The 60948-nt window shown below is 42.7% G+C and overlaps 2 protein-coding genes across 3 annotated transcripts; one reads left to right on the top strand and one right to left on the bottom strand.

Moving 5' to 3' along the window:
• The first annotated feature begins 5560 nt into the window (after positions 1-5560).
• On the top strand, positions 5561-8229 carry LOC121534877 (zinc finger protein 500). The gene is made up of 4 exons (XM_041841485.2): positions 5561-5976; positions 6131-6234; positions 6553-6655; positions 7055-8229. Exons 1-4 carry the CDS (start codon positions 5625-5627, stop codon positions 7948-7950), a joined length of 1455 nt encoding a protein of 484 aa, XP_041697419.1. The 5' UTR covers positions 5561-5624; the 3' UTR covers positions 7951-8229.
• A 2168-nt stretch (positions 8230-10397) lies between these two features.
• tmem71 (transmembrane protein 71) lies at positions 10398-33214 on the bottom strand. 2 transcript variants are annotated; one of them, XM_041841489.1, is made up of 10 exons: positions 33045-33214; positions 23406-23512; positions 19400-19454; positions 18672-18887; positions 17151-17335; positions 13458-13643; positions 13207-13273; positions 12926-12987; positions 12775-12824; positions 10398-12670 (listed from the first exon to the last, which is right to left on the bottom strand). In XM_041841489.1, exons 2-10 carry the CDS (start codon positions 23434-23436, stop codon positions 12647-12649), a joined length of 876 nt encoding a protein of 291 aa, XP_041697423.1. In that variant the 5' UTR covers positions 23437-23512; positions 33045-33214; the 3' UTR covers positions 10398-12646. The 2 variants fall into 2 exon arrangements, with proteins under 2 accessions (XP_041697423.1, XP_041697424.1); XM_041841490.2 differs by lacking the exon at positions 33045-33214 and adding an exon at positions 27213-27389.
• Between the last annotated feature and the right edge of the window lie 27734 nt (positions 33215-60948).

The following is a 60948-nucleotide window of genomic DNA, read 5'->3' as shown; positions in this document are numbered from 1 at the left end:
CTGGAATTTTCCAAGCTGTTTAAAGGCACAATCAACTTAGTGTATGTCAACTTCTGACCCACTGGAATTGTGATACAGTGAATTATAAGTGAAATAATCTGTCTGTAAACAATTGTTGGAATAATTACTTGTGTCATGCACAAAGTAGATGTCCTAACTGACTTGCCAAAACTTTGTTAACAAGAAATGTGTGGAGTGGTTGAAAAACAAGTTTTAATAACTCCAACCTAAGTGTATGTAAACTTCCGAATTCAACTGTATATACACCTGTTCAGAAAGGCCCCAGAGTCTGCAACACCACTAAGCAAGGGGCACCACCAAGCAAGCGGCACCATGAAGACCAAGGAGCTCTCCAAACAGGTCAGGGACAAAGTTGTGGAGAAGTACAGATCAGGGTTGGGTTATAAAGAAATATCATTTAAATCCATTTTTAAAAATGGAAAGAATCTGGCACCACAACAAACCTGCCAAGAGAGGGCCGCCCAACAAAATTCATGGACCAAAAGCATGTGGGAGACTCCCCTAACATATGGATGAAGGTACTCTGGTCAGATGAGACTAAAATTGAGCTTTTTGGCCATCAAGGAAAACGCTATGTCTGGCGCAAACCCAACACCTCTCATCCCCCCGAGAACACCATCCCCACAGTGAAGCATGGTGGTGGCAGCATCATGCTGTGGGGATGTTTTACATCAGCAGGGACTGGGAAAATGGTCAGAATTGAAGGAATAATGGATGGCGCTATATACAGGGAAATTCTTGAGGGAAACCTGTTTCAGTCTTCCAGAGATTTGAGACTGGGACGGAGGTTCACCTTCCAGCAGGACAATGACCCTAAGCATACTGCTAAAGCAACACTCGAGTGGTTTAAGGGGAAACATTGAAATGTCTTGGAATGGCCTAGTCAAAGCCCAGACCTCAATCCAATTGAGAATCTGTGGTATGACTTAAAGATTGCTGTACACCAGCGGAACCCATCCAACTTGAAGGAGCTGGAGCAGTTTTGCCTTGAAGAGTGGGCAAAAATCCCAGTGGCTAGATGTGTCAAGCTTATAGAGACATACCCCAAGAGACTTGCAGCTGTAATTGCTGCAAAATGTGGCTCTACAAAGTATTGACTTTGAGGGGGGTGACCAAGAACCTGATGGTCACTCTGACAGAGCTCCAGAGTTCCTCTGTAGAGATGGGAGAACCTTCCAGAAGGGCAACCATCTCTGAAGCACTCCACCAATCAAGCCATTATGGTAGAGTGGCCAGACAGAAGCCACTCCTCAGTAAAAGGCACATGACAGCCCGCTTGGAGTTTGCCAAAAGGCACCTAAAGGACTCTCAGACCATGAGAAACAAGATTATTTGGTCTGATGAAACCAAGATTGAACTATTTGGCCTGAATGCCAAGCTTCACGTCTGGAGGAAACCTGGCACCATCCCTACGGTGAAGCATGGCGGGGGCAGCATCATGCTGTTGGGATGTGTTTCAGTGGCAGGGACTGGGAGACTAGTCAGGATTGAGGGAAAGATGAACGGAGTAAAGTACAGAGAGATCCTTGCTGAAAACCTGCTCCAGAGCGATCAGGACTTCAGACTGGGGATAAGGTTCACCTTCCAACAGAACAACGACCCTAAGCACACAGCCAAGACAACGCAGGAGTTGCTTCGGGACAAGTCTCTGAATGTCCTTGAGTGGCCCAGTCAGAGTCCGGACTTGAACCTGATCGAACATCTCTGAAGAGACCTGAAAATAGCTGTGCAGCGACGCTCCCCATCCAACCTGACAGAGCTTGAGAGGATCTGCAGAGAAGAATGGGAGAAACTCCCCAAATACACATGTGCCAAGCTTGTAGCGTCATACCCAAGAAGACTCAAGGCTGTAATCGCTGCCAAAGGTGCTTCAACAAAGTACTCAGTAAAGGGTCTGAATACTTAAGTAAATGTTATATTTCAGTTGTTTTTTTATACATTAGCAACAATTTCTAAAAACCTGTTTTTGCTTTGTAACTATGGGGTATTGTGTGTAGATTGATGAGGGGGAAAAAACAATTAAATCAATTTTAGAATAAGGCTGTAACCTAACAAAATGTGGAAAAAGACAAGAGGTCTGAATACTTTCCGAAAGCTTTGTATGTTTCATGAACGGAAGATTTTCAAACAAACATCTGCTCCTCACCTGATTGGTTAATGGCAGCGGTGGCCGCATGCGTTTTTCATAAAGTAGAACACAGCTGTACTTTTTCTACCACTCTGCTAGTAGAGTTGTTGCAGCTCACCTTCCCATAATCCCCTGCCCCTTGCTCCGCGTGCCCCCGTTGAAACTGAATGGGAGCGGAACTTCATCTGACAAATTTTGAATTGTATTTGTATTTGTATTTATTATGGATCCCCTTTAGCTGCTGCTGAAAACTCTATGTTAGGATTTTGTAAGTTGTGTAGTGCTAAATGATGTAAATGCACACAGCCATTGGTTGTTGTGTCGCCAAGGCAAGGCGACACAACAACCAATGGCTGTGTGCATTTACGTCATTTAGCAGACGCTCTTATCCAGGGCGACTTACAGGAGCAATTAGGGTTAAATCCCTTGCTCAAAGACACATCAACAGATATTTTACCTAGTCGGCTTGGGGTTTTAAACCAGCTAACTTTCAGTTATTGGCTCAGCACTCTTAACCTCTAGGCTACATGCGACGTCATTGACTGTGTCATCAACTGACAAATTGCTAAAACAATGTATGATGTGGTTAGCTGATACTTAAAATACCTATCCAGGCGTTGTAAGGTCTGTCTGGAGTCAACGACGTGTAATGGTGCTTTCAAGAGAACTCGGAACCTCTGAGTTATAATAAGGAAAATATTTGTATATTATCATTTGTTTTAATGCTCAGCTCACATAGTATAATGTAAAAGTATGCATTAAGGTGTCTGTTAGAGCCGATTTGGGCATATTTTGTATAAAAGACTGAACATACTGAGCTCCATGTACATTTGTGTAAATATATTAAATATTAATGTATATGATGAAATATTAGGTACGTACCTTTATGATTTATTTACCGGATTGAGATATATTCATTTGTTATTAGTGTAACTCAGTTTTTGGCCCCCCCTCTTGCCCATTCATTGTACTGTGTTAATTGTGTTAGTATAAAGGCAGGAAGTTGGGCCTTCGGGGAGGAGTCCTTGCTAGATGCGGGAGCGGTATAGTTTTTTGACCATATAGACATACAGAAATACAGACAGACAGGTCATATTATATTATGTATTTGCATTTCAAGTAATCTCTGCTTTAAGTTGATTGGAGAATACCTTTTTGTTAGATAAGAAGAATAAACATTTTTTGTTGCACTATATCCCTGGATCTCATTGAATGTTTGGCCGTTTGGAAACGTTGAGTGTGGACTGTATGCGTCCGAAACAACCCCGCTTCAGGCTAGGGCAGTGGCTATGGTAAAGAGGAAAGGAAGCCACTACAGTGTCTGTAATAGAATAAATGTGGCAAAAACCAATGTAGTCATCTAGTGCAGTGGTTCCCAACCAGGGTCACAAGGACCCCTGGGGTACTTGGCCTATCCACAGGGGGTACTTGATAAGACTCATGAGACCATAGGCTTACTGGTAAAATGCACATGAGCGGGTACTTCAGGGGTACTCCGGGCAGAGCAAAATTCAGTTGGTGGTATAGTGACAGAAAAAGGTTGGGAACCACTGATCTAGTGTATATAAATAATTGATCTCGACTCTCATCCGTTCTTATTATACCTCAGCGCTCTCATCCAGTAATATGCAGGTAACGAGTGTGATCGATGAGGTGGAATGAGTTTGACACCCGATGAATGCCACTCGCGGTTGGGAAAGGAGGCACGAGGTGACTGCTGAAGCCGAGGAGTTGGAAATGGCGGCGAGTAGTGCGGATGAAATGGAGGAAAGGGAGAAAAGGTTGGTGAAGCAACAGCTGTGCTGGAATGCGAACAATATGGGTGTCAGTTCTGATGGTATGGAGCGGGAGGATGAGGGTCAAGGACCGGAATGGTCGGTAGTGGAAAGTCATAGGAAGAAGAGAGATCATGATACAGAAAGCAGTGGAGTGTCTAGTAAAGAAAGCATAAAGAGGGCCAAGATAGGAGGAATAAAGAGTAATGATGTGTTGGAGTGGAAAGTGGTGATAGTGTTTGATGAGAGCACAGGGCCTCACTTACACCCTATCCGACTAACTAATGCCATAGAGAAAGAGGTAGGTGAAGTGAAATTAGCTTGGTTAATTGGAAATGGTAGATTGTTCATATTTTGTGGTAGCCAGGCTCTGCAAGAGAAGATTCTGAAAATGGAAAAGCTTAATGGTAAGAAGATGTCCCTGGTGCTTATGCTAGATTGAGGGGAGTCATCACTGGGGTCCCAATATCTATGTCCATAGATGATATTAAAGAAAATGTGAAGGGAGGAAGAGTGATTGAGGCCAAAATGTTGATCAGTAGGAAATAAGCTAAAATAAGTGAAAGCCTATCAGTGCTGCTGAGGTTTGACAAGGTTATGCCTGGGAAAGTACAGATAGGATTCCTTAGTTTCAATGTCAGAGAATTTGTCCCATCCCCATTGCAGTGTTTTAAATGCCAAAGAATGGAACATGTAGCTGTTCAATGTAAAGGAAGGAAAAGATCTGCCAAGTGTGGAGAGGAACATGATTATGGTGAATGTGGGAGCAATGTGAAAGTTAAGTGTTGTAGTTTTGGGGGTGGGGGGAACATAGTGCAACAATTGGTGGATGCCAGGTGCAGCGAGAGGCTCTGAGATATAGAATTAGTCATGATGTATCCTATGCAGAGGCTGTAAGATTGGTGGAATGATGGAGCTTCCATGGCTGCTCCTGTAGTAAGTGGACCGAATGTCGGGGCTGGAGTTTCTGCTGGTCCTGACATAGTTAGGAGGCCTGTTCAGAAATATTGTGCTCATGAATGTGCGGTGTCAAAGGACACTTTGATAATGAATAAAGTTGACTTCATAGCTTTTATTGGTAAGGTTATCAATACGACTCGGGTTGTGGAAAGCAGAAATGCCAGGTTGAAGGTTATTGTGGAGATGGCAAAAGAGATATTGGGGGTAAGAGATGTTACTATTGAAATGGTTGTTGACATGCCGAACAATCCTAAGGGTGGAGTGTTTCAAATCAAATCAAATCCAATCAAATGTTATTTGTCACATACAGGTGTTTAGCAGATGTTATTGCGAGTGTAGAGAAATGCTTGTGCTTCTAGCTCCGACAGTGCAGTGTTTCAGCATGATATATATAAAGTTTAATGGGGTTAGGGAGGGGTTTTGGGGGGAGGGGGAGGTAGAAGTTAGTAGGAATTTATTTCGTTTTTATTTTATTTTCATGGTAGTGCAGAATATGGCAGATCATGATTGATCGTACATTCCAGCACAGTAGAAGGCAGCATGCACTTCAACGATTGTTTGCGGACCGCAATGATAGCATAGAACAAAAATAAGACGAAGAAGAAGTAGTAGGACGCAGAGGTGAAATTGCCACGCACGCGCAGTGTGAACGGTAACCAAAATACTTCCTGGTCAACATAGGCGCTCTGTTTACATTTTATTGGTGCCGCACTACATTTGATTTCGAGGCGTCGGCATCTATGCTTTTCTACAGCCTATTTCTTCTACACTTCGTATTAACAATCCTGAAAGCATTTTCGGTAGTAATGGCAAATTCTGTTGCCTTTCACACTCAGCTAGCCTCCATCATGGAGGTTTTGGCTAATGCGGCCGTGGCTGAAATCTGCGAGCTTGTTGACAATGGCTATGCCGTCCTGCATGTGGAGATATCTCGAGGCCAGAAGGAGAATGAAGCATTGAGGAGAAAACTACGGCTGATGGAGCTGAAAGTGTCTCGTGCGAGTGCTCTGAGAGCGGGAATGGGAAACTCCACCCTTGCGCACAGTCGGTCTCGAGCTCACCTTTGCATGGAATCGAAAAGGACATCAAACAGTACTTTACATTTACGTAGTTACATTAATTGGTTACAACAATTTTTATTTACATTTATTGGTTACAACATCATTTTAGAAACAAATTGGTTGAAGACACCATTAATACAGTGTATTGTGTGTGTATGCATACAATTCCCCTCTACTCATTTTAGGCGAGGTACAATGTCGGAGAGCAATTGATTCCCAGTTGGTCACCAGCATGTTTAGGGACATTGAGTCCTCAGATGACACTGGACAAACAACAACACAGAGAAAGGTAAGCTTTACGTTTGGGTCTGTGTTCCTCATTTTCCCACTGTTTCAAAAAGGCAGCCTACTATTTCACAATGGTTATCAACACCACCTAGGTCTGAAAGCAAAAATGACCTAGCCTACTTAGTGGTAATCTTTCAGTAAAGCGATGCTGTTTTACCTGTTTACTGTACTGTTAGTGTTCTTGTTGTGTTTTTTCAGTTTTCTTTGACTGTGACGTGGGTACAGTGTACCATTTTCTCACAGTTTGTGCACAGTAAGTGGATTATTCCCAGTTATTTATGGCATCCCAACTGATTTTACTCAACCTTGTGTCCAACAGCCTGCAGTGTTGGAAGAGATAAACCACAAATCACCTACCATCAAAGAGGAGAGGTGGAAGGAAGCCTGGGAGAATCATGACCAACGGGAGAGACTGAGTACCGGTAAGTAAAATGGTAGACAAGCTTAATTAAGTGTTTTCATTATACCTTTTGGAAAAGTGTTTTCATTTGCACATTTCATTACACTTTGATGCTGGGCCATTCCATTAGGCCTTTTCCCATAAATAATGAATGAATCAACCTTTTCTATTGACCAACAAACTTGACAAATGAATACTGTCATGTAAAGTGATTGCAACAATGTTAAACTACATACGTTTTACAATGAATACATTTAAGTACAACTGAATTCATGTCAATATTTTGGCTTTCATATAGTCTATACTGTATAGATTTATACCAATACATTTCTCTGAAATTGCTCATGCTTCAACTGATTTGTGACGATTACCTTCATGATCAGCATCCAGTTCAGCATCCACAGTGTTGTTGATTTTGTAGGAGCTTTAAATCACAGTGCTGATGGAGGAGAAAGGCAATGCAACATTGACACAAAGGGTGCTCAACCAATCAGCAAACAGGAGAATGCCAGCTCTTGTTTATGGGACAGCAGCCTCCTGCCAGGACCAAATAACCTGAGTGTGAACAAAAGATCTCTAAACCCAGGATTGGAAAATGGTGATGGAATACTTAACTATGTGGGCTTTGATTGTATGATGTTTGAGCCCCACAGACAACTTGGGACCCTTAGCTCACAGGGTCCTGGTGCTGATCTTCCAGAGTGCTCTTACTCTCATGTGGATGTTGTACCAATTCAATCTGATTCAGAGAATGGATTACCGTATGAAGTTAACAAAGTGAGTCACTCCATAACTGAGCACAAAAAACCTGTAGTTTACCAAGATGGTAGACAGAGGGCGCCGTTGCCCTCAGAGCCTCACATGACTGTACGAAAAGGCATGGAAACGAGATCCAATGCTTTGGTAATGACGGATGGTTGGGTCTCCCATGACAGTCATAATAACAATGATGGAAGTAACAACGGCGACATCTCAGCAGGTAAGCTGTTAATTTGTAGTTTCTGTGGTAAGACTTTGACTTGTCTGAAGAACCTCAAGACACACCTGAGGGTTCACACCGGGGAGAAGCCATTCAGCTGCGCACAGTGCGGGAAGCGCTTCTCTGACTCCAGCAACCTCAAGCGACACCAGAGCGTTCACACGGGGGAGAGACGCTACGGCTGCAGCCACTGCGGCAAGCGCTTCGCCCAGTCGGGCTCACTCAAAGTCCACCTGAGCGTACACACGGGATGTAAGCAGTTCAGATGCCTGCACTGTGGGAAGACTTTCATATCGGCCAATCACCTCAACAGACACATCAGTGTCCACGATGGATAAATACTTTTACCAACCACTTTTCAATGAGTTAAAGCATACTTAAACGTGCTTCAGCCCAGCTTGAACAGAAAAGGGACTCGCAGGTCGGCATTTATTGGGATGACTGGAGGCAGCTCTGCAGGGTAGTCACAGCCACAGTCATAAAATCTGATTTTTAAACCAAATCCTGAACTGAAATTAATACCAAAAAGCTAAAACAAAAACATGAATTTGTACAATATACAGTGTATTCGGGAAAGTATTCAGACCCCTTGACTTTTTCCACTTTGTTACATTAGCCTTCTTCTAAATTCGATTAAATTGTTTCCCCCCCTCAATCTACACACAATACCCCATAATGACAAAGCAAAAACTGGTTTTTAGACATTTTTGCAAAATGAAACTGAAAGATCACATTTACGTAAGTATTCAGACCCTTTACTCAGTACTTTGTTGCAGCATCTTTGGCAGCAACTACAGCCTCAAGTCTTCTTGGGTATGACACTACAAGCTTGGCACACCTGTATTTGGGGAGTTTCTCCCATTCTTCTCTGCAGATCCTCTCAGGCTCTGTCAGGTTGGATGGGGAGCGTCGCTGCACAGCTATTTTCAGGTCTCTACAGAGATGTTAGATCGGGTTCAAGTCTAGGCTCTGGCTGGGCCACTCAAGGACATTCAGATACTTGTCCCGAAGCAACTCCTGTGTTGTCTTGGCTGTGTGCTTAGGGTCGTTGTTCTGTTGGAAGGTGAACCTTCGCCCCAGTCTGAGGTCCTGAGTACTCTGGAGCAGGTTTTCATCAAGGATCTCTCTCTGTACTTTGCTCCGTTCATCTTTCCCTCGATCCTGACTAGTCTCTAAATTCCTGCCGCTGAAAAACATCCCGACAGCATGATGCTGCCACCACCATGCTTCACCGTAGGGATGGTGCCAGGTTTCCTCCACATGTGACGCTTGGCATTCAGGCGAAAGAGTTCAATCTTGGTTTCATCAGACCAGAGAATCTTGTTCTCATGGTCTGAGAGTCCTTTAGGTGCCTTTTGGCAAACTCCAAGCGGGCTGTCATGTGCCTTTTACTGAGGAGTGGCTTCCATCTGGCCACTCTACCATAAAGGCCTGATTGGTGGAGTGCTGCAGAGATGGTTGTCCTTCTGGAAGGTTCTCCGATCTTCACCGAGGAACTCTGGAGCTCTGTCAGAGTGACCATCGGGTTCTTGGTCACCTCCCTGACCAAGGCCCTTCTCCCCCGATTGCTCAGTTTGGCCAGGCAGCCAGCTCTTGGAAGCGTCTTGGTGGTTCCAAACTTCTTCCATTTAAGAATGATGGAGGCCACTGTTCTTGGGGACCATCAATGATGCAGACATTTTTTGGTACCCTTCCCCAGATCTGTGCTTCGACACAATCCTGTCTCGGAGCTCTACAGACAATTCCGTCGACCTCATGGCTTGGTTTTTGCTCTGACATGCACTGTCAACTGTGGGACCTTATATAGACAGGTGTGTGCCTTTCCAAATCATGTCCAATCAATTGAATTTACCACAGGTGGACTCCAAGTTGTAGAAACATCAAGGATGATCAATGGAAACAGGGTGCACCAGCAGGTAGTCCCCTGTAGCTCAGTTGGTAGAGCATGGCGCTTGCAACGCCAGGGTTGTGGGTTTGTTTCCCACGGGGGGCCAGTATAAAAATGTATGCACTCACTAACTGTAAGTCGCTCTGGATAAGAGCGTCTGCTAAATGACTTAAATGTTAAAGGATCTGAATACTTATGTAAATAAGTTTTTTTTTTTTTTTTTTTTGCAGAAATTTCTAAAAAAACTGTTTGCCTTGTCATTATGGGGTATTGTGTGTAGATTGAGGAAAATTAAGTTAATCCATTTTAGAATAAGGCTGTAACTTAACAAAATGTGGAAAAGGGGAAGGGGTCTGAATACATTCCGAATGCACTGTATATAGCCAATTTTGACTTTGCAGCTGGCCCGTCTAGTGGAAATCGCTCAGCTCTGCCTCCAGGACAAGATTCATCCCAATAAACGTCAACCTGCAAAGGAATCAGATGCTTGACTGAGGGACTTGATAATCCAAAAATTATTCCTTACACTTTTCAATTAGTGTTTTTGTAACTATCATTTGAAGTTGTTAGTCACTCATCTTCTGACATGATAGAGACTAATTTTTTAAGGAAAATAGTGATGGTTTGTAAACGTAAGTGTTATTGTCAAACAAATAACTTTCATAAGTGTATTGACCAGACAGTGTTTTTTGTATTTTGACAATAATACGAGCGTGGTGTAGTCATGATTAATAGGGTTCCTAAAGAGCAGTCAAATTTAATGGATGGATGTTGCACAGGCTCACTGCTACATGAAGGCCTCACAGTCAATGAAAGATTACTGAGCTATCAATGTCAGTCTCTACTCCTCAGCTGGTGCAGAAAGTGTTCAGTGGTTTGAACAGTGATGACGAGTCATTCATGATGCTACATTTTTATTTAATAGAAGATACGTTATAGACTGCAAATATTGAATCTTGAACATAAGGTCACATAAGTATACAAAATATTACATTTAATAAAGTTGCATAAACCAGTTGGGTTTAACTATTTTACAAATCTGTTAAAATATTTAAGATAACATTTTACAATGCTTGCAATATAGCTCTAACTATTTAAAGAATATAAAAACAGTGCAACAGACATTACATTTTCATTTACATCTATTTGTTAGAATGCATTCAAAGTGAGTGCAAAAGACACATGCATACAAGAACCACACATTTTGCAAATTTGGAAACTAGTTGAGTATCAAAGCAATTAAAATTATGATTGTAAAAAAGTAACATGTCAAACTGGTTTATGTAAAGGTACTGTAAGCGTGACCGAACATGTTTTATGCACACAATAGGAAATTACTTAAATCTCAAGGTCTTGTAAAGTACATTCAGTATATGCCAATAAATCATGAATATTACAAAGAAATAACATCCATGTTGTCTACATATACAGTAGTATGTACATTAGCTTTTGTTTACAAACTAGCAATAAATGGTGTCTACCGGCAAAACAACTTTTTATATTAATTTTGGCTCATTGATGAAGTATTGGTGATTTAACACTTTCTGGTCAGAATTGTCTCATATTTGGCACTTGGAGTGAATAAATACAGCAATACTTCTCAAGTCACTTTCGTCTTGGGCAAACAGTACATATACGGAGACAATCAAATACAGCTTTTCTAAAGCACCAACAACATCCAATTTATACAAAGAATGACAAGAGTTGAGTTGTACAGTACAAAATTAACAACTAATTAAAGCACAAATCACCTATTTTCTTTAGATTCTCTAAAAAGCTTGCCATAGTGGAGGCCCAAACATGACTCATATTTAAACGTTATAAAGCTATACAGTATTCACTTTATTCAGCTACTTGCTGTGCCCTGTTCCTTTTCCTGACGTAAAACATGCTTTCCTTCTGGGATGATAAACAACCATAACTATTCTTAACTTTCAATGCCATTACGTACTCAACATTGTGCCATTAATGAGTCAAATAAAGGGAGGGGGCGATTTGCCGCCATCATTTAGTATAATCTCAACATTCACATTCCATTATTTCGATCCACTGATAAGTGGTTGTGGTTAACCACAAGAGGCAGCTAAAAGTATGAGCATTATGAAAATGACCACCACCTCCCCATATTCCTTCCAAGAAAAATGCACCCTGAATACAAAAATGTATATACATTTCAGCACTACCATGAGCGTATAGGCATCCTCACACAGTGCTAACTTTTCTATTCAAGCAACATTTTCTGTCACTTCCCTGTATTTTAACTATATCTGATTGCGCTTAAGGATTCTGCAGTCTACTGCCTACGGATATGTAGCCCTGTTTTGTTTAGCAGGCACAGCATGCTATTAGCTAAGCTAAAGAAGGCACTTAGCATGTTGCATTTCCATTTGGTTCTATTCAGATTAAAAGTTGCAGCTGTCATTTGTGAGAAAAAACAGCTCAGATTGCAAGCCACTGCTACTTTAATGGCCCTGCAATTGTATTCAAAATACTGGAAGCTAGAAAATAAGTAACATTGGACAGCCCCAAAAAACACAAGATCAGCTATCAACAATATAAATTCAGGTATTTGAAGAATACATAAAAAATGTGTTCATAATGTACGATATGAATATTACTGATTTATTTTTATATTCAGGATTATGGGCAACATCTTGCACAAGCAAATGGCAGTGATCAGTGAGCAAAATAACTAACATTTCAAATAGTCTGGAAGGCATATTATCCAATACAAGTTCCAAATACACAATGCATCGTCGCGTGCATCGTATTTTACAAAAATACAGTTAAATTATCTTCTCCTTCTCATTAAAGTGTTTCAAATTAAATTGCTTTTGATTGAGTTTTACTGTATTTATTTCACTGATCTTTGCTCTTTTTTGCATGACCAATGTCACCCTAGACCTGCTCAATTGAGCCCAATAACCTGTTTTATGACCAGATTAATGTAACTCATGTTACATTATGTGCAAGTGCAATCTACACGCATTTATCTAATGAAATGTACGGTAATCTCCATTACTCTTTTTCTTGTGGTCCACATCCACCCTTCTTTTCATTATCATAGCTTAATTTCCATCTCCTTGCAAAAAGTATTGATTTCATGAGTAAACAGAAGTGTGTGTGTGTGTACACACAGCTTTCATCTACTCATTTTTTGATGTAATATCCTGTAACAAAAATTAAGAACAAAGTTATTGACCACGTTAATATAGAACATGTCGTTGCCTGAGGTCAAAAGTAATGTAATTTAATATTTGAGAATATGACTCACCTCGGTCTTTGCTTTTCTCCACTTGCCCATGGGCCCAGACTGAGAGAGGACTGGAGAAAAGGCAATGTATTAAATTAATGGTCAGAATTTTTAAAACACCATTTGAAATTTGCTTCAAAAGCCACACTGAATACACAAAAGGTATACTTACATAGATATATCATTATCAATATAAATGTTGTGAATGCCATTGTCAGTCCCCACAACAGGCACCTGAAAAATAATGAAATAGTTTACGTTAGCAGGTATTATATACAAGATAATAATATTTTAAGGGGTTGGCAAGCTTTTACCAAAGAATTCACAATGAATGAGGTTTGCAAATGTTTATACTGTTTACTTTCCTAAAATGTGCAAATATTTTATGCTGGTTATTTTAATATTCAGTTAAAAGTAAATGCCACTCCATACACCTTTATACTGATGGCTTACCTTGAGAATACGGCAGAGAAGATAAAGACCATGAGAATGATGAAGAGAGCTTTCACCATGGGAAAATCTGAAACGCATAAATATTTTAACAAAACTGACAGAAACCCAATGGAACCTCCTCTCCTGTCATCATCTAGTACTGTTGAGGTGAGAGGGGGAGCTTGATTTATAATGATATACCCAACAGTTAAACATTTGAGAATACACAGAAGAGAGTGTAGATAATGAGATGACAATGGACTACAGCTCACCTGCTGGCTGGGGTTTAGGGAGACAGCAGCTAGTGGAGAGGAAGGCTGAGGGGGGCGGGACTTCCAGAAGGCCACGAAGGGATTGGCCGAAATGCTCCTGAGGGATGCAGGTCTCCGTGACGATCTCCTCCTGTAGCATGAGCTCGTGAGTCAACTTCGTGGGTGGGGAAATTACCTCACTGTCGTCTGGAATGGCAAAGGAGACACGACTACAGCTGAGGAAGGCTGTTAATTTCATGCATCTATTCAAGGTGGGTGTGGTTTACCCTCGAAGCAGGCTAGGGATGATATGAGATACCATGTGAGCTTTGGCAGCTCTCACATTCAATACATACAGTGCCTTCGGAAAGTATTCAGACCCCTTGACTTTTTCCATATTTTGTTACGTTAGCCTTATTCTAAAATTGATTAAATTGTTTTGTTCTCATCAATCTACACACAATACCCCATGACGACAAAGCAAAAACAGGTTTTTAGAAATGTTTGCTAATTTATTAAAAATAAAAAACTGATGACATTTACATAAGTATTCAGACCTTTACTCAGTACTTTGTTGAAGCACCTTTGGCAGCGATTACAGCATCGAGTCTTCTTGGGTATGACACTACAAGCTTGGCACACCTGTATTTGGGAAGTTTCTCCCATTCTTCTATGCAGATCCTCTCAAGCTCTGTCAGGTTGGATGGGAAGTGTTGCTGCACAGCTATTTTCAGGACTCTCCAGAGATGTTTGATCGGGTACAAGTCTGGGCTCTGGCTGGGCCACTCAAGGACCTTCAGAGACTTGTCCCGAAGCCACTCCTGCGTTGTCTTGGCTGTGTGCATAGGGTCGTTGTCCTGTTGGAAGGTGAACCTTCGCCCCAGTCTGAGATCCTGAGCGCTCTGGAGCAGGTTTTCATCAAGGATCTCTCTGTACTTTTCTCCATTCATCTTTCCCTCGATCCTGACTAGTCTCCCAGTCCCTGGCGATGAAAAACATCCCCACAGCATAATGCTGCCACCACGCTTCAGGTGGTGTCAAGTTTCCTCCAGACGTCACGCTTGGCATTCAGGCCAAATAATTCAATCTTGGTTTCATCAGACCAGAGAATCTTGTTTCTCATGGTCTGAGAGTCTTTAGGTGCCTTTTGGCAAACTCCAAGTGGGCTGTCATGTTCCTTTTACTGAGGAGTGGCTTCCGTCTGGCCACTCCACCATAAAGGCCTGATTGGTTGAGTGCTGCAGAGATGGTTGTCCTTCTGGAAGGTTCTCCCATCTCCACAGAGGAACACTAGAGCTCTGTCAGAGTGACCATCGGGTTCTTGGTCACCTCCCTGACCAAGGCCCTTCTCCCCCGATTGCTCAGTTTGTCCTGGCGGCCAGCTCTAGGAAGAGTCTTGGTGGTTCCAAACTTCTTCCATTTAAGAATGATGGAGGCTACTGTGTTCTTGGGGACCTTCAATGCTGCAGAAGTGTTTTGGTACCCTTCCCCAGATCCCTGCCGACACAATCCTGTCTACGGACAATTCCTTCGACCTCATGGCTTGGTTTTTGCTCTGACACGCACTGTCAACTGTGGGACCTTATTTAGACAGGTGTGTGCCTTTCCAAATAATGTCCAATCAATTGAATTTACCACAGGTGGACTCCAATCAAGTTGTAGAAACATCTCAAGGATGATCAATGGAAACCGGATGCACCTAAGCTCAATTTCGAGTCTCAAAGCAAAGGTTCTGAATACTTATCTAAATAAGGTATGTTTTTATTTTTTCATACATTTGCAAAATATTCTAAACCTATTTTCGCTTGTCATTATGGGGTATTGTGTGTAGATTGCTGAGGATTTTTATTTATTTAATCGATTTAGAATAAGACTGTAATGTAACAATGTGGAAAAAGTCAAGGGGTCTGAATACTTTCCGAAGGCACTGTATAGGACAGCAGCCACTTGAAACGAACCTTTATACAACAATACCCTTTATACAGTGAGGGAAAAAAGTATTTGATCCCCTGCTGATTTTGTACGTTTGCCCACTGACAAAGAAATGATCAGCCTATAATTGTAATGGTAGGTTTATTTGAACAGTGAGAGACAGAATAACAACAAGAAAATCCAGAAAAACACATGTCAAAAATGTTATAAATTGATTTGCATTTTAATGAGGGAAATAAGTATTTGACCCCTCTGCAAAACATGACTTAGTACTTGGTGGCAAAACCCTTGTTGGCAATCAGAGGTCAGACGTTTCTTGTAGTTGGCCACCAGGTTTGCACACATCTCAGGAGGGATTTTGTCCCACTCCTCTTTGCAGATCTTCTCCAAGTCATTAAGTTTTCGAAGGCTGACGTTTGGCAACTCAAACCTTCAGCTCCCTCCACAGATTTTCTATGGGATTATTGTCTGGAGACTGGCTAGGCCACTCCAGGACCTTAATGTGCTTCTTTTTGAGCCACTCCTTTGTTGCCTTGGCCGTGTGTTTTGGGTCGTTGTCATGCTGGAATACCCATCCACGACCCATTTTCAATGCCCTGGCTGAGGGAAGGAGGTTCTCACCCAACATTTGACGGTACATGGCCCCGTCCATCGTCCCATTGATGCGGTGAAGTTGTCCTGTCCCCTTAGCAGAAAAACACCCCCAAAGCATAATGTTTCCACCTCCATGTTTGACGGTGGGGATGGTGTTCTTGGGGTCATAGGCAGCATTCCTCCTCCTCCAAACACGGCGAGTTGAGTTGATGCCAAAGAGCTCCATTTTGGTCTCATCTGACCACAACACTTTCACCCAGTTCTCCTTTGAATCATTCAGATGTTCATTGGAAAACTTCAGATGGGCATGTATATGTGCTTTCTTGAGCAGGGGGACCTTGCGGGCACTGCAGGATTTCAGTCCTTCACGGCGTAGTGTGTTACCAATTGTTTTCTTGGTGACTATGGTCCCAGCTGCCTTGAGATCATTGACAAGATCCTCCCGTTTAATTCTGGGCTGATTCCTCACCGTTCTCATGATCATTGCAACTCCACGAGGTGAGATCTTGCATGGAGCCCCAGGCCGAGGGAGATTGACAGTTCTTTTGTGCTTCTTCCATTTGCGAATAATCGCACCAACTGTTGTCACCTTCTCACCAAGCTGCTTGGCGATGGTCTTGTAGCCCATTCCAGCCTTGTGTAGGTCTACAATCTTGTCCCTGACATCCTTGGAGAGCTCTTTGGTCTTAGCCATGGTGGAGAGTTTGGAATCTGATTGATTGATTGCTTCTGTGGACAGGTGTCTTTTATACAGGTAACAAGCTGAGATTAGGAGCACTCCCTTTAAGAGTGTGCTCCTAATCTCAGCTCGTTACCTGTATAAAAGACACCTGGGAGCCAGAAATCTTTCTGATTGAGAGGGGGTCAAATACTTATTTACTAAATACTAAATACTTACTCAAATGCAAATCAATTTATAACATTTCTGACATGCGTTTCTCTGGATTTTTTTGTTGTTATTCTGTCTCTCACTGTCCAAATAAACCTACCATTAAAATTATAGACTGATCATTTCTTTGTCGGTGGGCAAACGTACGAAATCAGCAGGGGATCAAATACTTTTTTCGCTCACTGTAAGCCCATACATAAACATGACCAAAATTACATGAAATAAGTGCAACATTGCTTAAGCGTCACAACAGTTGGCCCGTCCAAGTGCCTCCCACAGACATAGCATAGCAGGCTTACCATAAGTGAAGCTGCAGCTGGTGTCGAAATCGGTGGTGCTATGCTCCATCCATGAGGAATCTGCGAGTGGTGGGTGACGCACCCCTCCGAACACTTTCTCGTCCAGCCATGACTGACACGTCTCAGTCATGTCACTTAACAGACTAGCTAGAGACCGGCGGGCCTTCCGCCTGCGTCTGAAGATTCTATAAGAGGAGGAAAACACAACGCAAACAATACAAGTTGTACATATTTTTGTCATACTTTTTAGCAGGACAATGTCAACTGAAATGCGTAGAAGACTAATGTTCTTAATAAATAAACACATTAGGAATATTATTAATACTGTGATCAGATGCAATATAATGTTGTCACGATACTTAGTATGACGGACTTAATTAATATACATTAGTCTGTAGACAAGTCCTAACTTAAACGTAAAGGGTATTGTTATTGTCCCTTTGAGCAAGGTTCTTATCAAGTGGCTGGTGTCCTGTATGTGTTGAATATGAGAGCTGCCAAAGCTCACATGGTACCTCATATTATTATCCCTACACCAAAGTGGTTTGGATAAAATTCTGCTAAATGGCATATATTACAATATTTTACCAAAAGCAGGTTCCTAAAGGACCATCGGGTTTCGTAATAATGAATAAGACAGTGGAGTATGTTCAAAAGCCCGCAAAACCAGTGACTTAAACATGCCATGTGAAAATTCATCTCTGAACGAATCTCTGTTACGTTATTCCACGAGAACACCAATAAATGATTTAGTGTATCATAGGCTTTCAAATAAAATGACAGAATGATTATGCAATCAAATGTATATTCACCAAAGTTCTAAATGTTAAGTCTTTTAACCAAATGCCTGCAAGGCATTGATGTTTTGCATTTACTCTGTTGACTAGAATCTCTTAGCAACGCAAACGGTTGGCTTGACTTACGAGCTCCAATTTACAGGACTCTCTAACCAGCCTCACATGTTCCGTGCAGCTCTCTCAAATAGGCTAATCTATGACCTCATCCCTATAAACAGGGCTTGTGTTTGAACACAGACCGGCATATCTATCCACCCCAGGCAGAAATTTGAACCCAATCTCAAGAGCTGCATAACGACGGTGAGAACATTTCCGACCATGACACCAGTGGTTTGGTACAGTTAAGAGCAAGGGCACATGTTAACAAAACTTGCAACAGCATAAGTTGGAGTTAGGACTTATCTTAGCCTTTTCAATTATATTCAGTTGTTTAATACCCATAGTCGTTCTACATTTTAAACTATAAACCTCAGTTGAGCTTTCATAGTTATTCATGAATGCTAGCTAAATGGTGTCTATTAGTGACTGACATTCAACTAGACCTAGGTCAAATACTGAGGTACACTTGATTTAGCTCGAAGTTCGCACTTCCGGGACTATTCTATTGGTTCCATTGCATCTGGCAAACCAAGTATTTGCACAGAAAGTGTTTTACATAATAGAATAATACCATCGTTTTCTCAGTTCTGGATTCAACGTGGCGCGGCTCTTTGGAACAACTGACCTGACTAGATTCTCTTTGTAGGACAGTTTGATTTTGGAGGGGGTGAGAGAGACATTGCCCTCGTCATCCCAGGTGTAGCTGTCCTCAGTCAGGACGTAGTAGCCGTTGTTGAGGAGGCGGGGGCTCCGGCGGCAGCAGCTGGGGGAGCCCGTCACAGGGTTCACGGAGTAACACTCATATGATGAGTCTGGAGATGATAGGAGGGACAGGCCCAGGCTACAGAGTACACAAAGAGAACAAAGACAGAATGTCAAGAGTTATTCAACACTTCAACATCACTTCAAATATGTCTTTCAAAGCTTACAACAGCGCTGCCAAACTTTCCTCCTGGACAGGTACTGTTCAGCAGGCTTCCGCTCCAACTCCAAGCTAGCACACCTGATTTGACTAGTTAGATGTTCCCCAAGACCTTGATTAGTTGAAACAGGTGTGTAACAATGGGGTTGGAGCAAAAGCCTGCATACTCAATAGCTCTCCAGGGGGAGGGCTGGTCACCCCTTGCATACATAGTTGCATCCAAACATGGCAGACCTATGATAAACTATTTTATTTAGGTAACTGTAATTATCTAAATGACTCTAGAATGTACAGAAACATGAAGTGAAGTTGTGTATGCAATCTGATCCAATACAGGAAAGTAATTATACTCGAAGCAACGCTACAGTGCACCTCAAAGCCTACATTTTGCCATCAAACATATGACCATTCATAACTTTTTTTAGTTTTACCTTTGACATGACTCGTCAGCCAATGTTTGTTCTCTCTTTCTCTTTATAGGTGAACCTGTTGATATACAAAAATATTGACCGATTATGACTTCCAAGACTTCACAAGTTTGTTGGCTAGCCTAATTCATTAAAATCCTTAAGAGTTTATTGATGCACCCGTGCATCAGTCTAAGTAACATAATAAAAAATCCCCATCAAAATCCGTCAGTTTAAGCTTGAGATACGCATGGGATGTGTCTCAATCCAAAGCATCCGCCCATGTTGGCCTTGCGCATCTGCGGTGGGAGGTGGCCGAGCTAAAGCGGTGTTTGTCAGACCATGAGACATCCCGAAAATCCGTGTTCTCACAAAAACGCTTGGCCTACAAACTAATAAAAAAATAAGGGGTTAAATGTGTCCCCAAAAATATATACAGTGCATTTGGAAAATATTCAACCCCTTGACTTTTTCCCCAAAAAAACACGTTACAGCATTATTCTAAAATGTTTTTTTTTTTTTTTATGTCCTTAATATACACACAATACCCCATAATGACAAAGCAAAAACAGGTTTGAAATTTTTACAAATGTATAGAAATAAAAACAAAGTAAATATCACATTTACACAAGTATCCCTTTACTCAGTACTTTGTTGAAGCACCTTTTGGCAGCGATTACAGCCTCGAGTCTTCTTGGGTAGGGCTCAAGGACCTTCAGAGACTTGTCCCGAAGCCACTCCTGCGTTGTATTGGCTGTGTGCTTAGGGTCGTTGTCCTGTTGGAAGGTGAATCTTCGCCCCAGTCTGAGGTCCCGAGCGCTCTGGAGCAGGTTTTCATCAAGGATCTCTCTGTACTTTGCTCCATTCATCTTTCCCTCGATCCTGACTAGTCTCCCAGTCCCTGCCACTGCAAAACATCCCCACAGCAGCCACCACCATGCTTCAACGTAGGGATGGTGCCAAGGTTTCCTCCAGACATGACACTTGCGATTCAGGCCAAAGAGTTCAATCTTGGTTTCATCAGCCCAGAGAATCTTGTTTCTCATGGTCTGGACCTGTGAGGCGCCTGTTTCTCAAACTAGACACTAATGTCCTCTTGCTCAGTTGTGCACTGGGGCCTCCCACTCCTCTTTCTATTCTGGTTAGAGCCAGTTTGCGCTGTTCTGTGAAGGGAGTAGTACACAGCATTGTACGAGATCTTCAGTTTCTTGGCAATTTCTTGCATGGAATAGCCTTCATTTCGCAGAACAAGAGTTTCAGAAGAAACGTATTTGTTTCTGGCCATTTTGAGCCTGTAATCGAACCCACAATTGCTGATGCTCCAGATACTCAACTAGTCTCAAGAAGGCCAGTTTTATTGCTTCTTTAATCAGCACAACAGTTTTCAGCTGTGCTAACGTAATTGCAAAATGATTTTCTAATGATCAATTAGCCTTTTAAAATGATAAACTTGGATTAGCAAACACAACGTGCGATTGGAACACAGGACTGATGGTTGCTGATAATGGGCCTCTGTACGCCTATGTAGATATTCCATAAAATAAATCAGCTGTTTCCAACTACAATAGCCATTTACAATATTAACAATGTCTACACTGTATTTCTGATCAATTTGATGTTATTTTAATGGACAAAAAAATTGAATTACATTTCTAAGTGACCCCAAACTTTTGAATGGTAGTGTGTGTAAATAAGGTATGTTTTTTTATTTGAAATAAATGTGCAAACATTTTGAAAAACCTTGTCATTATGGGGTATTGTGTGTAGATTGAGATTTTTTTTTTTTTATACATTTTAGAATAAGGCTGTAACGTAACAAAATGTGGAGAAAGGGAAGGGGTCTGAATACTTTCCAAATGCACTGTATATTTCCTTAGCATTTTTATATCTCCTAGATATCAGACAGACCCTTCAAAACCCTTATTTATTTTTTGACGGCCTTTTCTGCCATTTATGAATGTGTTATTCAATGCATTTCTTTCGGCTATAGTAGTAAATATTTTTGGGGGATACCTAAAGGGGTCGTAAAATTCCAAATCAAATAGATAAATGATCCATGGTATGACCATCTTAAAACAATTCCATGTTAGCTTAGTATCTCCCCCCCATGGCTTAGACTTTTAGAGCGTAAAGAGCAATTGCTCCTAAAAACCAACTAGAAAACAGCCTATGTGCCATCGATATGAGTCCAACATTTATTCTACTGTAGAAATGTACTACAACGTCTAAATAGGATAATTTTGGAGTTCTGTGAGACTTGTGGTCGTGACTACATCACAACGTAAAGTAAGGTTGGGTTTGTTTCAAACCTGACCACAGCTGGCAGCACACAAGTAATCATCAATTTGGAGTGCAGATGCATGCCACCCGATCGTAATGCATGTGGTAAATTTGGGTTGACTTTGGATATCCCTATGGGGATATGGGGATAGTCAGGAACCATCGGTAAAGTGACTCTAATAGACAAAAGGATAAAGTATATAAACTCAGCAAAAAAAGGAACTCCGTCTTTCAAATAATTAGTACAAATCCAAATAACTTCACAGATCTTCATTGTAAAGGGTTTAAACACTGTTTCTCATGCTTGTTCAATGAACCATAAACAATTAATGAACATGCACCTGTGGAACGGTTGTTAAGACACTAACAGCTTACAGACGGTAGGCAATTAAGGTCACAGTTATGAAAACTTAGGACACTAAAGAGGCCTTTCTACTGACTCTGAAAAACACCAAAAGAAAGATGCCCAGGGTCCCTGCTCATCTGCGTGAACGTGCCTTAGGTATGCTGCAAGGAGGCATGAGGACTGCAGATGTGGCCAGGGCAATAAATTGCAACGTCCGTACTGTGAGACGCCGAAGACAGCGCTACAGGGAGACAGGACGGACAGCTGATCGTCCTCGCAGTGGCATACCACGTGTAACAACACCTGCACAGGATCGGTACATCCGAACATCACACCTGCGGGACAGGTACAGGATGGCAACAACAACTGCCCGAGTTACACCAGGAACGCACAATCCCTCCATCAGTGGGTCCGCAATAGGCTGAGAGAGGCTGGACTGAGGGCTTATAGGCCTGTTGTAAGGCAGGTCCTCACCAGACATCACCGGCAACAACGTCGCCTATGGGCACAAACCCACCGTCGCTGGACCAGACAGGACTGGCAAAAAGTGCTCTTCACTGACGAGTCGCGGTTTTGTCTCACCAGGGATGATGGACGAATTCGCATTTATCGTCAAAGGAATGATCGTTGCACCGAGACCTATACTCTGGAGCGGGATCGAGGTGGAGGGTCCGTCATGGTCTGGGGCGGTGTGTCACAGCATCATCGGACTGAGCTTGTTGTCATTGCAGGGAATCTCAACGCTGTGCGTTACAGGGAAGACATCCTCCTCCCTCATGTGGTACCTTCCTGCAGGCTCATCCTGACATGACCCTCCAGCATGACAATGCCACCAGCCATACTGTTCGTTCTGTGCGTGATTTCCTGCAAGACAGGAATGTCAGTGTTCTGCCATGGCCAGCGAAGAGCCCGGATCTCAATCCCATTGAGCACGTCTGGGACCTGTTGGATCGGAGGGTGAGGGCTAGGGCCATTCCCCCCAGAAATGTCCGGGAACTTGCAGGTGCCTTGGTGGAAGAGTGGGGTAACATCTCACAGCAAAAACGGGCAAATCTGGTGGAGTCCATGAGGAGGAGATGCACTGCTGTACTTAATGCAGCTGGTGGCCACACCATATACTGACTGTTACTTTTGATTCAGGGACACATTATTCAATTTCTGTTAGTCACATGCCTGTGGAACTTGTTCAGTTTCTGTCTCAGTTGTTGAATCTTGTTATGTTCATACAAATATTTACACATGTTAAGTTTGCTGAAAATAAACGCAGTTGACAGTGAGAGGACGTTTCTTTTTTTGCTGAGTTTAGAACCGTCTTGTTCAGATGGGTATTTCCGTCTTTAAATTCGAAGGACAGTAAATAAACACTATAAAAATACAAAATCTAGAAATTGAGTTTTGACGTACTTGTAACAGCCCCGTTGAACAGCAGAGCCATATCTGCCTGTACACACACACACCGAACTGTCTCAGGGGAGGAGCGTTCACGGTCGAAAGGTCCTGGTTGTCTCAATCTAGAAAACACACAAGAAAACAGTCTTGATAAGACAAAGCCAGACAGAAAGCAGTAATAACACATAGGACTTCTGCATAGAAAATAAATGCCTTAAATGACAGAATTATAAGGAACATGTTGCTGAATTCTCACTAAAGTACACTACATGACACCTGCTCGTCGAACATCTCATTCCAAAATCATGCTGCTATAACAGCCTCCACTCTTGTATGAACTTGTCTGTCGGCCTTGCATTAAAGAACATAATTGGTTAAAGAAAACTGTGATAAATAAAAAAGTATACCAGTTTAATTTAAAGACCAAAGGATTGACAGCCGTCCCATATAGATTGCAAAATAATTGAAGACATTTTTGACGTACCGATCCCATGGCATAGTGTTTATGAACTGATACGCAAAACGACGCCGGATTCAAAACGTAGAATTTTTCAATTTAAATTATTATATAAAATTCTTGCTACCAACATAATGTTATTTATATGGGGGATACAATCTTCCCAGCTCTGCAGATTTTGCTGCAAAGAGACAATCATTAGATAATTTGTTTTGGTACTGTCCATTTGTAGCTTGTTTTTGGACACAGGTCCAGGAATGGCTAAAAGATTGCAATATTTACCTGGAGCTAACCCTGCAGATAGCATTACTGGGTGATCTGGAAAGTCATAGTCAATAGATCATATAATAATAATATAATAATACTTTTAGCAAAAAAATGTATTTTCAATTTACAATCTGTAGAAACAATGAGAATAGAAAGGTTCAGAACTTCAGAAAAAAAATTTGATACACTGCCGATTTTGCAGGTTTTCCTACTTACAAAGCATGTAGAGGTCTGTAATTTTTATCATAGGTACACTTCAACTGTGAGAGACGGAATCTAAAACAAAAATCCAGAAATTCACATTGTATGATTTTTAAGTAATTATTTTGCAATGACATAAGTATTTGATACATCAGAAAGGCAGAACTTAATATTTGGTACAGAAACCTTTGTTTGCAATTACAGAGATCATACGTTTCCTGTAGGTCTTGACCAGGTTTGCACACACTGCAGCAGGGATTTTGGCCCACTCCTCCATACAGACCTTCTCCAGGTCCTTCAGGTTTCGGGGCTGTCGCTGGGCAATACGGACTTTCAGCTCCCTCCAAAGATTTTCTATTGGGTTCAGGTCTGGAGACTGGCTAGGCCACTCCAGGACCTTGAGATGCTTCTTACGGAGCCACTCCTTAGTTGCCCTTGCTGTGTGTTTCGGGTCGTTGTCATGCTGGAAGACCCAGCCACGACCCATCTTCAATGCTCTTACTGATGGAAGGAGGTTGTTGGCCAAGATCTCGAGATACATGGCGCCATCCATCCTCCCCTCAATACGGTGCAGTCGTCCTGTCCCCTTTGCAGAAAAGCATCCCCAAAGAATGATGTTTCCACCTCCATGCTTCACGGTTGGGATGGTGTTCTTGGGGTTGTACTCATCCTCCTTCTTCCTCCAAACACAGCGAGTGGAGTTTAGACCAAAAAGCTCTATTTTTGTCTCATCAGACCACATGACCTTCTCCCATTCTCCTCTGGATCATCCAGATGGTCATTGGCAAACTTCAGACAGGCCTGGACATCCCAAAGGTGTTCGATGGGGTTGAGGTCAGGGCTCTGTGCAGGCCAGTCAAGTTCTTACACACCGATCTCGACAAACCATTTCTGCATGGACCTCTCTTTGTGCACGCGGGCATTGTCATGCTGACACAGGAAAAGGCCTTCACCAAACTGTTGCCACAAAGTTGGAAGCACAGAATCTTCTAGAATGTCATTGTATGCTGTAGCGTTAAGATTTCCCTTCACTGGAACTAAGGGGCCTAGCCCGAACCATGAAAAACAGCCCCAGACCATTATTCCTCCTCCACCAAACTTCAAAGTTGGCACTATGCATTCGGGCAGGTAGCGTTCTCCTGGCATCCGCTAAATCCAGATTTGTCCGTTGGACTGCCAGATGGTGAAGCGTGATTCATTATTCCAGAGAACGCGTTTCCACTGCTCCAGAGTCCAATGGCGGCAAGCTTTACACCACTCCAGCCGACGCTTGGCATTGTGATCTTAGGTTTGTGTGCGGCTGCTCAGCCATGGAAACCCATTTCATGAAGCTCCCGACAAACAGTTATTGTGCTGACGTTGCTTCCAGAGGCAGTTTGGAACTCGGTAGTGAGTGTTGCAACCGAGGACAGATGATTTTTATTATTATTATTATTATTTTTACGTCTAGGAGCCGTTGTTGCTCCTAGACGTTTCCACTTCACAATAACAGCACTTACAGCTCTAGCAGGGCAGAAATTTGACTTACTGACTTGTTGGAAAGGTGGTATCTTATGACGGTGCCACGTTGAAAGTCACTGAGCTCTTCAGTAAGGCCATTCTACTGCCAATGTTTGTCTATGGATATTGCATGGCTCTGTGCTCAATTGTATACACTTGTCAGCAACGGATGTGGCTGAAATAGCCGAATCCACTAATTTGAAGGGTATATATAGTGTATTCCAATACACTCCATTTATCATCAATTGCATATTAGGATTGATTATTTGTATTTAGACATCAACATCATTCACCTTGATGCCAATTACTGTACCAGTCTTGTGCAGCAGATACCACTCAAGCAAGGAGCAAAGCAAACATTGCAATACCAGACGTAGGACAGAGAAGTACCCAGAGTACCCAAGTGACATAAATCCTTAAAGCAGGGTTTCTCAAACTCAGTCCTCGGGATCCCAGGGGGTGCACGTTTTGGTTTTTGCCCTAGCACTACACAGCTGATTCAAATAATCAACTAATCATCAAGTTTTGATCATTTGAATCAGCTGTGGTGTTAGGGCAAAAACCAAAACGTGCACCCTTGGGGTCCCGAGGACCGAGTTTGGGAAACGCTGCCTTAAAGTAACTGCCCAGTGGAAATCTAACTTCTAAAAGTTCATATTCTGTTAACCCATATCCAAAACATTGACTCGTCCTATACCCGTTTTTGTGGCCAAAGCATACAATTGGAGAAACAACACTTCAAAAACCCCACCAAAAATGCTTGCTATTTCCTCATAGAGCATGATGTCATGTCCCTGAGGATTAGCAGTCTACCCGCATGAATATTTTTTATGACCGGTATACGCCCACACCATTCTGTTGTTGGGGTACGCCCACACCATTCCAACACAGAAAAGCTGCTTTTTAACATAATTACCATTTTTAGGAAGGAAAACTATATTGTAACAAGTAATTATACGTCATATTTCATAGAAATCTGGAAACACTGGGCAGTTACTTTAAAGTCCTTAGCTTAATCCTCTAGTTATTACCAAGATTACTCTGCCCTGGTAATCCCCTCCTGAGTTATCAGACCAGTCCTTCTCTCGGTTTCTGATGGGCTTTCCAATCAAAACACTGCTGACTGACTACATGGTAGACTGCTGAAATGCAAGGCAGCATTGGGAATCTCTAAGTATACAGGGATTTGTATATCTTTATGAGGTATCTAAGATGATTCTAACATGCATTAACCAAAATGCCAATTTCAACACTGGTACTTCTAGTTTACAAAGTACTACTGATTTAAGTACTACTATTACATTTAGAGACAAAAAGCAGAGGTTTGCGTATTACCCACATTCACTTTTTTTTAGGACATTTCACAAAGTATGTGAAACTCAGTTGATCAGTCTTACCCAAACAGTTCCGCTTGAAATAAATGGAATTTGCAACACCCTTAATATATTTTGTGGGACGATGCGTTTGCGGAGTTACTTCAAATCTAGTTTAACTGAAATTGTATTTGTTTAGTGAGGACTCCGTTCTCATGCAGTCGGAAATCTTGTTCATTCTCTAACACCCTGAGAAAAACAGCTGCAGAAAACCAGAGGGCAAAAAAGAAAAAGAAAGACATTGATGTCACATTTCCTGTTAACTCTATCCTGACTAGAAGCTATTCAACATTGCAGGATAATGCCAATGTGTCCATTTCTGTTCTTGATAGATGATCGTTATCCAAATCTAGCCAAAAAATATTCTGGGATACTACAAAGAAATAAGCCCAAATTAAAACATTAATAAATTCTCGCATTCAACCTTATTAGCAGTACAGTATGTTATGTTCATAGAGGCTATTTGTTGTTTTTTAAATCCTCTCTGTATGCTTGTTTGGTCTTTTCTGGTGCCAGACGCTCAATTGTCCGCCAGACTTGTTTGTTTCTGTATGTCTGTCTTCCTGGGGCTTTCGTCCAAATGAGAGGCATTATGGGATGGCTCTGTGACTCCCGACCCATAAGACTATGTGGGTCAGACTTTCCGCCGTGGTAACCGTCTCTGTCTGCTGACACAGGATATATAGCAGTAAGCGAGTGGAACAGAGGCCCAGTGTTTCAGTGGGCCTGAGGGGAATAGCACAACGGTTGGCATGTAAAGTGTGTCTGGAAACTGGCTTTCTGCAGTGCCGTCAGAAAGTATTTCACACCCCTTGCCTTTTTCAAAATTGTGTTTATTTAAAATGGATTAAAATATCCCATAATGTCAAAGTGGAATTATGTATTTCATTTATTTTATTATTAATTAAAAATAAAACGCTGAAATATCTTGAGTCAATAAGTATTCAACCTCTTTGTTATGACAAGCCTAAATAAATTCAGAAGTAAACATTTGCCTCACAAGTCGCAATAAGTTAGATGGACTCACTATGTGCAATAAGTGTTTAACATGATCTTTGAATGACTACCTCATCTCTGTACCCCACACATACAATTATCTGTATGGTCCCTCAGTCGAGCATTGAATTTCAAACACAGATTCAACCACAAAGACCAGGGAGGTTTTCCAATGCCTTGCAAAGAAGGGCACCTATTGATAGATGGGTAAAAAAAAAAAAAGCTGACATTGCATATCCCTTTGAGCATGGTGAAGTTATTATTTACACTTTGGATGGTGTATCAATACACTCAATCACTATAAAGATACAGGCATCCTTCCTTACTCAGTTGCCAGAGAGGAGAAAAAAATGGGATTTCACCATGAGGCCAATGGTGATTTTAAAACAGTTACAGAGTTTAATGGCTATGATAAGAAAAAACTGAGGATGGATCAACAACATTGTACTTACAGTGAGGGAAAAAAGTATTTGATCCCCTGCTGATTTTGCACGTTTGCCCACTGACAAAGAAATGATCAGTCTATAATTGTAATGGTAGGTTTATTTGAACAGTGAGAGACAGAATAACAACAACAAAAATCCAGAAAAACGCATGTCAAAAATGTTATAAATTGATTTGCATTTTAATGAGGGAAATAAGTATTTGACCCCCTCTCAATCAGAAAGATTTCTGGCTCCCAGGTGTCTTTTATATAGGACTATGGTCCCAGCTGCCTTGAGATCATTGACAAGATCCTCCTGTGTAGTGCTGGGCTGATTCCTCACCGTTCTCATGATCATTGCAACTCCACGAGGTGAGATCTTGCATGGAGCCCCAGGCCGAGGGAGATTGACAGGTCTTTTTTGTTTCTTCCATTTGCGAATAATCACACCAACTGTTGTCACCTTCTCACCAAGCTGCTTGGCGATGGTCTTGTAGCCCATTCCAGCCTTGTGTAGGTCTACAATCTTGTTCCTGACATCCTTGGAGAGCTCTTTGGTCTTGGCAATGGTGGAGAGTTTGGAATCTGATTGATTGATTGCTTCTGTGGACAGGTGTCTTTTATACAGGTAACAAGCTGAGATTAGGAGCACTCCCTTTAAGAGTGTGCTCCTAATCTCAGCTCGTTACCTGTATAAAAGACACCTGGGAGCCAGAAATCTTTCTGATTGAGAGGGGGTCAAATACTTATTTCCCTCATGTATATATACACAAAAGTATGTGGACACCCCTTCAAATTAGTGGATTTGGCTATTTCAGCCACACCGGTTGCTGACAGGTGTATACAATCGAGCACACAGCCATGCAATCTCCATAGACAAACATTGGCAGTAGAATGGCCTTACTGAAGAGCTCAGTGACTTTCAACGTGGCACCGTCATGGGATGCCACCTTTCCAACAAGTTAGTAAAATGTGTGCCCTGCTAGAGCTGCCCCATTCAACTGTAAGTGCTGTTATTGTGGAAACGTCTAGGAGCAACAATGGCTCAGCCGCGAAGTGGTTGGCCACACAAGCTCACAGAACAGGACCGCCGTATGCTGAAACGGGTAGCGCGTATAAATCGTCTGTCCTCGGTTGCAACACTCACTACCGAGTTCCAAACTGCCTCTGGAAGCAACGTCAGCACAATAATAATTTGTCGGGAGCTCCATGAAATGAAAGCCTAAGATCACCATGCACAACGCCAAGCGTCGGCTGGAGTGGTGTAAAGCACGCCACCATTGGACTCTGGAGTAGTGGAAACGCGTTCTCTGGAGTGATGAATCACGCTTTAACATCTGGCAGTCCGACAGACAAATCTGGGTTTTTTGCAGATTCCAGGAGAACGCTACCTGCCCCAATGCATAGTGCCAACTGTAAAGTTTGGTGGAGGAGGAATTAATGGTCTGGGGCTGTTTTTCATGGTTCGGGCTAGGCCCCTTAGTTCCAGTGAAGGGAAATGTTAACGCTACAGCATACAATGACATTCTAGAAGATTCTGTGATTCCAACTTTGTGGCAAAAGTTTGGTGAAGGCCTTTTCCTGTGTCAGCATGACAATGCCAACGTGCACAAAGAGAGGTCCATACAGAAATGGTTTGTCGAGATCGGTGTGGAAGAACTTGACTGGCCTGCACAGAGCCCTGACCTCAACCCCATCAAAAACCTTTGGGAAGAATTGGAACGCCGACTGTGAGCCAGGCCTAATCCCCCAACATCAGTGCCGACCTCACTAATGCTTGTGGCTGAATGGAAGCAAGTCCCCGCATCAATGTTCCAACATCTAGTGGAAAGCCTTCCCAGAAGAGTGGAGGCTGTTATAGCAGCAAAGGCGGGACCAACTCCATATTAATGCCCACGATTCTGGAATGAGATGTTCGACAAGCAGGTGTCCACATCCTTTTTTCCCCCCACTGACATTGTGTAGATTGTTGACAAAAATTGACAAATCATTTTTAATCCCACATTGTAACAACAAAATGTGTAAAAAGTCAAGGGGTGTGAATATTTTCTGAAGGTGTGTAGCTTTCTGAAGCCAGTCTTTTGATGTTATTAGTATAAACCACAGCCTTGATGCACTAGACCGTTCGGAAAAGCGTACGTTGCCTTGTTTTGGTTTGAATATGATAAAAATAAAAGGCTGACATTCTGTCTTGTCTCTTGTGGCACAGGGATGGCATTGTACTTCGCAATATGGACGTAAACATACCATGTTCCGAGTCACGTGTTTATCTCAAATCTATCACTGGTCCTTATGCTATAAAGTAAAACCAACCCTTAAGGCCCCCATCCTGAGAGCCGTGCATATCTCCCAGAACTAAAAAAAGGGATACATGTATGTCGTGTGAGCCAGCAGTGGAACAATGCAAGGCATCAGAGCTCCTAGAGAGCCAAGGGCTGTTGACATGGACAGTTGATTGTGTCTTTTGCGCTGTGCAATATGACAAAAGCCAGCAGGCCTCTTACTTCAGTCATGTGGCTTAAGTTGTCATTGTTTTTAAACAGCATTAAAGGAGTGAACACGCAACCTCAACATACACAACCCACTTTCCTGAGGAAGTGACAGAGGCAGCTATCTGTCTTCCTGTGTGTTCATTTGCCAGTAAAAGTAGAGGCACTATGTAGGCTGAGCAACATTTTGACAAACATGGGTATGAAAATGTATAATACAATGGGAATGGTTTTGATTATAGTCTTACAAACCAAGTACAGAACTGTAAAGTGAATCATGGTCATATAATGATCTTACACAACCATCAGTGGTTACAATGACAACAGTTCAACAATTCACAAAGCTAAGTAGTAATAGGTGACGTGACAAGTGAAATCTAATCAACACTTTTTCATATTCTGTAGAGTTTCTCTTGATGAGCCATGTATCAGTGTTGTTAAAATTTACATTTGAGTACTTGAAGTGGTTAAAGGCTAGACACATATCCCACCACAAGCCAAAGACCACTTGTGCACTGACCATCTTCCATCATGAGGAAATGGAAAATTATGTAATAGACATAAAAGCAATTTGTTTACAACAAATGAAATAATGGTGGCAACAAAAAAAAACTCCACGTTTTACACTACAACTTCATGAGTGACATTATCTTAATTATTATTTAATTGTATGTCTACAATATATATTCAGTGTTTTTTACACACAAAAAAGTTTAAAACGGCTGGCATTTTAGACATTTACCTACGAATAATGTCGATGATATACAGTGGGGTCTGAAATGATTGACACCCTTAATAAAGATGAGCAATAATGACTGTATAAAATAAATAATTCAAATACTGAGCTATATTGTTTGCAAAAAACATTTTGGGAAATTATATTTTATACTAATACAATTGCTCAGAGAAAGAGATTTTGTTTAACAAGTAATATATATTTTTCCCCAAAAAGGTAGGGGTCAAAATGATTGACAACCCTAAAAATGTTGAAGTTGTGAAAAGTTTAGTATTTGTTCACCTATTCCTAGCACGCAATGACTACATCAAGCTTGTGACTCAAACTGGTTGTATACATTTGCAGTTTGTTTTGGTTGTGTTTCATATTATTTTGTGCCCAATAAAAATGAATGGTAAATAATGTATTGTGTTATTTTGGAGTCACTATTATAAATAAGAATATAATGTTAAACCCCATAAATACTGTAATTGCTTTAATAGGTCAGAGTTTGAATTAAGCATACGTTAATTGGTGTTTTTCAGACCTGCTGAGATGTGCAAATTCCATTTAACCTTGAGAAATAGTCAATCGCTACCTACCCGTATACCATAGATCCCAGTTTTGCCTCAGGACTGCATGCCGTAATATACATTTGATGCATTGCTTTGTTATTTGTCTGAATTTATCTGAATTTGACATTTTGAGTTTCAATTGAAGAAAAAAATACTATTGCAATTCACTATTGTTATTGCCTATAGTGCATAAGGGACTTTCACGCGTTCTGCAAAATTCTAAATGAAATTTACTGTCATTTACTGAACATCTAAATGTCATTTACTGAACCTAGCAGGTTGTCTACCGGTAGGCCCCGACTGATGATGCAGGAACCGATGATGCTGGAGGTTATGCTGCTGGAGGAAAGGGCCTACATAGAAAAGGCTATTTGCTGATACAGGGAGCTAGGAAATAGCGTTGCAGCAATAGCCCACTGATTTATAGGCTACTGTCCTTGAAGAATGCATAGGCTATAACGATACCTTTCATCATAAAACCACAATATTCATGTGTTAATTTCAACCAAGATTTGAAATGAACACTCAAAAATACATAAATAATGTGTGCCTATTGAATTTAGAGCTATCAAGTTCAAAATCAAGCAGAGACTGAAAACTATAACTGTTTGGTGGAATAAAAGAAAATGATTCGGTAAAAGCGATAGGGCTACTTACAAACTCTCTTGCTTATCGAAGTCTTTCTGTATGTCCCAGAGAGCGGTAGGCTGTAAATACTCTGCATATGTTTACATTTAGGATCAATCTATTCTAAACGTTAAGATACAAATTCAACATGCAAGCCGTGTTGATTTTGCCTGGCTACACAGACTAGTATTCTGCCAGCAGCACAAATTATGACGTCAGTTTGTATGGTAATAAAAACCTTCAAAATAAAAGTCCACATTTCAAAACATTGCAATGTGGATAACTCATTGAAAATATATTTAATTTTAATCAATGCCCACTTTTATTGTGCCAACACGAAAATGAAATAAGTAATTTATGAAAACAAATAGATGGTTTTAAAACATGTTTTAAGACAATAATTAAAAAATACAATGATGACACTGGTATGTTGAAAATATTGGCCTGTAGAGAGAACTTTTCTACCTGTCTCAGCTAAAGTGGGTTGGAAAATACTCAGTAGGGACTTTACTAACCAAATATGGTACGTTTTGGATGCTTTTGGCTGTTAATCTGCTTCTGTTCTGTATGTAGGTGGCACTGTGTGCTATTTTTAAATCATGGGTCCCAATCTCTCGAAGGCCCTAGGATCCAGGTGGACAGGGGTGGTCTGCCAGTCACTGGGACGACAACCCAACTTGGGATGGGGGGAGGTTTTAGCAGGTGGAATAGTGGAGAACAATTGGTGGTTTACTCAGTAGCAGTGCAAATATCATGGTACAGCTATATGGACACTCAATCATCATGGTACTTTTTAATGGTAAATTTACAAACATTTATTATGATAAATATAATTGAAACTTGTGTCTCATTATGGTAAATGGTGAAATAGGTATAGCCAGTTATAATGGTAATGGCATAGCAGATAATAAGAAAAGCTTATCAGTATTTACCTGGCTAAAAGAGAAGGAACACAATATCTATTATTTACAGGAAACTCATTCAACAATTTTAGATTAAGTTGTGTGGGAAAAGGACTTGGGGGGTGAAATATACTTCTCCCATAGGCAAAGAAACTCAAAAGGGGTGATGATATTAATTAAGAATAATTTTGATCCAAATGTGCAAATTGTCCAAACAGATCCACAAGGTAGATGGATTCTTTTAAATATGTGATTGTTTCAGGAAACTAGGCGTATATCGCGTGTCACTACTTCACAGCAGCGCCATTTGAACGTAAATTTTTCTTTTTTTAATCAATTTTTTTTGCAGAAATACCTTCTGGAACATGTGAACTTTCATGTGCCTTAATGATAACGCATGACTGTAAGTCGCTTTGGATAAAAGCGTCTGCTAAATGGCATATTATATTATTATATTATTAAATTAGGAGCCTAGTTGGTTTAGCCATTGAAAAAGACAGCAACCTTCCCACTAGCCATGATTGGCTTAGATAATGAGTGGGCTGGACATGCCTGGAGATGAGTTCGGATTGGTCTGCCATGTAGCTCGCTTCTGTCTATAATATGAGCTGGTCAGTATGTGTAGGTAATCCTTTCTAATGCGGCTTTAAACAAATATATATCACATTGTAGAACTGCATAAGAGTTGCTCTCCACTTTCTGGAAGACAGAGTTTTGAAATCAGTGGAATTAGAGTATGATAGCTAAGGAGATGGAGAAAATTATGGCGTTTGATTGCAAATAAGCAGACAGAGTCGAAAAGAGAACACAGAAGCTTCCGGATTACATCTTCAAACTAAGGGCAACCATGGCATCCGTGACAGAGAGGGAGAAGCGTCCATCCATATTTACGGCAAGAGAGTCTAGCTAGCTACATTTTCAGATATTACACGTTTTAATTTTGACAGAAAGTCGTTTTCATTTCAAGTTAAAGTGTACTGTTAGCTACAGTTAAAGTCGGAGGTTTACATACACTTAGGTTGGAGTCATTAAAACTTGTTTTTCAACCACTTGGTTAGGACATCTACTTTGTGCATGACACAAGTAATGTTTCCAACAATTGTTTACATATAGATTATTTCACTTATAATTCACTGAATTCCAGTGGGTCAGATGTTTACATACACTAAGTTGACTGTGCCTTTAAACAGCTTGGAAAATTCCAGAAAAGTATGTATTGGCTTTAGAAGCTTCTGATAGGCTAATTGACATAATTTGAGTCAATTGGAGGTGTACCTGTGGATGTATTTCAATGCCTACCTTCAAACTCAGTGCCTCTTTGCTTGACATCATGGGAAAATCAAAAGAAATCAGCCAAGACCTTAGAAAAATAATTGTAGACCTCCACAAGTCTGGTTCATCCTTGGGAGCAATTTCCAAATGCCTGAAGGTACCACGTTCATCTGTACAAATAATAGTACGCAAGTATAAACACCATGGGACCACGCAGCCGTCATACCGCTCAGGAAGGAGACGCGTTCTGTCTCCTAGAGATGAAAGTACTTTGGTGCGAAAAGTGCAAATCAATCCCAGAACAACAGCAAAGGACCTTGTGAAGATGCTGGAAGAAACAGGTACAGACCTCAATCCAATTGAGAATCTGTGGTATGACTTAAAGATTGCTGTACACCAGCGGAACCCATCCAATTTGAAGGAGCTGGAGCAGTTTTGCCTTGAAGATTGGGCAAAAATCCCAGTGGCTAGATGTGCCAAGCTTATAGAGACATACCCCAAGAGACTTGCAGCTGTAATTTCTGCAAAAGGTGGCTCTACAAAGTATTGACTTTGGGGGGTGAATAGTTATGCACGCTCAAGTTTTCTGTTTTTTTGTCTTATTTCTTGTTTGTTTCACAATAAAAAATATTTTGCATCTTCAACGTGGTAGGCATGTTGTGTAAATCAAATGATACAAACCCCCAAAAAATCCATTTTAATTCCAGGTTGTAAGGCAACAAAATAGGAAAAATGCCAATGGGGGTGAATACTTTCGCAAGCCACTGTATATCTCTACCCTTACTGTGTATTGTGGTAGCGGTTGTATACAGTCTACGGTTACTATTACATTAGTTAATTTGATTAATCAGTATATTCCACAATAAATATGTTATATTTATATTTTATAATTTTGTTCTTCACATTCTGAGCTGAGAGAACACCGCATCACCATGATACTGGGCATGCATGGCTGCTCCTCTTGTGGAGCTGAATTACAAGTAGAAGATGGTCATGACCTGTGTCCCGCCTGCCTAGGCGTTGGCCACCTGCGTGAGACCCTTTCTGACTCCTGCATTAACTGCGCCATCCTGCCTGTGAAGGTGAGGAAAGCGTGGCTAACCAGAGTTGAGGGCTTGGTTTTCACAGATAATTTACCAGCGTCCGGCATTGTTCGCCAAGATCCACCTAGGGCCACAGATGAGGGGCCACTGTCATGGGCCTACGACACAGCGGCCCGCATGGCCCGCATTGGGAACGCACTCTCGGTGTTCATGCTAGCACAAAACAGGATGCTCCAGCCGGAGCATGCAGACCTGGACCTCTACAACCTAAATGACGGATCTCTTCAAGCATTTGCGTTCATGAGCTTGGCAGACTGATGCCCACCCTGGTTGGGACTTGTCGCCAGGTCTGGCTCACCCAAACCCCAATGTACAATGACTCCAGACGGACGCTGAAAAAGCTCCCAGTGGTCCCCGGACTGCTCTTCGGCCCCGCGGCTGAGCGGGCCATCAAACGTAGAAAACAGAGTCATACTACACCGCTGTGGAACCCACAGCCCAGAAACCAGGCATCACAGAGTCGTGGCAGAGGGATGCCTGATGTTCGGGAACCTTACCGCCCTTGGTCCTACCACCAGCCTAACACAGGTGCTCGCCAGCCCCAGACGACGATGCAGCCACCCACCCAGCCCCTAAGAGGCTGGAGCCGTGGTCAGTGGTTAAAGGACGCTTATTTTCACATTCCTGTGTTACCGGAATACAGGCGTTTTCTGCGGTTCACCTTCCAAGGCCAGGCATACCAGTTCGCGGTATTACCCTTTGGCCTCTCCCTGGCTCCTCAAGTCTTTACAAGATGCGTGAGCACAGCCCTTCGCTCCCTCCACCTACAGGGGATCAAGACGACTGGCTCATCTGCGCCCACTCTCGTGACTGTGCGGCCGAGGGCACAGCGCTGACACTGAACCACGTCACCGCACTGGGTCTTACCGTGAACAACGAAAAGAGCAACTACACACCAAGCCAAAAGGTCACCTTTATTGGCATGGCTCTGAACTCCCGCACTATGAGGGCATGAATAACACCTCAGCGCGTGGACAGCATTCTTCTTCTGCAACAATTCCAGTTGAATGCGTTGGTGAAGGTACGAACATTCCAACAACTGATGGGCATGCTCGCAGCGGCCTCCGCGGTGACACCGTTAGGCCTGCTGTCTTTGTCACTACAAGTGTGGTTCAACAACCTCCGCTTGGACCCCAAGCTGGATAGAAACACCAAAATACGGGTGACAAGGGCGTGCTACTCTACTCTGCTATCACGACTCAGGATAAGACCCAGATGCAGACAGTTCGAAATAGCAAAAGTTTATTTACAAAAACAGGGGGCAGGCAAACAACAGGTCAAGGGCAGAGAGCGAAAGGTACAGAAACGGCAGGCAGGCTCAGGGTCGAGGCAGGCAAAGGTCGGTAATCCAGAACAGTGTCACAAGGTACAGAACGGCAGGCAGGCTCAGGGTCAGGACAGGCAGAATGGACAAAACTGGGAAAAACTGGAAAACGGGCTACAGCAAAACAGGAGTACGGGAAAAACGCTGGTAGGCTTGACGAGACAAGACGAACTGGCAACAGACAAACAGAGAACACAGGTATAAATACACAGGGGATAATGGGGAAGATGGGAGACACCTGGAGGGGGGTGGAGACAAGCACGAAGACGGGTGAAATAGATCAGGGTGTGACATCTGCGGCCGTGGAGGAAGAGAGCCTACCTGACTACAGGTGTCCCTCTTGGATCAATTCCGGCATCAATGAAAAATCGGCAGGGGTCCACTACCTCATCTGCCAATTCTTACAAGGTGTCCGCCGGCTGCATCCCCCCATGGCCGTCCGTGCGGTCGAAAGGAGGTTTCGTCAAAGCCTCCAATATCTGCCAATAGTATTGGAGGCTTTGACGAAACCTCCCTTTGAGCATACGGAGGAGCTGGACAACCTAGGTGTGACCTTATGGCCCAATCCAACCTTTTTGCCTAAGGCTTTTATCACCCCTTCACATCAATCAAGCCATCGAACTGACGGCCTACCGCCCCCCTCCTTTCAAGAATGCGAAGGAGGAGCGAGCAAATCTCCTGTGTCCAGTCTTTTCCCACAAACGCTATATGTAAGCCTCGGAGCATTACAGGAAATCAGACCAGCTGTTTCTGTGCTTCGGTGGAAAGTCAAAAGGCCTTGCATTGTCCAAGCAGAGGCTTTCACACTGGGTTGTGGATGTCATCACTCAGGCCTACAAGGGTTCCCTGTCCCAGAAGGTGTGATATGTCACTCGACCAGAAGTGTCGCCACATCCTGGGCTGCGCTGAGAGGTGTCCCCCTGAATGAGATATGCGCAGCTGCTACCTGGTCGTCGCCCTGCACGTTCTCAAGATCAACGTTGTATCGAAAATGTCCCGCCCTCACAGGCAGGGTTGACAGGTCTACCTAACATTAGACTACTCGAAACCTGCCCACAAAGCCTGAAAACTAGCCCAATTGGTGGGGATGTTTTCGCAGCAAGAGAAGAGTTGCCACAGTTAGCCAATAAACCCTTTTTCAATAATGTTATCGAGCAAATTAAGAATATCGACTTAACTTCTAATGACCTAAGAAGCTAAATTTGTTTTTCCATCAAAATAATAATTGTTGTGAGCTAATGTGACTAATAAAGTAATTTGAATATGTCGCAAGAGAAAATATAATTTGCCCTTATAAAACTTAAAAAAATAAATGTTAGGCTATTTTCAGGCAATTGAGCCATTATTATGTGCCAGATGTTAAGACTACAAACCATTATAAATGGCCTAGTTGCGAGATTGACTTGTCATTTCAATAGGCATAGGCTTACTGACTAAAACCTGGGTTTATGATTGTAATTAAACTTTGCCATGGTTTGGTTAGCTAGATGTAAGTAGTCTATAGCCCCTGATATGCCTACATCTCATTTCAGATTGCCTACAGTAGCCTAGGGAAGATGTAGGCAAGATGTAAGATGAACGATTTAGCAGCTTGCTTAGTTGAAATTGACAGACTCATTTATTAAACATGACTAACAAGGTGATTTCGAGGTAAGAAGTGCTTCAATTGCCCAATAGCCTGCTGGAATAGGCTACTGAGGATGGGTAATTTCAATCACTAAATCAAATATTAATAATATGGATATGAACTGAATAGGCCTATGCTTGTCAACAACAGCCAGTGTTTTTTTTTACTTGTAGCCTATTCTGACTGACTGTTACCTTCAATCTAATGCATTCTAACAAAATGGTCCAATTGACGCACTTATCAAAAGAACATCCCTGGTCATCCCTACTGCCTCTGATCTGGCGGACTCACTAAACACACATGCTTCGTTTATAAATTATGTCTGTGTTGGAGATAGCCCCTGGCTATCCGTAGATTTAAAAACAAGCAAATGGTGCCATCTGGTTTGCTTAATATAAGGAACTTGAAATGATTTATACTTTTACTTTTGATACTTAAGTATATTTTAGCAATTACAATTACTTTTGATACTTAAGTATATTTAAAACAAATACTTTGACTTTTATTCAAGTAGTATTTTCTATTAAGGTATCTTACTTTTACTCAAACATGACAATAGGGTACTTTTTCTACCACTGATTAAATCCGTTTGCCAGCTCCAGGTAGGCTACATAAGTGTCACAAATTGATTTGCAATGATATAATCATTTCAACATATTTATTGTATAAAATGGTAGGCTACAGTAACTGACATAGGCAAATACATTATTAGGCTAATTGATGGCCAACAGATGCAAATGTATCATTCGCCACATTTAATGTCAGTTTCATTATGGACTTTTCCCCATAACAGAAGCACGCGAGGGAGTTCCATCCCTTACGAAAAAAGATTGCAGTCAGAGTGCAGTTTAACTGCAGTACAATGCAGTATAACAGCAGTTAAAGTGCAGTCTAACTGCAGTATGCTGCAAATACTGCAAATACTGCGTCCAAAAGTAAACTTTTTTTTACTACAGTAATTTTGCAGTTTAACTGCAGTTACAGTGCAGTATAACTGCAGTTCAACTGCAGTACAGTGCAGTTATTCTGCAATTACTGCATCCAAAATACCACAGTCGACTGCAGTTACTGCACTTTCAAAACTGCAATCTTTTTTTCTAAGGTATAACTTCCATTTCAAATTTTCACTCGCACTGCGCTCGAAACCCAAGAACTGCATCTATAACCTAACAGTTTAGCACCATACCAGCAGGTGGCATCCAAGCCTTACACATACCATCTCCTTTCTTTTAAATGTTTAAGTTTTGAACATTTACATTTTAGTCATTTAGCAGACACTCTTATCCAGAGCGACTTACAGTTAGTGAGTGCATACATTATTTTTTTATTTTTTCATACTGGCCCCCCGTGGGAATCGAACCCACAACCCTGGCGTTGCAAACACCATGCTCTACCAACTGCGCTACATCCCTGCCGGCCATTACAACAGATAACAAATCGATCCAACATCCTTGCCTACAATGCTCAACTGAAAATATATTGTCTTAAAAATTTTTTTTAAAATAAAACCTGATACGAATATTAAAACTATATGTCTGCCCCAAAGTCCAAAGCCTATCGGCTTTAGGTCAGTGAAACTTGTCACTTATAGATTGAGTCTTTTGGGTGGTCGTGACAGACGGCCACTACGCAGATGCACAGCGGGTCTTTCAGTGTCTAATTGTGGTGCAGGTGAGCAATGTGTTCTTTGCACATATGCCTGTGTGTTATGTGGCTCACCCATATGCCCCTCCCCACAGTCCTTCAGCTTCTCACCCTCATTTCCAGACTTTCCAGTTCCCACTGCCCTGTCTGGGTCTGGCTGACCACGCTCAAATTTATCATGCTGTGGCGTTGAATGAGTTTCATCCCTGTGCCTCTGTGCGGCCTGTTCTGCCACTCGAAGGTCCACTGAAAAGATTTGGCATGGGTCCTCAGATCCTCAAAAGGTTCTACAACTGCACCATCGAGAGCATCTTGACTGGTTGCATCACTGCCTGGTATGGCAACTGCTCGGCCTCCGACCGCAAGGCACTACAGAGGGTAGTGCGTACGGCCCAGTACATCACTGGGGCCAAGCTTCCTGCCATCCAGGACCTCTATACCAGGCGGTGTCAGAGGAAGGCCACCCTAGTCATAGACTGTTCTCTCTGCTACCGCACGGCAAGCGGTACTGGAGCGCCAAGTCTAGGTCCAAGAGGCACCTAAACAGCTTTTACCCACAAGCCATAAGACTGCTGAACATCTAATCAAATGGCTACCCAGACTATTTGCATTGCCCCCCCTCTGTTTATTATCTATGCATAGTCACTTTAAAAACTCTACCTACATGTACATATTACCTCAATTACCTCGACTAACCAGTGCCCTCGCACATTGACTCGGTACCAGTACCCCCTGTATATAGCCTCTCTATTGTTATTTTTACTGCTGCTCTTTAAATATTTGTTACTTCTATTTCGTATTATTGTATTTGTTTGTGTGAATTTTATATATTTTTTGGGGGGTATTCTTTCTTAAAACTGCATTGTTGGTTAAGGGCTTGAAAGTAAGTATTTCACTGTAAGGTCTACACCTGTTGTATTTAGCGCATGTGACAAACACTATTTGATTTGATTTGATTTGTTGCGTCTGTAGAGTGTGCCGTCGACATCCACAAGAAACGCCCGGGGAGCGACCCTGTTCAGACAGGAACCGAGCCGCCACCGTCCTGTGCGGGTATCACCTGGTAATGGTCGCATTCTGATCTGATCTCCATTATTTAAGTCAGGGAGGTCTCTGGAGGCCACGTCATAGGGTTATTTTCTGTCTGGGTTTTTCAGTGACACCCACAACCACAGATGGCTGCAGCAGGCTGGGTGACACCGGCAGCGATGACTTGAGTCTACTGTCCATCCCGTGTTGCACCTCCCAGTAATCTGAGTAATGATCAACCAAGATCTGGAAGTACTTCCCTGCATAGGCAAAAAGGTTCATGCTCACTGTTTGCCATGGGATGTCATGTGACATCATTGATTCCTTTTGCTGTGCTCGTGCATATTCATTACAGGCTGAGCAGTTGGACACATAATCCTTGATTTCCCCTCTCATGTTCAGCCAGAAAAGTGTGTTCCTTGCCTGTCTCCCCGCCAATGTGGCTAGCATGTATGTGGCTAAGCATTTCCGCCCTCAGTGCCCTTGAAATAATAACAAATTGTCCTCTGTACAGCACCCCTTTCTGCACGTTGATTTCATCACGAAAGGACCAATAATCTCTTACACTCAAAGAGGTGTCCTATTTCACAGCAGGCCATCCTGAGAGAACAACTGACTTTAAATCCTGTAGGTCTTCATCGACCTCAGTGTACTGTAAAATCTGACGGAACCTGTGGGTTGTAACATTGAGATCCTGTGCCTGGTCAATGTGTGTGAATGCAGCCTGCTCACGCTCTACGTTGCACACAGTGTGCTGTGTGTGTGGTGCATCTGTCCTCCTGCCTTGTGTTGTTGCTCTGCTCAGAGCGTCGCTAATGAACATTTCTGGCCCATGCTTGTAGATGACACCCAAGTTGTAGTTTTGCAACTGCATTAACATACCTTAGACGCTTAGGGGCACAGAGGAGCGGCTTCTTGAAGATTGCGATCAACAGCTTATTATCTGTCTCTGCTGTTATTAACTCTGCCATACAGAGAATGATGAAATCTCTGGCAAGAAAATATAATACTCAAACATTCCTTTTCTATTTGAGCATAGTTTTGCTCTGTTGGCGTCAATGTTCGCGAAGTAAACGCCACGGGCTGTCCCTGTTGCATTAGGCAGCACCCTAATCCATTCTTGCTTGCGTCTCTCTGCACAGTGACCGGTTTCGAGACGTCGTAGTACCTCAGAATAGTCGTGACAGACACCAGGCGCTTTATTTCCTGTACAGCTTAGTCATGTTTAGGCAGCCAGTGCCACACACTGTTCTTGTCCAGGAGCCGGCAAAGTGTCTCACACACCTCAGACAGCTTGGGCAGAAACTTGGCCAGGTATGTCACAAATCCAATGAAACGCTGTACTGCCTTGTCATCAGTGGGCGTCGGCATGTCCAGTACAGCCCTGGTGTTCTCTGGGTCTATTCTCAGTCCCTCTAAGGATAGTATGTGTCCATGAAACTGAACTGCTTTCAGCTTTAACTGCAGATTTTGCACACTGAGCCTGAGTCTCACCTCCCTACACCGCTCCATCAGTGCATGCAGATTGTCGTCGTGGTCACGCTCTGCATCTTTATCAGAGTCACCGCATCCGACAACAAGAATATCATCTGCGATCGGCTCGATGCCTCTGAGGTCCCCCAGCAGTTCACGTTGCTTACGTTGATAAATCTCAGGGGCCACGGACACCCCAAAGGGAAGTTTCAGCCATCTCATCCTCCCCCATGGCATCCAGAACGTTGTCATCCTGCAGCTGTCCTCATCAAGTTTACACTAGAGAAAGGCATCTTAGGCAGTTTGTACAACACATCCTCTAATGTTGGCATAAGGTAGTGAGACCTTTTCAGTGCTTGATTAAGGGGTTTTGGGTCCATACATAATCTGATATTTTCTAGCTTGGCAACTACAACCATGTTGCTTATCCAGGGCGTTGGCTCAGCCACTGGGGGGATATGTCCATCACGTTCATATTTCTCAAGTTGGGCTTTCACTCGTGCATTCAAGGCTACAGGCACATTCCGTGGTGCACATTGTACAGGGGTGCAACTTGGGTCCAGTACAGACTCCTGGCACAGACTCCAATGGATCGTTGAAAACATCATAATATGCACTCAGCAACTGTTCTTTGGTTAAAGGTCCTTTGAGGCACTGATCCACTTTCTTTAGCTTTGTTTAGTGTTGTGGAAAATAATCACTATACTTTATTAAAAATCAAAGTTCTTGTAGAATCAAGAATGACTTTATTACAATTTCAACAAAGCCAGGCTAATCTGCAGATTCGGCCCCCTCTCTCTTTTTGTTCCTCATCTATATAGTCCCATTTTCATCCCTTCTAGCTCAAAACCCCTCCCTTTTCAGTTTCCTGCTCTTTATTGCTCCGCCCACTTCCTTTGTCTGTGATGGCGGCTAAATTCGACTTTCATTTAGTTCAGAATCAATAGTAATACAATCAATCAATCCCTTATCTTGCAAAAACACTCAAGTTTAGTTTAAACTCTGTTCAACCCCGGTTCTCCCGGGCTTGACCTGAAGACTGATTATTGAACATGACAGGTCCATGCTTAAATCTTTCAAACATACACAAACCCCACCCCATCATGCTGTAATCAATCAAGAAGATAGCCCAGGAGAGACAAAGGTTTAGCCTGAACTCTGTCCAACCCTGGCCACTTTTTCCACTTTGTTTGAGGAGAGAGGCAAAAGGCCACAGTCTGGTTTCAGTCTCTGATAAAGTAGGACAGCCATGGATTTAAGTAAGAGCGAGCAATTCGACCCTAGGTCAGATTCCCACTTCACACACACACATTTTAATGACCCAATTAAGTTATTTGCCTAGCAACAAAGAATTCTAACTTTATGTTCATGATTAACCCAGTTTTGTCTCATAGTCCACAAAAAAATCTCCATCATATCCCCCCATAAGGGATTACTAATCCCATTAATTTACAAAAGTATATTATGTTTATGCTATCAATCACAATCTTTGCATTCAAGGTTATACTCACAATGAACTATATCAATATTTCTACTCAAAACAATTCTCATAAGTGTTAGTATCCTAACACATTAAAACTAACGTAGCGTTGTTTTAACCATACTACCTAGGACATGTTTAAGAATAGTGTCAACATCTTTAACTCACATAACTTCATTCAGATCAATCAGTCAGCTTACAATTCATAATCATAATCAAATGAATTACCCAAAACAAATTTAGAACGGCAATTTTTAGTTAGTCACCTTGGTTCCATCATTCAAAGTTAAAACTCTCAACTTGGCACATACTGACACTGGCAGAATGTACATTTATATTATCCATAATTCTAGCATTAGCTTCCTCATAAAGAGAATTACAACAGATCAGTATATCAATGCATTCCTAGTCTAAATTACTATACATTTAGCTGTGTATAATACCTCCTTAATCAACCTACTACCTAAAATAACAATCCCTTCCTCCCCCGGCACTCAATCTTCTGGCGTGTCTTCATTATGTTCTTCAGATAACTTCATAGTTCATCTTGGATTGCCCATGGCAATGTCCCAATTCCAATTCACACCTGAGCCGCCCCACCTCTACCTCCATTCTGTTTTGTCCATTTTGCCAACCAGTATACCCAAACTATGAGAAATGTTGTATTTGAATAGCTCTCTCTTCCTGCCCACTCCACATGGACTCCTGTCACATTCTTGAAAGAAAAGGCATAAGAGAAAAGGCAGTTGATTGCTTCGATTGGATGCTGGTTCTGAATCAGGTCTCCTGCTAGAGGTGGTACTGGACAGGAACGTCTTCAACGCCTTTGTTGCTCCTCTTCAGCCGGGTAGAGGGTTTTTGGTTTTTATTGAGGTTCACACCGTTCTGGACCGAATTATCTCTGCTATGCATTAAGACACCATCCGTAGTAACCTCGAGAAGGACAGATCATAACAGTTTAGTTAAGTTCATTTACAATCCAAGAAATCCCTGTCAGCATTGACTATATGACATATTATTATGTTTCACCAATCATTCTTAATACCAATTTATAATACTTGATCCTGCTGCCTGATAGATTTATCTTTGAGGGGTCCCTGCATTCCAAAGGCTATCTGTATAAATGCCACATAGTTTCACATTCTCCCTTGAATTCTCCCAAATTCTATAACCCAATTGTTTTATTGTAACATTCCTATATTTGCTCATAGTCTATTTGATATTACTCTGGTGTTTCCATTTTCCTTGTTCCTATTCTAACATCTAATTGCTTACACTTCTATCCCCATCCTGGTTGATTATAAAATTATTTACATTTAGAATTTCCTAAATATGACAAACATTCTGCTGGGCGATATGGTCTTTCTGAGTTCCTTAAATGACAGAAGTTGTGGTTGAATCATAGCACAGTCTTGGTAACTGTGAGGATTTGTAATTACTGTTAATTATTTTAAAGGAGATGTGGTGCATACTAGACTATTTTCTTTATTTAATTTTAATGTAATATATTGTACTCATCTATACTAGTCATTGTTTAACGGCTCCTTCCATTCCCTTTCTTCTGCAGTTGGTATGGCTCTAACATGTACAAGGTTTAGTGCACTTTCCCAAAGAATAACTACTCCAACAAACCTTCCCCCTGGAAATTTAGCACTAAGTACTACATCAAATTGTTTATCTAAGTCGTGGGCTGTTATCCTTATGTCTATGATCCATCTGTCTTTTTCTTTTATTATCTTAAGGTCACAGTTACCCCATGTGATTTCCCCATAATCCTTGTGCTGGTTCCTCCCACACCAATAACCATTTAACCCTCGTACTCTAATAGTGATCCCTTCCTGTATTTTAGTTATGGTTCCTGCCTGTGCAAGAATATACATTTTAATCCTGTCTATATCTTTTCTATGTCTTGTTCTTTTGCTCTTTATTATTGTCAGTATGCCATTCCCCTTATTCTCAGGGAACTAGTCAAGGGCAGAGAAATCAATGATGGGGATATCTGGTGCATCTTGGATATCTGAAATATCTTGAAGATCTTGAAGGTCTCGAAGGTCTGCCCCTCTGCCTAGGGAATCAGCAAGAACACGTAGCTCATCAGTAATTGCCATCCTCCCCCATCTCCTGATTCTTGCCAGCTCCAGCATCCTCAGCTCTCTCATCTCTAAGTCATCGGTTCCCTCGTGGTACTCTGGTACAATGGTTTAGATGATACCAGGTCGCGCTCCCCTCTATCCGTACAGCCGTTGGTGTAACCTGGATGACGATGTATGGTCACTTTAGCTGTTAACCTTCTTCCGTCACTAGGGTCTCCGGATCAGCCAGAGTCCCTCTCAATCCATCGACATCGGTCTGCGAAGAGTGTCCTTCTACCAGCCTACCCATAGGGAAGCGCGGAGTTACTGCTGCAAAGACACACAAACACAGACAGACACAACAGAAGACAATGCTACCCAATGGCGGGGCCGTCTTCCTCTCCTGGGGTTGGAACACTCCTATATTGGGAAACATGGATCTAAGTATCTGTCTCTGCCACTTTTACCATCATTGAGGTAGCCAACAACACCTGGTACGGGCCCCTCCACATAGGGTCTTTCCAGCTCTTTCTTCTGTAGTCTTTTACCGTCACATAGTCTCCAGGGCGCAGAAAATGCTCAGATTCTCATACTCAGTTGGGCAGAGTTACCTTCACCCATGGGAAGAAAGTCTTAAGAACATTGTTAGGTTAGGTGAGACACAGTATGCTACTTATGTCCTCTCATCCGTCAGGAGAAGCCTTGAGATTATGAAGCGCCCCTGCTTGCAGCTTGTTGCAGTCCACTTGTTTCATAGACAGGCCTCCTTTACTTCCTTCCTCCTACCACAACTATACTTTCACATGAAACATTTAACCTAACCAATAACACATTAATTACTACTGCTCACATACTTAATCCAATTTGCATATTTTACCACAAAAAAAACCTGTAACCACAAAAACATTAAATCCCATGTAAACCATAAAAAATATAATCCCATGTAACCAATACTTCCCCCCCTTTGGACATGCATCACATCGTGATTCATGTGTTCAAAAAACAAAACAACAACAATATTGCCTGTTAAACCAAAATAATAATTGAACTTAAAATGACAACCGTTGATAATATCTTAACCTAATTGTATTCCATAACATTATTCAAGGAATATCTCTCCTTCAGGACTAACTCTCTCACTTCATCCATTGGAATGATATATAGGATTATTGCCAAATTATAAACTTCTTCATAATTATCAGTATTATAAATTACCCTTAACTCTGTATAAATTACCTTAAACTCATCATCCTATGTCACTCGGTTTTCCAATGTGGGTGATCAAATCACACTAGAAAATCAGGACAAAGGTTAGAGGTCGTTCAAACCCTTTAAAGAAATGTTTCATTCTATAGTGGTCTAATCATTAATAACCGTCAAAGCATTTCATTAATTTTGTATCCCAAGTGTACAGTAAGTCCTTAGTACAGCTCTTTTCAAAAGAAATCACACGTATTTACTTATCACTCAGTAAATAAAAGCCCAAAATACATATCACTTCTATCCCTTGAAAATAACCCTAAAATTTTAAATCAAAATCCTATACAGCTAACATTTCATACTAAGTAGGTTGTTTGTGGTTATTTGAAAACCATATAGTAAAACAACAAACAAACTAAAAATCCAGGCCTTATTTATAGTCTCAGAAAATATTTCAAAGAAAAGAGAAAATCACTCCCCCCTTTTTCCTGGAAGAAAAAGTACACATTTAGTTAGTTTCCATTTTGATACCTCTTAACCAGTCCAACCAATTTAAATTTGAAATTCTCACTCTCCATTGAATATCCCAGTCCACATCTCCTGATCCCCCCACTCAAAAAACCCTCAAGAACATCACTCGTGACTGCTCCCTTCCCCGGTGAATTCCACAATCCAGTGCACATAAAACAAAATAAAGTCCCATTAGATTTAAACCCCTAGGCTTTTCCGTAGTCGCACTGTTCCCACTTGATCACACCCAACATGCTTCGTGACTTAAAAAACTCCAATCCCCAAATATGCTATCTCTTGCCTCGTTGGTTGTACTTTCCCACATGCCCTGTGGCCCCTCTTCTACCAAAATAGTTTACTAATGTGATGATGGTTTTGCCCATCAGTATTCTCATCATTCGACACCCATAACAATTTACTACAATCCACAACACTCAAATTCAACCCCTTCAGCGATTGTTTAAATGCAGCGGGATACACTATTTGACTATTTGTAACCCTAATGTAGTATATTGTGCCCATACATACTGTCAATTTTCATGTCACCTTTCAGAATCCATTATCTTTGACCCTCAGAAGGATTCTTTAACCCCATTAAATGTAATACTTTTCCCTGTCACAAATACAGTCAATTTCTCAGTGCAAGGAATCAGTGATATTTGATCCCAAGTATCTATTAAAATGTTGTTTGAGATGTGGTCTCCTACATCTCCCTTATCATTCATACTGTAGGGGATTACATCCTAAAAGAGAAACTCCCAATCAAGACGTCAGATATTACCATGTTTCATTAAGTGGAATATACACCTATAACATAACAAACCCATAACCCCTTTCCGGTAAAAATATAAATAGTTGTGTAATCAATCCAGAACCTACAAAAAGTTAGTGCTGTCCCCTGTCCCCTAGTCAAAAATACATGCTTCTCTAGCTACCCTGATTAGGTCCTTCCCACAAGTTCTAAGACTGCTAACATTCATCTTAGCTGGTACCATTTCTTTGCCAATTTCCCTGTTGTGGTTGCCTAGGCACCCACGGCTTGGTAGGACAATCCCTTCTCATATGTCCTGATTGATTGCACCCCCAGCAGACACCTGGTCTTCTTGGTCCACCATTCTGGTGTGTCTGATGCTGTGGTTGGTACCATTGATTCTTGGGTCCATTTTCATCATTCTTGTTTTGCCACTGTCCAGGGGATTGTTGTGTGTACACATTCACTACTGGTAAGGCAGGAGCTCTTTGGCCTTGCTGCTGAGGCGGTATCTGTTGACCTCCTTGGAGAACAGGTGCCATGGCGTCCTTTTCTGGCGGTGTCAGAGTAATCACTGGAGCTTGTGTTTTCTTTTTGTCCTTTCTTGTCAGCTCTTCCAGCTGCAACTGTCCCAGTTTTCACAGAATCTCTCTCCACTGCTTCACCAGTTTCCGTTCATCCCTCCTGTATTTCTCCAATGCGTGGATGGTATGGTCGAAGAATTCCTTGCGTGATTCTGACGTGTCCCACCACATCTTCCAGTCTCCTTCTGATAGGTGGTCCCTCTGTCGCAGTCTGTTCTTGATCAGAGTCAGCATACTGTCTAAGTTCTTCACCTTCCTCATCACTTGTATTCTCCACACCTTTTTTTCCCATCATACTCTTGTTCATCTATCCCATAATTTTCTAGTTTCGTTAACATACCCCTCAGTCCTCCATAACAGTCTATATCTAAATGTGATTGTTCTCCTCTTCTTGGTGTAGAAACCTGCTGCTTCCTTTTTTCTGCTTCTATCTCTACATTCCCTGTTATTGAGACTAGACCTGTGACCTGAGAAAACTGCCCCCCTTCGGTGTATGGTGGTGATGTAGTTAAGCCAGCCTTTTTCGGTTCACTCTCCCTCTCCATTACTATCCTTCTAGCCTTGGCTATGCTGTCCCTCCAACTCTTTCCTTCCTCCCAGAATATTTTCAAGATTTCTCTCTTTCTCTCTCTTCTTCTTTCCAAAAAATGAGATTTTATCCCTTTCTTTTAATATTCTTCTTATCCTTTGTTCCCTGATCTCATCCCCCATTAATATAAAACACTCGCTCCCCTTTGCTTTTGTACTATACTCTTATTTTCCTTTGTTCCCTTATCTTATCCCAAACCTATAAAATAGCCCCCTGTCCCTAGGTATTTTCCCAGTAGCCTATTCGTTCTAGGTCGCTAGACCACCCCCTATTTACCCCTAATCATATTCACGTTTCTATTTTCTTTAATCTAGGTTTTTCGTATCTAACTTCCTATACCTTATTTTCCTGTCTTTCAGTATATCTATATCATACGTTATTATTTTTATGTTTCCTGTCACTGTGCAATCCACTATTGTATCTCCACTTATCCTATACATAAATGCGGTTGGTTCTCGTTCTAATCTTCGTCTTGGCATTTAATCCCTAACTCATCCTTCTTTGTCTTTCTCTTTTACCTGTCTATATCTGGACAGCTAGTCCCTATCCTAAAATCTCCTACCTAGATTTCTATTATTACTATCATCCTAGTCTTATTACTGAATCAATTACATAGGTAATAGCTGTTTCCCATTAGCTTGTGCTTTTTCCTGATAATGTTATAATTGTAGCTTATTGGATTACTTTAGTTAAAATATAAATTTGTTGTTTAACAAATCTAGAACCCACAATAAGTTGGTGCTATCCCATCAGTATAATAATTAAAACAACCTACACTCCACTGGTCCACGTAATCGAAAACAAATTATCATTTTAGAATTCATTAACTATTTGCATACGTCACTGGTGTTACGCAAACTATAGAATAAAGTAATAACAATTAGAATCTGTCAAATAAATGTTTTCCATTCAACTATTCAGACTTCTGCTTCAAGTGTCTCTTACAGCTCCATTCATACTCGCTGGACTGTCTCTCTTTTACCCACAAACTAAAACATGGCATTAGTAAAGTCTATTCCCAAACCACTAATAGTATATTTGCATTCATATTACTAATTACTTTACCCTGTCTTCCCAAACAATTCACCATTGAAATTCTAACTTCCCTATTAAATTACTTTCCTTTGTTATCAATTCAAATCATGTACACAGCTCTATCGCAATTGCCAGTCCGCTATTCAATTTCTGTAACAGTCCTTTCTGATTACGCTCTAATTAATAAAACAAATACTTGCTATTGTTGACAAGCATACATTTAATTCACATCCATATTCAATTCAATATTCCAAATTACAACTCTATTCTCAGTAGTTTTTAAACTATCAACTCATTCGGAGCCACATAAAATAACTATCTTTCTCCCCCCCTATTCCTGTTGAATAAGTGAGTCGTTCAATTCGAACCCTGCAAACTACTAAATCCCAGTCTTGCATCACAAAATCAACACTGACTGTTTTATCAATTTACCCAACCCATAACCATAGTTGAACTATAATCAGAAAATCTAGATTTTAGTCAGTAATGCAGAATCTATGCTTTATTGAAATGACAAGTAAATCCTCCTTTATCCCAATTATAATGGTCTGTAATTTTTATATCTGGCACATACCACACTTATCAGAAAATAGCTTTACCGGACAAAGATCTCACAAGCTCAAAGGGAATGACTTAACAGTCAACGAGTCAAACCTACATTCATTGATTTGGAAACAGATCTAAGGACTTTAATCAAATGGATTATGTTTTTTTCCCCCTAATATACTAAAATTCCTTTACTATATCACCTCTGCTTCCGCAATGATAGATAGTTATTATAATGCTTAATCTTATTTCTATCACATGATCTATGTACTGTCTCCCACCCCCCACGTACGTCTACGTGTTTGGGCGCGCAAACCAACATCTCCTGTCTATCCGGCAAGGCATTGGAGTGGGCCAATGCCGAATGGAGGGGAATCGACGCCGCCACCATCAGCTATGCGGAGTTCTCCCGCCGCTTGAGGGCGGTTTTCGATCATCCCCCAGAGGGTAAAGCGGCGGGGGAGCGTCTGTTTCACCTCCGACAGGGAAGAGTTCGCCCTGGACTTCCGGACTCTGGCGGCTAATGCGGGGTGGAATGAGAGGGCCCTCATCGACCACTATCGGTGCAGACTACGAGAGGACGTTCGCCGAGAGTTGGCCTGCAGGGACACCAATCTAAGCTTCGATCAGTTGGTGGACATGTCGATCCGTCTGGATACCCTGCTGGCTACCCGCGGACGTCCGGAGTTGGGGCCGTCCATTCCATCCCCCAGCACCTCCGAGCCGAGCCCTATGGAGCTCGGGGGTGCTGGTGCTAGAGAGAGGAGGAGAGAGACCCGGAGAGAGGCCGTCCCCTGCACCAACTGTGGCCGTAGAGGACACACTGCGGCTCAGTGCTGGGGAGGGTCTCCTGGGGATCAAGGCAACAGGTCACGCACTGATGAGTCATTTCAGGTGAGTAGGCGCCCAACTCACCCAGAGCTCTCTGTTGTTCACTTGTGTATTCAAGTGGAATTTCCCCAGGTTTCATCTCATTCCCAGCATAAGGCGCTAGTCGATTCAGGCGCAGCTGGGAATTTTATTGATCGTAATTTCTGTGTTAAGTTAGGGATTCCCCTCCTACCAGTAGATGTGCCTTTTCCTATTCATGCCCTAGATAGCCGTCCGTTGGGATCAGGTTTGATCAGGGAGGTCACGGCGCACTAAAGATGAAGACGCAGGGGGGTCATGAGGAAATCATACAGTTGTATCTGATCGACTCTCCTGCATTTCCCATGGTGCTGGGGCTTCCTTGGTTAATCTCTCATGATCCCACCATTTCGTGGCAACAGAGGGCTCTCAGGGAGTGGTCTGATCAGTGTGTCGGGCGGTGTATAGGTGTTTCCGTAGGGGCGACCACGGTGGAAAGTCCGAACCAAATGCCCGCACTGCACATTCCTCCTGAGTATGATGATTTGGCACTCGTGTTCAGTAAGAAGAGGGCGACGCGATTGCCACCTCATAGACAGGGGGATTGTGCGATAGACCTCCAGGCAGGTGCTGCACTTTCGCGTAGTCATGTGTATCCTCTGTCTCAAGAGGAGACGGCGGCTATGGAGACATACATCGGCGAGTCTCTGAGACAGGGATACATACGGCCCTCCACTTCTCCTGCGTCCTCGAGTTTCTTTTTTGTGAAGAAGAAGGATGGAGGTTTGCGCCCGTGTATTGATTACCGTAGTCTCAATCAGATCACTGTTAAATACAGTTATCCTCTCCCTCTGATTGCGAGTATGACGGAATCATTACACGGAGCGCGCTTCTTCACAAAATTGGATCTCAGGAACGCCTACAACCTGGTGCGCATTAGGGAGGGAGATGAATGGAAAACAGCATTTAGTACCACCTCGGGTCACTATGAGTATCTCGTCATGCCATACGGGTTAATGAATGCTCCTTCAGTCTTCCAATCTTTTGTGGATGAGATTTTCCGGGATTTGCATGGGCAGGGTGTAGTGGTGTATATTGACGACATTCTAGTATACTCTGCTACACGAGCCGAGCATGTGGCTCTGGTGCGTCAAGTGTTGGGTAGGCTGTTGGAGCATGACTTGTATGTGAAGGCAGAGAAATGCCTGTTTTTCCAGGAGTCCATCTCCTTCCTGGGCATTCGGTTGTCCGCGTCAGGGGTGGAGATGGAGATTGACCGCGTTTCAGCTGTTCGTAATTGGCAGACTCCCACCATGGTTAAGGAGGTGCAGCGGTTTTTGGGTTTTGCCAATTACTACCGGAGGTTTATCTGGGGTTTTGGACAGGTAGCAGCTCCCATCACCTCCCTGCTAAAGGGGGGCCCGGTGCGTTTGCAGTGGTCGGCTGAGGCGGACAGGGCGTTTAGACAACTGAAGGACCTGTTCACCTCGGTTCCGGTGCTGGCACATCCGGACCCCTCTTTAGCGTTCCAAGTGGAGGTGGACGCGTCAGAGGCTGGTATTGGGGCTGTACTGTCTCAACGCTCAGGCACGCCTCCTAAACTCCGGCCCTGTGCTTTTTACTCTAAGAAGCTCAGCCCGGCGGAACATAATTATGACGTGGGGGACAGGGAGCTGCTGGCTGTGGTCCAAGCCCTAAAGGTGTGGAGGCATTGGCTTGAGGGGGCTCAACACCCTTTTCTCATTCTGACTGACCATCGTAACCTGGAGTACATTTGGGCAGCTAGGAGACTGAACCCTCGTCAGGCTAGGTGGGCCATGTTTCTGGCCCGGTTTGTTTTTAAGCTCACCTACATACCAGGGTCACAGAACGTTAAGGCAGACGCCCTGTCCAGGCGATATGACACAGAGGAGAGGTCCATTGAGCCCACTCCCATACTGCCGGAGTCTTGTCTGGTGGCACCGGTGGTGTGGGAGGTCGATGCGGAGATCGAGCGGGCGTTACGTACCGACCCTACTCCTCCAGAGTGTCCGGAGGGGCGGAAGTACGTGCCGCTCGAGATTCGTGATCGACTAATTTATTGGGCTCATACGTCACCCTCCTCTGGACATCCTGGTATTGGCCGGACAGTGCACTGCCTTAGTGAAAAGTACTGGTGGCCAACATTGGCAAAGGACGTGAGGGTTTATGTCTCCTCCTGCTCGGTGTGCGCTCAGTGTAAGGCGCCTAGACACCTGCCCAGGGGGAAGTTACAACCCCTACCCGTTCCACAACGGCCGTGGTCTCACCTATCGGTAGACTTTGTCACGGAACTTCCCCCCTCCCAGGGAAATACCACTATTCTGGTCGTTGTGGATCGGTTTTCTAAGGCCTGTCGTCTCATCCCAATGCCGGGTCTCCCTACTGCCCTACAAACTGCTGAGGCCCTGTTTACCCACGTCTTCCGGCACTACGGGGTACCTGAGGATATAGTGTCTGATCGGGGTCCCCAGTTCACCTCTAGAGTCTGGAGGGCGTTTATGGAACGCTTGGGGGTCTCGGTTAGCCTTACCTCGGGTTTCCACCCTGAGAGTAATGGGCAGGTGGAGAGAGTGAACCAGGATGTGGGTAGGTTTCTGAGGTCTTATTGCCAGGACCGGCAGGAGGAGTGGTCGGAGTATATCCCCTGGGCAGAGATTGCCCAGAACTCCCTTCGCCACTCCTCTACGAATCGGACCCCTTTTCAGTGTGTGTTGGGGTATCAGCCGGTTCTGGCACCATGGCATCAGAGCCAGATCGAGGCTCCTGCGGTGGATGAATGGTTTCGGCGCTCGGAGGAGACATGGAACGCTGCGCATGTCCATCTGCAGCGGGCTATCCGTAGGCAGAAGGCGAGCGCCGATCGCCACCGCAGTGAGGGTCCAGTGTATGCACCTGGAGATTGAGTCTGGCTCTCGACTCGAAACCTGCCCCTTCGCCTGCCCTGCCGGAGGCTGGGTCGGCGGTTTGTGGGGCCATTTAAAGTCCTGAGGAGATTGAACGAGGTATGTTACAGGTTAGAACTGCCTAATGATTATCGGATTAACCCCTTGTTCCATGTGTCTCTCCTCAGGCCGGTGGTAGCTGGTCCACTCCAGGACAATGAGATACAGGAGACTCCTCCGCCCCCACTGGACATCGAGGGGGCTCCGGCGTACTCAGTCCGGTCCATCGTGGATTCGAGACGTCGGATGGGGGGTCTGCAGTATCTCGTGGAGTGGGAGGGGTACGGTCCGGAGGAACGGTGCTGGGTGCCTAGGAGGGACATCTTAGATCCCTCCCTCCTGACGGAGTTCCACCGGAGTCATCCCACTCGCCCTGCTCCGCGTCCTCCTGGCCGTCCCCGAGGCCGGGGTCGGCGCACGGCTGGAGCCGCGCGTCAAGGGGGGGGTACTGTCACGGATTCCGCCGAGGCTGCTCCTCCTCCTTGCAGGCTTCGGCGTTCGTCGTCCCCGGAGTACTAGCTACTGCCGATCGATGTTTCGGTGTTCGTCTTGTGTTGTCTAGTTTGTACACCTGTTACTTATTTTGTGTTGATTATGTAACATATAAGTTCCCTTGTTTTACGTTTGGCCTTTGTGTGTTATTGTCGTTTTGTCCTGTCTGATGTTCGGCATTTCTAGTTCGCCTATTACGCACAGCGCGTGTTACTCCTCCAGTGTTGAGGAGACTTTTGTTTGGTGCGTGTTTACTGGAATTAAAGTAGTCATCCTGATCCTCTGTGTCCTGCGCCTGACATCACCGCCGCATACACATCAACCCAGTCTGACAGTAATGACCTCCCAAAAGCTTTACCGAAATACAATGTGTTGACGTCATATGATCACCCCCGTACACTTGACCTGTTCCTCCAACAGGATTTCTCATACCCCTCCGGGAAAAGACACACACACCTTCTGATCTTCTTCTCCCAGTAATGTGAATTTTCCACACTCCGTTAGTAAATGAATATCCACATACTATTAATTATCTTCTTCCTAATGCAAGATTGGGCTTGCCCTTTCTCCACCAGCCTTAGATGCTTCAAACGACCTAAAATATTATCCCTTTCCTGTCACTTCCTCCACAAAGAAAAGGCTATTATTTGCAGGATTTCTTTTTATTTTCCGATCACTCACACAGATAAGCAGCCACTCGTGCTTAAATGAATCAGACAGAATGAATCACTGAATGACTCACAGCCGCTCAAGCTAACCATTCACCCGTACGAGATGAGCAGACCTACTCTATCTAATTCTTTTTCTATACTTTGACGCCCTGGAGGCTGTTCACAACCGTTCACCTACCTGAGATGAACGGCGCGACTTCCAATTTATGGTGTCACCTACTCCGGATGACCTACTTTTTTACCCGATTAGCTCTCTAATTTGTGAATCACCTCACCCAGGCTGATGCGTCACCTACCCCTGAGCAGCCTCTAACAATGATAAACACGTTAGAGCGGTAACCGTAGGGGACTTTTAGTAATGTATGTACCACCTACCCCCGAGCAGCCTCTAACAATGATAAACACGTTAGAGCGGTAACCGTAGAGCTAGCCACCTACCCATTCAGCCCTCTGGGGTGCTAATTTTAGCTCTCCAAAGCGGTATCCGTAGGATTTAAGTTATTCACACTTATCAACAATAACATTGCATGCATGCTTTCTTATTACAACAAAAACTCAGTACTTTTCCTAAATGTTGGTCCTTAATGCTGGAGAGAACACTTCCATACCTCACCCCCAGATTCAGCTTGATCGAAACACACAGCTCTATGCTATGCTAGTGGCGCAGTGGTCTAAGGCACTGCATCGCAGTGCTAGCTGTGCCACTAGAGATCCTGGTTCGAATCCAGGCTCTGTTGTAGCCGGCCGCGACCGGGAGACCCATGGGGCGGCGCACAATTGGCCCAGCGTCGTCCAGGGTAGGGGAGAGAATGGCCGGCAGGGGATGTAGCTCAGTTGGTAGAGCATGGCGTTTGCAACGCCAGGGTTGTGGGTTCGATAAAATAATGTATGCACTTAACTGTAAGTCGCTCTGGATAAGAGCGTCTGCTAAATGACTAAAATGTAAATGTAAATGTAACGTCGCTTACCTTTATTTAAGTGGCCACTAAATCTGTGTGATTCGTCAAAACCTCCTCCGATGGCAAATCACTCAAATATCTCTATTAACAGGTCCCTTCGTGGTCGCCAATTATGTTGTGGAAAATAATCACCATACTTTATTAAAAATCAAAGTTCTTCCAGAGTTTTTGTAGAATCAAGAATGACTTTATTACAATTTCAACAAAGCCAGGCTAATCTGCAGATTAGGCCCCCTCTCTCTTTTTGCTCCCCAGCTATATAGTCCCATTCTCATCCCTTCTAGCTCAAAACCCCTCCCTCTTCAGTTTCCCGCTCTTTATTGCTCTGCCCACTTCCTTTGTCTGTGATGGCGGCTAAATTCGACTTTCATTTAGTTCAGAATCAATAGTAATACAATCAATCAATCCCAATCCCTAGCAAAAACACTCATGTTTCGTTTAAACTGTTCAACCCCGGCTCTCCCGGGCTTGACCTGAAGACTGATTGTTGAACATGACAGGTCCATACTTAAATCTTTCAAACATACACAAACCCCACCATGCAGTAATCAATCAAGAAGATAGCCCAGGAGAGACAAAGGTTTAGCCTGAACTCTGTCCAACCCTGGCTGCTCTTTCCACTTTGTTTGAGGAGAGAGGCAAAAGGCCACAGTCTGGTTTCAGTCTCTGATAAAGTAGGACAGCCATGGATTTAAGTAAGAGCGAGCAATTCAACCCTAGGTCAGTTTCCCACTTCTCCCACAAACACACACACAGTGAAATGACCCAATTAAGTTATTTGCCTAGCAACAAAGAATTCTAACTTTATGTTCATGATTAACCCAGTTTTATCTCATAGTCCACTAAAAAATCTCTATCATTAGCTCCGCTGGTATTGTGACAGTCATGAGTCCTAAGCGCTCACATGTAGAACCAGAGTAATGGATTTTGGAGTTTGTGCTTAACCCCCTTAATGACACAGTCTGTGTGATATTGCCCCATTGATCTCATTAACTCTCCCGAGTACAGCTTCAGTAGTGTGTTGCTTTCCTGTAGTGGGGTATTTTGGGATATTCTCTCTTTCACTCTTTTGCTCATTACATTGCATGTTGCCCCTGTGTTGAGCTGGCATTCTTGTCTTTTATTATTCAGTCTTAGCTGCACCAACCATTTCTGTCCCTGAAAGTGAGTTGCACTGATCAATTCCGTGGTGTAGACCAGTTCCTAATTGTCAGAGCCTCCCTCTCTCTGTATATTATCCTCCACAGGATGCACTTTCTTTACTCTGGGCATTGCTCTCTACCCCTGCTTGTGATTGTTACCACAGTATTTACAGTTTTTGTCATGTAATGTCACCTGACCTCTCGTGGTTGCGCTCTCCTCTGGTTTGAACCTCCGCTGTCTCTCCGATGCATTCACTGTATCCACTTATATTCCATCTATCTCCTCATGCGTTTCTCAGTCAACTCAGCTACACTGCATATTTCCACAGCCTCTGGTAAGCTAAGATCCTGTTCTTGTAGCAATCGGCGTCTCGTTCCTTCACTTGCAATGCCTAATATGAGCCAGTCCCATATCATCTCGTCCCTTAGCCCGTGGTACTCGTATGTCACTGCTGTCTCCTGCAATCGCGTGATAAAACTGTCAATCGACTCATCTGTATCCTGTTTGCAGCAGCCGAAGAGGTATCTCTCGTATACGACGTGGGCTTCAAATAGTCCTCCAAAGCATCTAGTATAGCAATATGATAATTTCTCTGATCAGCAGTCAATGTGAGGTTATGCATGTAAATATGCCGACACTCACTGCCCATTGGTCTCCTCAGTGTAGCCGCTTGTACCTGTGCAGCCCCATTGCTAGCGAAAAGTCCTCGAACTCAGCTCTGAATATCTCCCAGTTTTTGCACAAATCTCCGGACATCTGCATGCCCTCTGGGGCGGGAATATTTCCTGCAGCAGCCATACTCTGAGCATATGTCATTTAGATCACTTCTGACACTATGTTTCAGCCAACAGTGCCTTAGCCAGCGTGTAACAACTTCCATATCCCGCGAGTAGAACAATAGCATTACTTAAGTGATAATAAGCCCTGTATTCTGCCCTGGAATTGCGTTCCCATGCAAAACTAGACAGATAGCTAAAAACTGAGTCTTCAATAAAACTTCCAAGGCGTGACTTTTCTTGAACGAATGTATTGAAAACATTTTTGTTGTGAAACTGCAAATACAGAAAATAATATACTTTAGTATTCAATTCACATTGACATACTGTAGCTGTACATTATACATTTCAAGTTGAAGTTGCATAAATACAAAGCAAGTGCCAAGTTACCATATATCTGACATGACGACAAACCAAATAGATAATTACTCTATGAGTAACAACTAGCCAACTCCTTTCATTACTCTAATACTGTGCAAACATCTCTGTACAATAACAAAGCATATTACACTAGAAACAGTAACAAACTATAGTATGTTTTACACTTCTTTTACATGACGCACGAGCAAACTAATACAGCTGACGACATCCATGAAAGTCAATGCAATTTGCGTGAGTAAATGTAACCAACTAACATTGATAAGTAAGCAATTCTATCAATAACAATATTATCATCACTAGCAATATGCTTGAATTGAACTTACAAACAAATATTTTCAGTGGCTGAAACGTGACAATAAATAGTTGCACAGAAAGAACTGTACCGTAGCGTTGTTTCTAGCTGCTTGTCTGCGTGCAGAATGACTACTCTATTTACGGTTTTTGTACATTCTTCTAAGTACCAGAAAGCTCCACTAGGGGGCGATAAACACCATGAACACAATGAAAGTCACTCTTAACCACTATAATAAAATAATCTGTTACCTTCTAAAAGGATGGC

The sequence above is a fragment of the Coregonus clupeaformis genome, chromosome 21, assembly GCF_020615455.1.
Source record: "Coregonus clupeaformis isolate EN_2021a chromosome 21, ASM2061545v1, whole genome shotgun sequence".
In the NCBI taxonomy this organism is placed as follows: Eukaryota; Metazoa; Chordata; class Actinopteri; order Salmoniformes; family Salmonidae; genus Coregonus; species Coregonus clupeaformis.
The sequence above is the reverse complement of the archived record's forward strand: the minus strand, read 5'-3'. Positions and strand labels throughout refer to the sequence as shown.

Excerpts from the sequence above, each read along its gene's own strand:
- LOC121534877 (XM_041841485.2), top strand. The coding sequence starts at position 5,625 with ATGCTTTTCTACAGCCTATTTCTTCTACACTTCGTATTAACAATCCTG. Across the intron at positions 6,235-6,552 it reads AAACAACAACACAGAGAAAG|CCTGCAGTGTTGGAAGAGAT; the intron begins GTAAGCTTTACG and ends TGTGTCCAACAG. Across the intron at positions 6,656-7,054 it reads ACGGGAGAGACTGAGTACCG|GAGCTTTAAATCACAGTGCT; the intron begins GTAAGTAAAATG and ends TTGATTTTGTAG.
- tmem71 (XM_041841489.1), bottom strand. The coding sequence starts at position 23,436 with ATGGCTCTGCTGTTCAACGGGGCTGTTACAA. Across the intron at positions 19,455-23,405 it reads GTTCAACGGGGCTGTTACAA|GTTCACCTATAAAGAGAAAG; the intron begins GTACGTCAAAAC and ends GTATATCAACAG. Across the intron at positions 18,888-19,399 it reads GCTGACGAGTCATGTCAAAG|CCTGGGCCTGTCCCTCCTAT; the intron begins GTAAAACTAAAA and ends TGTACTCTGTAG.